The sequence below is a fragment of the Vigna unguiculata genome, chromosome 8 (genome assembly GCF_037176805.1).
Source record: "Vigna unguiculata cultivar grain cowpea cultivar isolate G323 ecotype 2 chromosome 8, ASM3717680v1, whole genome shotgun sequence".
NCBI classification, from domain to species: domain Eukaryota; kingdom Viridiplantae; phylum Streptophyta; class Magnoliopsida; order Fabales; family Fabaceae; genus Vigna; species Vigna unguiculata.
The window spans coordinates 41,715,757-41,779,179 of record NC_140799.1 but is presented as its reverse complement, the minus strand read 5'-3'; the positions used below and the strand labels follow the sequence as shown (position 1 = coordinate 41,779,179).

The following is a 63,423-nucleotide window of genomic DNA, read 5'->3' as shown; positions in this document are numbered from 1 at the left end:
GTGAAAATTTTTGCTATAAAAAGATTACTACAAAAAATAGTTCCCATAAATCCATAAGTGATTTTCTAAAAGCAAAATAAAGTAAAATATACAACATACAAGGATTTGGTGGCAGACTAAAAAAATTATATAAGAGAATGATACATTAGTATAATGATCACAGTGTATATGTATAACAAATTATATGATTATATATGAATAGAATTAAGACTGTATAAATAAATAACATAACAAATGTTGGTTGACAATTAAATTAATTATGACAATGATAGAAGGTAACACTAGATGCATGAATATCCGCAAATTAAGGAATTAAGGAATCTTGTTTCTATTAATAACATTATTATTCTATAAATTTACGATGAGAATTATTGAAGAACTTAAGTTAAATCCATGTATATTAATATTGGATAGTTTTATATTTTTCAAGCCATGTGGTTTTGATTTTTATTTGACCCCAAATTTCTTTTCTATTTTATTTTTCAAACCATGCATGTGCTTTTGATTTTTATATTGTCAAATGTTGACTACAAAACATTCTTCTTTCAACATGCTCACTTACTATAGATTACTGTATTTGGATAAAAACTGGATACATGCGTGGAAAATTCTGGTCCAAAAATTCTTTCCTAATTTATTTTGTTAATCTATCGTACGTTCAAAATACATTAATATTAATACTTTAAAAATTATTTTAATATTTTTTAAAATATTAAATTTAATATCTATCCGTGTATTTTAAGACACATCTCTAACAAAAAAAAATTCAAATTCGAAAAATTTAAATTCAGAAAATTCTGGTTTGGAATGCATGAGGGCAGGGATGGCAACAGGTCGGGTTGGGCACGAATAGTATGATATCTGTACTCGACCCGCTAAAAAAAATCCGCCTGTTACCCGTCTATTTTTCTGCTGGATATCCGTTTAAAAAATACTCGTGGATATTTTTAAAATCCGCGGGTACCCGTGGATACCTGATACCCGCAAATATTTTAAAAAATATGTATTTATAAATTTTTTAATATAAAATTATAAAAATAAAATATAAATTAAATTAAATTATAATTATAATTATAATTAAATTTGACATAATAAAATATATTGTTACTTCTAATTTTAATTAAATTTAACTTAATAAAATATAAATTAAATTTTAATTTTAATTTTTTTGCGGGTAACGGGTACCCACAGGTACGGATAGTATGATACCCGTACCCGACCCGTTTATAAGCGGGTATTAAAATATCCACGGATAGTAACTATCCGTCGCGGATTTTATCTGCGGACATGAGTATTTTTGCCATCCCTACATGTGAGAGAGAGTAAAATTTAGAAACGACATAATATTTATTGTATTTATCTGATTAAACATATATAAATATTCACTGGATGTGGTTTTATATTATTTGATATTATCTATATTTGGTCTTGCTACTAAAAATTTTTATATTATACAAAAATTTTCTTGCAAATTTGTTAAAAAAATTTACAAAAAAACTTTTTCATATTACTTTTTCTATGAATTTTAATTGGTAGATAATTCCTTCGCGGATAATTATTTTCTATAAAATTATAAAATTCGTAAGTATTTTCTACAAAATTTGTTGTAAAAAATATTTTATATAAAATATTTTGCAAAAAAATTGACAGCAATTGTTTGTTTGCAAATTTTTCTTTATAACAAAATTTATAAGTATTTCCTAAAAAAATTTCAAAACAAAATTCACATGAAATATAAGTTTTTTTAATAGTGTTTTGCACATTTTTTTTTAAATAATGATATTTTGATTTATATTTTTGAATTTTTTATTTTAATTATTCTTTAATTATTTATTTTTATTTTTATTAATGATGTAATGTGATAATCTAAAAATAATTATAATAATAAGTTGAAAATAAATTAGAAAAAGTAGGTTAAAATATGGGTAATTTTTTTAACATGTGATAGCCACCAGATTTGACTTTTAATTTGGTGTGATTCATGATTTGGTTCATCTTCATGGGAGACAACTGATAACAACGTAATGAACTCCGAAAAAGATGAATCCTCAACTCAACTCGCTAAGACAGAGTCAAAGAATCACGTACAAGACTTTTCTGGAGTCATTATTTTCAAAACAAGCAAATGTAAAATATATATGGGGAATCAATCTTATTCTTAGTCTAAACCGTGCTGCACAATTTTAAATATAAAAATTTCAATGCATGAGATAAATTATTATATCAACCTCTAAATTCAGGAAATTTATAAAATACATAAAAAGATTCTCTTTATTTCATCTTTTCTTTTATTTCATTACTTTACACGTGTCATTGTATTCTCCCTTCACCTCTAATCTGTACACCTGTTCTGTGATGTATATATTTGTCAGTTTCTTATTTAGATAAAATAAATAAATGTCACAGATCAGTATACACATAATGGCAGATTAAAGTTTATAAATTATGATTTTAGTTTCAACAACCATGTTGGTGGACAAATTCTGAATAATTGATTAGTATTATTTATCATGTAAAAGATAAAAAGAAAAAATACACAACGACCGGACCCTCTGCACTTATTTATAATTAGAAGGGTTCATGATTAAGATACTAAGGAAAAAATATTGTCCATTTGATAATAACCTTTTCTTTAATCAATTCTTATATTTAATGAAATATTGTTAAAATAATAATATTTTGATAATTAAATTTTAATAATTTTTTTATAATTTAAAATGACATTATTTAAATAATTTTAAAATATAAAGAAATAAGAAAATAAAATAATTGAAAAGTCATTTAAAAAATGTTGATAAAATTGTTAAAATTTAATTATTAAAAAAATATTTTTCATCACACTCAATAGTTTTGTATTTTTTAAGAATTGATGTTAAAAATAGTTTAAATACTTTTCTTTTCTATTATCTAAAACGTCTTTTAAAAACAAAAGCATAACAAAATATATTTTCAATAATAAATAATATATTAAATGATTCTACCATCTTTGTTAGACTTGAAATTAGAATAATTATTAAAAAAATAATTTTTTAACAACTAAATTTTAATAACTTTTTTATAACCTCCGTAAAATCTTCTAAATGACTATTCTTTTTTATTTTCTTCTTTATATTACAAAATCACTACGAAAATATCACTTCGTATTATAAGCTGTCAAAATTTATTTTTCAAATTATCGTTGTACTGATAGTTAATATTTTGATTGTAACAATGGACAAACTTTGATCGAAAATTAGATAGTACCCAAGTCAACCATTGTTGAATAAAATAAGAATGTGATGGATGGAGCATGGAGGTAGATCAAACCTTAACCCACCTAACCTCTGAATGCAGACATTTCAAAGGTGGAATTCACAAATGATTGAAACAGATGAAGTGACCACATTTGTAGTATAAAAAGGGTGACCAGCCCAGTAGTTTCCATCACCTGCAAGCAACTAGTGTTGGTTCCTTGGTTCCTGGTTGCATTACACTACTAAACTATACTACTTAATCACCACTTCTTATTACAATGGTTGCTGTTGAAGTTCCCACGGTGGTGCTTCCAAACTCCTCTTCCCAACAGAGGGTGCCGGTGGTTGGAATGGGTTCTGCACCAGATTTCACCTGCAAGAAAGACACAAAGGAAGCAATCATTGAAGCCATAAAACAGGGTTACAGACACTTCGACACTGCTGCTGCTTATGGCTCTGAGCAAGCTCTTGGTGAAGCCTTGAAAGAAGCCGTTGAACTTGGCCTTGTCTCTCGCCAAGACCTCTTTGTCACTTCAAAGCTTTGGGTCACTGAAAACCATCCTCATCTTGTTGTTTCAGCTTTGCGCAAATCTCTCAGGTGATCAATTCATTCCATTTAAGATTTAAAAGGTTAAATATATTTTTTGTTTCACCCTGAAAATTTGAATCAATTCATTCCAAAACTTCGACAGATATTAAAAGTATGTTGATTTAGTCTTTTAACCAAATGTTTTTAAGTTAAAAGTATATGTTAGAAGTACTATGTCGACTAGAGATAAGGCCAATTCATAACTAAGTGAGGCGAAAACTTCATTTGACAAGCAGGTTTTGTGGGGTTGAGTTAGACTTAAAGTCCACTTCTAACATAGTATCAGAGCCAAGTTAAAGCCTATCCTAACGAACTTTCTTGAACATTTTACCCGATATCGGACCGCTAATGGATCACCCAAATTTTTTATTCTACGTACGAGATGAAACGTCAAAATTTGATTAAAATGACTAAATTACACATATTTCTAAAAATAAAAAAACTAATTTGATAGCTTCATGTAAGAACTATTTGATTTTTACTTAAAGTTACTAAACATAAACATAAGATATAACTTTGACGCATTTTGCTTGAAATATAAATTGATAATTTTACTCACATGAACCTTTTGTGATGCAGAACTCTTCAACTAGAGTACTTGGATCTTTATCTTATTCACTGGCCTCTCAGTTCTCAACCAGGAAAGTTTTCTTTTCCCATTGAAGTGGAAGATCTCTTGCCTTTTGATGTGAAGGGTGTGTGGGAAGCCATGGAAGAATGTCAAAAACTTGGCCTCACTAAAGCTATTGGGGTCAGCAACTTCTCTGTAAAGAAACTTCAGAATCTGTTGTCTGTTGCTACCATCCTTCCTGTGGTGAATCAAGTAATGATTTTTGTTTTCTTTTCTAATTTCTGTTCACAAGAAAGAAGATTCATGATGAATTCATATTAATTTTTATTTCTTACTAAATAAATATTGCAGGTGGAAATGAACCTTGCATGGCAACAAAAGAAACTGAGAGAGTTTTGCAGCACAAATGGTATAATCATAACAGCATTTTCACCTTTAAGGAAAGGTGCTAGCAGGGGCCCAAATGAAGTGATGGATAATGATGTTCTGAAAGAAATTGCAGATGCTCATGGCAAGTCCATAGCTCAAATTTCTCTGAGATGGTTATATGAACAAGGAGTCACTTTTGTTCCAAAAAGCTACGATAAGGAGAGGATGAACCAAAATTTGAAGATATTTGATTGGGCATTGACAGAAGAAGATCATAGTAAAATAAGTCAAATCCATCAAAGTCGTTTAATCAATGGACCCACCAAGCCACAACTCAATGATCTTTGGGATGATGAAATATGAACTACTTCTTGGTGTTTGAAATCCATGTATGTTGTTAGTATGTATGAAGAGCTTTGGAACAAGCTCAGTTCACTTGTGTTGAGGTTTAAATAAGTGATTCTACTTCTTGTTTGTGTTGCACAATCTCTTCTCTCTTACTTTCTTTTTTTCTTATCAAGCTAACATGCATTAGTTAAGTATATTATTTATAAAATAAAATATTTTGATAACTTAATAGCCACTTAATGATCTACTTCTAGGGTTTATTTAGATTGAAATAGGAATGGCAAGATAAGGAAAGGAGGAAAAAGGAGTGAAAGACAATGTTGTAGTAAACTTGATTAATATGATAAAAAAATATTAAATAATATAATACATTATAAAAATACCCTTAGTTTAATTATAATAAAAATAGGTATTAATTAAAATGTAAAATGATTAATTATAAAGTAATTAATTTATAAAAATAACAATAATATTCAAATTTCTTTTATTAACGACATTTCACAAAAATACATGATTTCAAATAATGTAATTTTACATTTCTATATAAATTTAATTTATTTCATTATTGGTTATTTTTAAAAAATTACTAATATCAAACTAAGTAGAGTGATTAAAAATGTTTAGATCAAATTAAATCAACAATTGAACTCCGAAAAAGCTGCGAAAATGCAACCTCGCGGCATTTTCGTCTTCTCAACTATATCGGATTTTACTTCACCAAATTATCATTTTCTGAAACGACATTGAAATAATTTAATAGAAGGACAATTGAGTGATTTTAAACATAATTGAGATTAAATTTTAAATAGATACACTTTAAATATAATTAAGTTTAAATGGATTTGAGGATAAAGTTAAATAAAATTAAGATTAAATGGAGAACTTTCAAAATCCTAACACTACACTAAAGAAATGTGTTAATACAGAATTAAAAACTTTCAAGAACCAAAAACTACATGAAAAAAAAAATGTGATGATATAAAGACTAAAAAGTCTATTTAACTAAGAATATGAGCGACATCTCACTAAAATTTTAAAATTAGAATACATGTAAGTGTTATTTAATATAATATTAAGAGCTCTTTTATTACTAAAGATAATTTATATTTTTGCATGCTCCTTGCGGAGTTAATCATTAATAATCCGAATGGTAAATATGGATCAACTTCCTCTTCTCTTAACTTTTCTCGGTCCACTAGCTATATATCCTGGCGAAGTATTTAAAATCAAATCAAATTGACTTTAGAAAATAAATTAAATTGAAAATTGACCAATCCAAAAATCACAACTTTAGATTTAATTATATTTTAGTTTAACTATATGTAAAATTAATATATAATATCAAGAGACTCAATCTTCTCTCTCATATTATTGAATTATCTTATCAGATTAAATTTAGATTCAAATTTCAAACCAAATAAAGACGAAGATCACCATACACACCCCTAATGAAATATCATGTTATTTATAATGACATAGTTGCATATAAATTCATGCTACTGAACGATACTGATATTTGGCTTGTGTTAAGATTTCCCTTGAAAAGTGGCACGTAATTTGAAATTTTGAATGCACAATTCCCAATTTGTTCCATTTCAACTCAGTTTTCTGAGATCAGGTCATGGTAGAAATTCATTAGACAATGACAGAAAATCGGTATCCCATCCATACATATCACCACTTATCAGTTGGCATACAAACAAAATTAATGAATGTTATTTAGGGGCATCTCATGCTTATCAATCATACAAGACCGAGATAAATAAACAAAAAACGCACAAATCTCATGAATCATATGCAGATAAAAATCCTGCCTTCCAAACACATCAAAGTTCTATTTTCTATTGGACTTTATATCTGACAGTAAATGGTAAAATTGTGGAATTAATTAGATATCTCTAAGAGGTAGCTGGTAAAAAGATATACTGCATCCTGCAAGTGACCGGAGCGTTGATCTTCTGGAATGGGAGCACTGAAAGCAGTGTCAAAGCAGTTAAATTGCTCATCACGGGTTGCACCCTCACCAACAGATGCTAGCAGCAAATCACATATCTCGCTTGCCATTCTTGAATACACCACCCTACAAAATCAGTAGTAAACGTGAATATGGAGAATAAAGTGTCTCTAAATGGATGGTCAATCACACGGTAAATACAGTCAGTCAGCTAATGAAATAATGTGTCAAAACATACAGGTGCTGAATTTATTGGATTAAATATGTGTGGCTTGGATGATGTAAAACCAGCTTCAATAACACTAGCAACTAGCAAGTAAAACTTCAAATATACTAACTGTGTTATAATATTTTGTTTTTTTCGCTTTTTAAGTCCGGTAGCCAACAACAAAATAGTGTTGGATAAGTATATTAGTCGACCTATAAAATCAGAAACAAAGCTGTACCAACTAAAAACAGGTAAACAAGCAGTTACTGCAAACATTTTTCCATGAACCACAAAGGACAACGTATATACCTTGCGTCAACAGGTAGTCTGCCACCCCAAACAGCCAGGGATTCATTTAGCTGACTGACAAAATCCTGACAAGCAGCATTTTTACTTTCAAGAGAATCCTGAAACAAGAAATTATATGATTTTAATTGGGTCCTAATCTCTAGAAGTTAAGACCACAATGTGAATATTCAGTCTCCAGATATAGCAAAAAACATAACCAAATAAATAGAATGTATGACATGGATGTCAACCTCTTCCATAACAACTTTGCTTCATGAACCACAATCAACACAGATAGGAAAAATTCACAGCAGTTACTTAACTTCATAAATCACGTTTTAAAGCCTATTAGAAGATTGTACGGTGTAATCATTGCAACAACTAAAAGCATTTCAAATTACAAGGTAACAGGCATTATTGTCTTCTACCACTGTAGAAATTCATACCATCGCAATCCACAGTTCATGTCAGGATCACATTGCAACCATTCACATAAAAGATAGGGGGGATGATATTTACATACCAATTCGGTCATGGAATTGGGATCACCCTGAAGCGAGTTTCTCATCAAATAAAATGAAATGTAAATTCCAGCTCCCAACTCCCAGTTTTCAGTTTCTGATTTATGGTCCTCCATGGAAGTTGCTATACTCCATATCTCAGCATGTTTTGCTGCACAAGATATTAAATAAGTTATCTAGGACACACTTATCTGAAAATAAAAGGAACAAATCCAGTCATTTTCTGCTACTGAAAAGAAACAGTAATAAAACATTTTCCATCACTTTAAAGTAGTGATGATACAGGAACAGGGTCAACCATATCGTAATGAATTTTCATGTAGTTTTTACAGAGTTTTTCTTTTGGTGATAACAAATATTATTTGGTACTTCAAGGTTTTACTATGTGTTGGTTTTCCATAGTTACGACTTTGTAATTCTAGGGTCAGATAATATCTAGACTCTCTCTCATTGCTTTTGAGCTTTTATCATGAGTCAATTGATACCCAAACCAACGACAATTCCTATCAATCTCACCAAGACGTACAGCAGTGCTAGATTAGGTGTTATTTATGGTTGAAGATTATATGTATGGATCACATCCTTCAAAGTGAAAACATTGTTTGAGAGGATGCTTGGAGAAACAAGACAACCGGCATGGTCTTGTGACCATTACAGAAAGTAGCCTAGAGTCTGGGGTTGTCTCAAAGCACAACTGATTAAGTGTTCAGAAAGGAAGGCTGTTCAATTTAATTGATCAACAAATATACTGGTGTTTTAAAGGCTCAGACCTTATATGATGAACCTCTTTTGAAGCATACAATTTAAAATAGAAAACCTATGGCAATAATTGGAGTATCATTTAAGTTTCTTTTTATCAATCAGGAAGAACTTTCAGTGCAGCAATGACCAAATGGGCAATTATGTGAAGTTCAGATAATCAGTAATTCTAGCCTATGTATGATTCACAAAAATTGTATATGATTACTAGTAAAAGCTCTAAACAATATGCTAGAAATAATAAGGAAAATACACACACGACTTTAGTAGTGTTTTTACCAAGCAAGATACACACACGACTTACATTGCAAGAACAATCTATGAGCAACCGAAGTTATAAAAATAGTATGAGCTTTCTGCCAATATGCACACTGAAGAAATTGCTCAAGGGCTTTCGAGTGATCCTGATTGTAATTATAATAAGTTGCCTGCACCACCACAACAAAAAACATTCAGACATCAAGAAGAGTCGTTTAAAGAAATACCAAACTCTTCAACATTTAAAGCATTAGCATAACCAATTAATCAATATAGAATATCAGGACAACAATTTAATTCAGTTTTAGTCATATATTGATCACAATGAGTGCCCATGTGAATCTAATAAGCACTTTTTGTCCTATAACAAATATAAATCCTATGGATTTTAAAACTCTAGCCAAGTGAAAATTTCATATATATATATATACAAACTGAAATAATAATATAGTCAGAATGTACAGTATGCTTGCATAATAGAGCAAGAAGGGATGGAAGATTAATATAGGAACAGGATGAACCTCCAAATCTTCAATTCCCTTTGAATTCCCCCATTCCACCTTAATTTTCAGGAACACGAATTGTGTTATTTTGGGGAAATGATGGGAATGGTACCCTGATGTACTATTTCACTCCAATCTGGTTTTAAACTTCCACAAACAGGAACATATTCCCTTTCAGCTAATTCCTTTACATTTCGATCATTATCTATCATCCAAACATGGTACGAGAGACATGTGAAAATAATAAATAGATAAGAAAATATGATACATACCAGTGCCTCGTGCATCCAGTCCGTGGGAATGCCCAAATCCTCAATGAACTGTTGCTGAGATTCGTCTGAACTCCAAGTTTCACAGTATTGGAACAATATTTCTCGAATCAAATTTACATGAAGATACGGATAATCTTCACGAAGGGGCAAGTGAAGGACCACATATATGGCCCAATGACATTTCCCTAAGCACAATAGCTGAGACACAAATGACATGTCTAGAATATGGAGATCGTTCGAACTGATAACACCCACAGCTTCCAATACTGCACGTTGATGCCAAATCATATTATAATCAAGTGGATCTGGGGAGGAAGAGAATGCACTAAACATAGCCTTCAGAAAGCTGAATTTTGTCTCTTCATTGGCATGAAGAAGCATTAGATAAAATGAAATGTCAAAGTGCTTATCTGAGTTCCAACCGATAACCTCTTCTAATGTTCCTTCATCAATAAAAAGGGGAACAGGATATGGAGCTGTTCCCTCATCAAGAAAATGCTTGTAAGTCTTAAAAGCAATGGGTAATGAAGAGTTTGGTGGTAATTTGTACCACATTAATAAACCTAAGAACCTCCTCCAGTCAATTTTAACATCATGCAATGCATCATGAATATTTCCTGCCAGCAATTCATAGAGTCTCAATCTGTCCTCTTCAATAAAACTAAAATCCAGCCCTTTATTTCTCCAAATATCAAGTTGTCTTGCTATATCAGCGCGATTCACAGTAGAACCACCAGCCTGACTTAATAAACAAGCCAATCTCACATCTCCTTTGGACACAGCCAGTTGTACTGCCTCATCCAGTTGCCTCCCAGTCAGGAGTACAAAAATATGTTGCAGATAATCAGAATCATTTAGAGAGCTTATTTGATTTTGAACATGATAGGAAACACTCTCTCGCAACCAATAACTAAACTCTGCCCTCCTTATTAGAGGGAGTGCTTCTTGGTCGACATCTTGAGAAATTTCCTTTATATCCTGCATCATATCTTCCTCATTGTCAGCACCCAAAGATTCTACTTGACCTTTTTCTTCTCTATCAGAAAAAAGAACTCTAATTAATTCCCAGGTCATTACTTGGTGTGTCAGACCCAAACGAGTAGAGGAAGATAACCCAGGAACACTCAGTTGCCTCTCAATAAGATCACAGTACTGATGAGAAATCTCAGACAGGATCGTACGATTAGCTTCAAGCTTTTGAAGTTTCAATCTGCAGGGACCAATTTCAACTTCTTTCATCACATGATTTATTCCTTTGTGAAATTTTAATGGAGATACCAAAGCATGTTCGATAAGTTCCTCACTCACTTTTTTATTTTCATCCCTGACCACATTATCAAAAGCAACTTTCTCCAAATTGATGACAGACGATAACAGTCTGTGATCACCACTGCTTCCTACAGGTGCACCAGAGTGTACAAGAATGCCGTTTGGTCCCCAACCAACTCGAAATGACTTACCCATAAATAGACCAGCATCAACTATATTGTGAGCACAGTTTCCAGATACTGGAGTTTCATGTTTGAGATCAAGATTAAAACCTTGTGATTTAACTGTCCTAAGAGGCACGGCCTTATGCTGCTGAACCATCAAAATGCCTCCAGGAGAATTTGAATCAAAATTACCATGTTTATACTCAAGTAATGGAAATGGAGTTTTTCTTGGAACTGGTGGGGTGAAACGATGGTTAATGACGTGAGCAGAACTTTGTAATGGCCGTACATACTGCTTGTCAGAAGATGATTTATGACTTAAGTCTTCTACCTCTTCGTCATCTGGAAACATCAACAATCTCATTTCTCTCATCTTAACAGGATCAAGCCTAAGATGAGAAGGTAGAGAATGAGAAAGCTCAACTTCATTGGTATTTGATGGTGATTCTTTCCCAACATCATATACCTCAGCATCATCCATGACGATGTCTTCCTCATCATCATCTCCAAACCCAAATCTGCTGAAGTGTTCAACTAAGAATTTCCACTCACCAGTCACTAGATCAAAGGAAATAAATTGCGCTTCCTGTCTCTCTGTAATTTGTTTTAATTTTTTCACTATAACATCTTCCTTGCCCTTCATAGACTTCAATATTTCACTGTCTAATACCAAAACTACTTCAGCTGCTTTGTTAAGGCCCTGACCAACCGCAGGCTTATCATTTTCATCACTATATACAACTATCTCATGCCTGCGAAAGTTGACAATTTCATCTATATGTAACCCCCTCACATCAGTTTCGTTAAGATACCTGACATATCCATAACCAAATCTTCCAACAGTGAAATCAGAAACACGGCCGCAATAACCAGGTTCAACAAGCTCCCTGGCCACTAATTCCTTCAGAGATGGTTTGGTATAATAACCGCTTGAGTTCAATACAGGCAAAAAAGCTTCAGCTTCTGTCATGATATCAACGGACGGAGCAATGCAGCCTTTATAAACCCTTCTCCTCTTACAAGTATGCAGCAGCACGAATGAATCAGAGATGCCTCCAACGTCACATTCCATCACAAATTTAGGTCAAAGCAAAATCTGCCCATTGAAATTCGAACACTATTCCCTGACGTATTCTCTAAACAGAAAATAAAACAAAAAACAAAAAAAGGAGATTAAGCACATATGCCTGCAAGGTAAACTGGGTGCGGCATGTTCCCATATGAAACAATCCCAAAGCAAGCAAATAATAGCAAAACAAAACATTATGAACTATACAGGTATCAATTTACCTCTTAGGTTAACTTTTCAAAACGTGTCAGAAGATAAAAGAAAAAGAAAATGCAATATAGCTACACTACACAGTAGAGGTATTCACATTCATTGAATAAATTTGAGTTTAAGAAGATGCAAAACACGGATTGTTTGATTCAGCTGCCATCGGGATCAACCTTAGTGAAAGTGCGGCACAGCATATAGAAGTGCGGAAACAGAAGGAATGAAAAACCTAATAGAGTTCAGTAGCGAAACACAGTGCGTAAAGAAGAAGAGAGAAAGAAATGAAGTAGAGTGAAGTTGAGTAAGTCTGAGATGAACTCACGTCGCAGTAGGAGCAGTGGCGAGCAACCACGCCTGAGAGGGAATGGTTTAGCGGGATTGGGATGGAAAATTAAAGTTGGGCCTAGTTTTAATACCGTGAAGAAAAAAACGGGAATGGCTTTTTACACTCTCCCCAGTTCCTGATTTAGTCAATTTTCTTACTTAACATATAGAATAGATTAAACTATAAATACTTTATAACTAGTCACTCTTCCTTCTTAATTTTCTTACTTAAAAATATAGATTAAATTAAATTTAAAATAATTCATAAATTTAATTATTTTTAATTAAGTTTTTATTAAACTTTTTCTTAATGTTTAAAATATTTGTATTTTCAACCCAGTTCTTATGTATTTAATTTTTGGGTTAAATATTTTTTTCCCTCAATTTTAGTAAAAATTGGAATTAATTCATTCTGGAAACTTTGTCCTAATTTAGTGTCTCCAACTTTAGAATTGCGTAAATTTAATCTTTTCAAGCAAAATTCGTTAAGTTTATTTAACATTTAAACGTATTTCATGATAGCATTTGAGGTGTTTACACTGTTTGACACATTTTTGTTTCAAAATTAACTAAAAAACTATCATAAAACGCATTTGAAACGTCAAATAAACTTAACAAAATCTGATTAAAAGGATTAAATCCACTCAATTTTGAAATTGGAAACCAAATTAGGTCAAAGTTTTGAAAATAGACCAATTTCAATTTTACCCTTAATCTTTTATTAGACATTAAGAACGTAATTTCTTCTTGAAGATAAATTTACGATTATCTTATCTGAAATAACTTTTCATTTTATATTCTAAGGTATATAGTATGAAATATATATTTTTATTTTAAAATGCATAATAAAATATAAAATTTATATTGCAAATTATATATTCTGAAATACACAAATTTATATGGAGGTGCAGAATAAAATTATGGAAATTCAGAAAGAAAGAAGCTACCCAAAATAAAGATGCAGGAAGATGTGAGGGTTGGGCCGTATTGGGCCTAAGCCCATAAAATTCTCACCGCGAAAGGGTTGTTCTTCTCTTCCCTCTTCTTCTGTTTCCTTTTCCTATAAACCCTCTGGAGTAGCAATACCCGTGGCTGCTGCTGCTGTTGTGTGCATTCCTTCCGTTGAGTCGTTTCTTAACCGAAAATGATTTCCGCGATTTCGTGGGTGCCGAAAGGGGTTTCGAAGTCGGAGCCTATCGTCGCTGATCCTCCTCCGGAAGAGGAAATTCAAGAACTCATCGCCAACCACAAAAACGCAAGGTCCTTTAGGTTCCAACAAAATTTTAAATCTCATTCACTAATAAAACCCTGACATTCACTTTTTAATTTTGTTTATGTACAGTGAAGACGGTGACAATGAAGACGCCAACGATGAAGTAGTGGCGCAAGCATTAACAGTAGCGGCTGCAGTTGGCAAAGCTTCCACCGGAAGCACTGACGAAATAACCATTGCTTTAAAGGACCTTGACATGGACCATTACGATGACGAAGAAGAAGGTGTCTCTGTCTTTCTATCATCGTGTGACTCTATATTCTTCTATATGATTATTGATGTACCTACTATGCTTGTCATTTTGTTTAGGAATTGAGTTATTCAGTTCCGGAGTTGGTGAACTTTATTATCCGAGTAACGACATGGATCCTTATATCAAAGATAAAAACGTAAGTTTCAACACTTGGTCACTTTATGAGCATGGTGGTACTTCTTATAATCTTACGCTGTTATGATGCTTCAGGCTGATGATTCCGAAGATCTTGAAGACATGATTATTAATCCAACTGATTCTGTCATTGTTTATGCGTGTACTGAAGATGATGTTAGTCTTCTTGAGGTGAGTTAAATGTTTTTTGGCTTGTGAAGTCGAGTCATGGTATATTATACTGATACACTCTTGTACTTTGTTTACTATCCAAAAGGTTAACTTACCTCACGTTGCTTCCTGCACTGTAGGTTTGGGTACTCGAGGATGCGGAGTCCAATGAAAGGAACATGTATCCTCACCATAACATCATTATTCCAGCGTTTCCACTCTGCACAGCTTGGCTCGATTGCCCTCTTAACGGAGGAGAAAGAGGTTTAAACCATTGGTCCTTTGCACAATATAGCCCTCATGAGTATATTTGTGTTGATCAGATTGTTTGATTTTTTTGTGCAATTCAACTTTTCACCTTCCCCGGCTTACAACAATTAATTGAATTGAAGGACTCCTAGAAAAGGTGAAAATATAAAAAGCCTGAAGAAAAACTTGTAAACCATCTTAATTATACGATCTGATGATTCTATCTCCAAAGGTGAATTGAAAACATTGTAGATAAACGTTAAATTTCATCACAAAATAGTGAGATTAGTATGTGATGTTAACTTCTGTTGTGTGACCATTAATATTTTTTTTCAATGTTTGAGTAACTTTTTCGAGGTTTGAATTACCCAATTTGTGCTTAAAAATACTAGAGACCTGCTTGATGTCTTTGCTTTATTTTAGGAGCCTAATATAATTTCATTGTTATCACAGGAAACTTCATAGCTGTGGGTTCAATGGAACCCTCCATAGAAATTTGGGACCTTGACGTTGTAAGTGCTTTGATTTCATAAATTTAAGTTAGCTGTATGAAAGTTTCATACACAAAAAAGAGAAATCTTTTTTTGCCGAATACCTTTTAATTTTCATTTGTTCTCAGATTGATGCGGTGCAGCCATGTGTGGTTTTGGGTGGATTTGTTGAAGAAAAGAAAAAGGGAAAAAAGGTTAATTTCACTCCCCTTAGAATCACGTGATTACCAAAGGTTATGCTTTCAAGTCATTGTGTGTGTAATTGTTTCTGATAAAACTTTGTGTTTGTCTTTTTGTGATTCATGAATTTAACTTTTATTTGGGATCGCGAACAGCGTTTAGCAGGACTGAAATTACAGAGGTCTTTGCGCATATGAGGATTGAAGCAACAACTTTCAAAATCATATTTTTGCTTGTACTTTTTTGTAATACTTAATGTAGAACTGCTAGGAATACCCTTTCTTGTACGTTTCAGATTTTTGAACCCAATATGTTCGGCCATTTCTTATTAAAATCTGATTTCCAGCTTTGATAAGAATTTCATTTTCTTATTCTTCAAACTGTTTTGTTTCAGAAATCAATCAAATACATAAATGACAGTCACACTGACTCGGTACTGGGTCTTGCTTGGAACAAGGAGTACAGGTATGTAGAATTAAAAATGCATTATGCTTTTATTTCCTTTTCTTGATGTTTTCCTTTACACACACACACACACTCACAGATTAAGCTGCTTCAAGAGTTACTTTGAGAGCAGATGTATTAGTAGTTCCATTTCTAGTTGAAAACAACAAATTAGAATGACTCAAGAGTTACCCTTCATCCTCACTATTTGTTGAATCTAACTATTAAAGGTGATTTACTTGTTAAAACCATTATTTAGGCAAAATAAAGGGTGAAGATGAGGAATAACTCTTTTTGATTTACGCTTGGAGTAACTTGATTCCTTCTTATACATAGATACACACACCCACACACATATCTATATATTTTTTGTACTCCAATGCTTGATACCTCTCTTGACATTTATTCTTAAAAAAAGGAATATACTAGCGAGTGCCAGTGCTGACAAGCAAGTAAAGATTTGGGATGTGGTTACTGGGAAGTGTGATATCACAATGGAGCATCACACGGACAAGGCAAGAAATTAGCTAGAGTATAATTTTTTTTTTTATCATAAGGTCAATTCATTTTATTGATGAAATGAACTTTTTGTTCTTCATGTTTACACACTTTTGTAGAATTGTAGAACTTTGTGATTTAAAGCATCAATAGATTGAGGTGATTTTCACTGTACTATTATGTACTAAAGATGGAACGATTATGATAATATAGAACTTTGAATTAAATGAACTATTCAAAGAAGATATGTGTGGGTGTGAGACAAATTTACAAGTCTTTCTCGTGCCTTTGTTGAGCAATGCTCCACATTTTGTTAATGAGGGAAGAGATTTGTCTCTTATTTGAATCATTTAATGCGTTTTTATTGAATCGTCGGCTACTACTTTAAAATGACCTGATGTCTATTATTTATCTCTTGTACAGGTTCAAGCAGTTGCTTGGAATCATCATGCACCGCAGGTTCTTCTTAGTGGTTCGTTTGATCATACTGTAGTCTTGGTAATTATCCAATATTCCTTGATTACTCAGCATTTCTCTATTGTACTCTACCGTTGATTGCTTATTAAACTGTGCCCTTTGGTTGTACAGTGATATGCTGGCCTTCCTTTCTATTTAAAAATCAATGTATTACCTTGAAAATTTTGGTTCTTTTGTTTGAAATTTGTTTAGCTATCTAACGTTTATATCTATTACAATTTCAGAAGGATGGAAGGATGCCAACACATTCTGGCTATAAGTGGTCAGTCACAGCTGATGTAGAGAGCTTGGCATGGGATCCGCACACCGAACACTCTTTTGTGGTGTGTTATAGTTATTTACAAGGCCCGAACACTCCATTTTATCTTTTTTATAAAACATGGTTTTGATAAAACAGACTAGCTCTTTTTTCGAATTTTTGATAAAATATATTCCAACATTCTTTAGCTACTGACATTCAAGTGTGTGTGTATGATTATTTAATATTTATTAACCAAAAAAGGGTTTTGGGGGGTGGAAGAGGGGCCAATTCTTGATTTTTTATTTTGCGGATGAACAAGTATTAGTTAACTAATAGTTTAATTGTTCTGTAGGTGAGTCTTGAAGATGGTATTGTCAAGGGTTTTGATATTCGGACGGCCAAATCTGATTCCTCATCCGACCTAAGTTCAACTTTTACACTTCATGCACATGACAAACCTGTTTCCTCAGTATCGTATAATCCATCAGCACCTAATGTATGTGTTTTTAAGATTTGATTTTTGTGACCAATGATTATGTATTTTAGTTTAACTGTGTCATATTGAACGACTTTTTTCATGCAGCTTCTCGCGACTGGATCCATGGACAAAACGGTAATGGTGAAGTCAATTTTGTTAGTTTTCTGTATACTTTGCAGATTGAAATTCATCTTATCTAGCACCTATTATTTGTCACAGGTAAAACTTTGGGATTTGTCGAACAACCAACCCTCCTGCGTAGCATCTAAATCTCCTAAAGCTGTACGTTTCTTTCTTTTTTTATCTTTTCTTTTTCATTCATTTCTAATGGGAAAGTTTCTATGAATCATAATATATTTATTAATTGGGAACTGATGACATCTTTTTATGGTGTTTCTTAGGGTGCTATCTTTAAAATCTCTTTCTCAGAGGACAATCCCTTCTTGTTGGCTATCGGAGGCTCAAAGGGTAAATTACAAGTAAGTGAAAAGGGGCGATTAACAATACTTTCTTGCTCTTTATTTGTTCTCTGATTCTGTGTGAAATAATTGTTGTAACTTATGATTTGTAGCTATGGGACACCTTATCTGATTCTGGCGTCGCTCGAAGATATGGCAACTACAACAACAAGAATAAATCGCAATCTGGTCCTTGAGATCATAAAGAGTTTGTCTTCCTGTACTGCTCAAGCTGTGCCGCACAAATCAATTTTGGGATTCACTGCATATTTTCTAGCGTTGTTTTTCGTGTCCATGTAACATGTATGTACTAACCGATATGAATGGGTGGTTCGACATAATTTTATTTTGTGATTCCAACACTTCTCAGGTATTAGTTTGGAGATCTTTTATTTTTGGTGAAAAGCCAAATAGAAAATTACTAAGACATGCTTTGTTTTACTTTTCTGTTTTGATGATGTACATAAAAATGATTGTTTATGGAAATTCTTGAGATAAAATGATGTTGTTGGATTAAATGTCATTTGCATCAGTAATTACATAATTATAGGTTGAAATATTGACTTGATTTTTGCTTCCTCTTAATTTGAACAATTACTGGCCTCGTACTTGAAGATTCTTTCTCACTACATGCAACAACATATAAAAGGCAGCATGTGAGGTTGTATCGAGTGCAGTGCGCTTGTCTAAAATCAATCGTGGATTAGTTCTGCCGAGACATTTTCAAGGACAACTCAGGATACTTTTTATTCTTTGTGGTCACCCATTTCTAACATTGTTTATCAATATTTTGGTATGAACAACTTATATATGTATTTTTGAAATATTCAAGAGTGAGTACATGCTAATTTATTACGGAATTATAAACAGTGCTTTTTAAAATTAAATAAATTGATTTTAGTATTATATAAAATAAAAACGTATATGATTTTGTGACTTAATTCAATATTTAATTAAAATATATATGCTCTTGTAGTCCCTCTAATTGTTATATTTGTGTATTTATATGAATTTAAAATAAAATAAATATATTTCTTGACATTCTCACGGAACAAGGTGTAGTATTGTCATTTGACAGTTAACAGCTTAATCACACCCTTTTTTGTTAATAATTAAGTTTATTATTGATTTGACAAATACCTAAAATATAAGTAGACATGCTGCTCATTTATTATTTTCTGTACTAATTGGTCAAATTTATAATATTTTGGTACTACTTTTCGAGCGTGGCTTCATCTTTCTCTGTAGTAGCTATAATATTTACTGGGTTAATGATACTTTAACATCCAAAACTTTTTTACTCTGATTGGATATTATCTTTCTGTACAATTTACTTTCTCTTTTTTCTTTACAATTACAAAAATTCACTTTTGTTGGGGCCATTTTAATTTTGAAATAAGTTGTCAAATAGTAGTCGTTGGTATCAAAGAATTTTTTCCTATTTACACTTGACACGTTAGCCCTTTATTAGTTATAAGTTTTATTTTAATACTTTAATTTTATTTGTTCTATCAAAATAATCTGTAAATCTCTCTCTAATATGTTAATCACTCTTTTTTCATTATTATCAAAACTGACACTGAGGTTTTACTTTGAAGACTTGTCAAAGTCTCACTATGTCTTCTGTATTTTTCTTCATATATTTATAATGAACTCATCAATTAGTTCATTTACATTGAATTTAAAATCTGTCTCTTCCACAAGGCTTTCATATTTATTATACTTAGAGATTTACAACTTAACTATATAAAATTAATTTCCTATTACCATAAACTTTAAATAATTCTCACCCTCATTACAAAGATAGCATATGCATAATGTTGTGTCAACCCAAGTCTCTTAAGATGAACAAGTAGGAGCTTTCCCTGTAATTTTGGGTTTGACATTAACACATTTAGCAACTATTGGAGCTCCATTGTATGCAAGAGAAACATCACTTAGTTCCACACCTTCACATGGTACACTTTTGCTACATATAAGAGTCACTCCTTCCTTTCTTTCTGAAGTGCCCCTAATGTTCTTGAAGGTAACCTTCCTTATCTTTACTTTTGATGGAATCTAAATCATTACAACAATACACAAAATAGACACAAAAACACACCAAAAGATCAGTGGTTTAATTTAAACAATAACAATTCCACCATGATTATAAAGATTGTAATGAATAAAGACTTCTAAATTAACTTGGGTATAAAAATAGAATTAAACATGTCTTTAGTTCCTAAACTGTCGTTAAAGTGAAATGTATTACTGTTCTAAACTTTTATACAATTTGGTCTTCAAAGTTTAAAAATAATAGTTATAGTCCTTTTAATCCAACTAAGTCCAGTGTGTTTCAAGATGACATTTGATACGTTTCAGACAGAACAAAGAGAGTTTCAGACGGATCAAATGTCACTAAACTATCGTTTAACAAACCCATCTATTTTAATTTAGGGACCAAAATGAAAAAAACTTTGAGACAGAGACAAATTCCAATTTTACTTTCAAGTTTAGGAACTAAAAACATATTCATCTCTAGAAAATATGTACCTTTTTGGAGCATCGATTCCAAGGACAATACTCCTGGTCTATGATCACCGGGTGCAAGACATTAACCATAGTAATATCTTCAAAATGTATATCACTTACAGTAGTAGCACCTGGAGTGCTAGGCCAAGTTTTGATCCTTACACCATTATCTGTACCTGTCATAGTACAGTTCTTCACTAAAAGATTTTCAACAGGTTCTTCTTCTGTGAACTTGCCAAGACTTCCAACACTAATGCCATGACCAGGTCCACAGTTTACATTTTTGATAGTTACATTTCTGCTACCATCACCTAATGAAACACAGTCATCTCCAGTAGCAATGTTGGAGTTAAGAACTTTCACATCAGTTGATCTTCCAATATGAATTCCATCAGTGTTAATGCTGGTTTTTGGAGCACTGATGTGGAAGTTATCAAATGTGAAGTTGTTGCATCCAAGAACATGCACATGAAAGTTTTTGCTGTCCTTAGAAGTTATATCTCGAACTATGGAATTGTTCAGAAAATTGAAGCCAAAATTCTGCATACACAAAAAAACTCAACTCATTAGCTTTTATTAAGTAAAGAACTTTAAAACTGACTCAACCCTACAAAATCGGTCAGAAAATATTTGTTTACCAAGGAATGCCTCTTACAGTTCTGGTGTGTTGCTCTACAGTTATTATTCCAAGCAAGTGCACCTTGACCATCAAAGGTACCTTTACCAGATAAGGTGAAATAGTTAACATATTCAATTTTGATCCATTCATAAGCATCTTTGAGTGCATAAGGGTCTTTTGGTGCTTGAATTGTGCCATCAACCTGAATTTCTACTGCAGCTTTGCAAGGACCTTTCACTTTTACTGCATTCATCTTGTGTGTTCCACTTGAAATAAGAATTTTGCTTGCACTTGTTGATGCACATGCTTCTTCCCAAGCTTTTGTGAAAGCCTTGAGACAACACAAATTACAAAATCAAACACAGTAATAGTAACAATAACAATGAATCAGTAAAGTTCAATATTTAGCAGTAGTAGTTTTTTTACCTGTGTTATGTCTTTATTTATGCCAAACTTTTTAATATCAATCACTTTTGATTGAGCTGTACAAGAAAAAGTTAGCAGCAATAACAGAACATTTGCTACCATGTTGTTCTTGCTGAACTCTGTTTCCTTGTACTCTTTACTTTGTATTGATGAATGTTGTTAACAATCTTTGTGGAGCACTATTTGTATTGCAGACTTCTGTGTCAAAGTAATCTTGTTATTGTAGTTGATTTCGGGATTATAAATGACATTGATTGTAATTTAAAGAATTTTTGTAACTGATATTCTCTGCATCTCCTGAACTTATGGGAAACATAAAGATTCTGTCTTTATAACATCTTTATTTTCCGAAACCAAAATTAGAGTACATATTTGCACAAAGTATTGTTTTATGACGTACAATAATCTTATTTTTATTTTAGTAATGTTTAAAAGGTATACTCATAATTCAAAATTGTTGTTATATCAATTGCTATTATTATTTTTATCTGCATCAAATATATGTACTATATCTGTATGCGTATGATATATGTCCCAATCATATCTAATTAATGTGTATGATATATATGATATGTGTATATCTGCTTATTATATCACCATTTTAAAGACGTATTATATCTAATATCCTGATATGTCCTGATATGTCCTGATATGTGTATATTTGCTTATTATATCACCATATTATTAAATATGTGTTATATATGGTATGTGATATAGTACCTGTGTAACTGATTCATTAGATGAAAGAAATTTATCTTAAAAACAATCCAGCAAAAAAATAGAAATGAGTATTTATTATTAAATAAAAGTATTTTCAGGAGATATTTCATTATCTCATCTCATTCTTATTCATAATCCTCTATAATAACCATTACCAATTTAAATTAAATCTTAAATTTTGAGACGCTATTTCAAATTAAGAAATATAAACATGATATATATATATATATATATATATATATATATATATATATATATATATATATATATATATATATATATATATTTTGAGACGACAGATTTGTATGAATGAGAAGATTAATTTTAGGTGGATAATTAATATTTAGTATTATGTAACTAAAAAAAATGTCATATAGTTTTAAAAAAGTCTTAATTTTCAAACAGTAAATCTAAAATAACTTATTTTTATTCTAATAGTTTATCTTCTTAATCCAATGGTTGAAACCCCTGTCTTATTTGTTGTATAATAAAATAAAACATTTTGTACTAATAATAGAGACATCTCTTATTATATAATTCTTAAATATGTAATTTCACCATTATTTATTACAAATTATGTTTTCCTGTGTATTTTTATTTTGAAGAATGAATTATATTTAAGAAAAATCTCGTTATGTACAGGAGACTTTCTCCACGATACATAGTTAAATCTCGTTGAATGCTGTTTAAATTTAAATGATTTATCGTGATCCTTTAAAGTTTTAAGCAGCTTCCAGATTATTTAATCGACCAGTTCAATAAATGGTAAAAAGAAAATAAAGACATATTTTTAATTTTAACGATAAATTTATTAATACTAATAGTACTATATTTGCTTTTAATATCACGTATCACCACATTCTTACATGGTATGAACAAGTTTCACAGTCGCAGGGGTTGCACTTGTAGCTAACATTGCAAATTTTGATGCCCGAGGGAACCTTAGGAAGCTTATTACTAGTATGTATGTGTTATAAGAGTTAAGAGTAGCAATATTAATGGGGCTAGTTTGTGTTTAACATGTATAATTTTTTCAACCACATATTTATCGATGATACAGCTACTCTATTAGTATAGGATTGATAACATTCTCCACAGTAACTTTAAGGTGTATGAAGAATGTTGCCAGGGATTCAATTCCTAACTATGTGTATGAAGAAAACTAAATCAAAAGACACAATTTAAATTTATGGAAAAAAATTAATCTCCTATCAAACAGCTGGGGGATATCTTTAGTGGAAAACCAAAAAATATTATCTTCAACATTCAAATCATAGGACATTACACTGGTAGAAATCAAGCATGGTGCCATCGAGGGTGCAATTTCTTGGTGTTAAGATCCAAACAAGAGAGCACTGCCTCTGTTAGTCAATGTCTGTCTGCTACTTTGGTGAGTGGATCACAGTTGATACATTCCTTAAAAGTAATTTTATGGTCTTCGCAATGGAAACAGGGAATGAATAAATTATACACACTCAAAGTGTTTGTATTTCAGCCACCAATGGCCATTGAGGCATGAATTGACGAGGGAAACTAAAAAAATGAATCATGCAAACTACTCCAATGTGTTAGTATTTCAGCTAGAAATGGTTAAATGGACGTCCCTCTGTCCTTCTTCTCACGTGTTTTTCTGTTCAACTGACTTAGAATATATGCAAACAATAAAACAAACACAGATGCACATCATCACTCGTCTTATTTCTCGAAACGTAATTAACTAAGGTCTTAGTGAAATATGTTCAATGAGTAACTTCCTGCTATGATGACCAGTTAAAAATGAAAAAGAAAATAAGATCCAACAAGGATAGTCTCTGAGGTATAATTGAACACGCAACCATAACTCAAAGAAACTTAACACCAGCATCCCTTAGAGAATCAATAACCGCTTTAACCTTACCATGATATTTCTGCTCTCTCTTCAAGTGAACAGAAACAGCAGGAATGTCCTTGAGTAAAAGGCGTTCGGCTAGAATCTTCCCAATCTTTGCAGCTGCAGCCACGTCGCGAGTAGTTTCCAAGCTTGATCTCAAGGCTTTCTCCTGTGAGCTTGCAGAAGAGGCTACAGTAGCAGTTGGGGTGTGAATCACCTGGGCACTCACATACTTGTTGGTAAAATGCATCTTCAGAACATAAGGTTTGAGAAAATTTATAATCCTGGGAGGCCTCACTGGGGGTGGAATAACCATATCTGTTTTGAAATATAACCCTTACTGGTATAAGCATATAACTTTCAAAAAGAAAATCACTTTTTCGTGTCATTTCTTCTGACAAAACAAATATAACTCAAGAAACCAACAACCATCCCAAAAAAAATATCAACTCTCAGCCACATTGGAATGTTCTATACAAAACAACAAGCCAAGCATTTCAATGTATCTACAGAATATAAGTTAATTCCAATATCTGGCAAAAGCAGAATTCAAAATATCAACTAAATATAACTTTTTCCCCTTTTAACATCCCTCCATTCAACCTAATTTCAAAAACAGCTGGAACTACCCCAAAACTGAGATTAGTTAAAAGCGTGTGTGAGAGCCCAAAATTTGCGATATGAAAGGGTAACCGAAAAGGGAAAAGCAAGACTGGCGAGACAGAGGTAGGAGACGAACTTGAGGCAGTGTGCTAAAGATGAGGAACCAACAAGCGAAGCCGAAAACATTTAAACGTTAAAAATGAAAAGAAGCCATTTCTCTGAAAATATTACATTGGGAACTTTCATCAAACAGTTGAGAGTCAAGGTAGTGGGCATTGCTTAACGGGTTAAGCAACGATTATAAGAAACGGAAGCAGACGCAGTAACACAAAATTTGAATTGAAAAGAAAAACATGGAAACATACCTGAGGGCTCAGAGAATCAGATCCAAGTAAGAGATTTCAGCAAAACACAACACAAGCGTAAGAGTCAATTACCCTCGCTCGCGCTCTGAAACTAATACTTCATATTTTGTCCGCACAGAAAAAATTTTTTTTTAGGTAACTGCTCATAATAAAATAAAACTATATATATAATACAAAAATAATAATAATAAATACTTCATATTTTGTTATCTTTACATAATTAAATTCTAGTTTTGTTCATAACATATTAAATATATTTCGTTACTAAAGCTTCTCTTTATAGAAAACAACTATCACATAAATGACAATAAAGAACTTACACAAATGGAGATAGATTATGAAACATAATCACATTTGACCTAAAATATATCAAAATAAAATCTAAAATCCAAAAAATAAATAAAGAAAGAAAATAATAGTTACACATTAAATTAATAGTTACACATTAAATTAATCAAATGCATGACATAAGCTAATTAAATTTAAATAAATCTACAAATAAAAAATAATAATATTTCGTATGGTGTCCTCCACCATAATTCATTTTATTATACTAAACAAAATATATCTCAATCATCTTAACTAACCATGTATTTACAATGAGTTTAAGCACATCTCGAATAATAATTATTTAATTCATATAAACAAAATCTTTTAGAAGAATTATAAAATATTATATAAGAGAACAACATTTAATTCCCAGTATAAAGTTTTCATTTTAGACTTAAAAAAAATAGACAAATTTTTTTAGCAGTAATATATTTTTCCTAAATTGATTATAAAATTGATTACAAAATTAGCACTAAGAAAAAATATTTCAAATTTAAGAAGAATCCAAATGCTAAAAAGAGCACGAAACCTACCCAAAGTTAAAATCGGATGTAACAATTTTTAACTCTTCAAATACAATTGAGGCACTAATTTATATATGCTTAAAAAAATCGCAATATCAACAATTTGATTTAGATTCAATTTTCCATCACAACTCAAATTCAAAACAATCATTAGAGTGTTAACTCTATTTTTTTTTTTATTTATAAAATTTTGTAACCGAATCAATATTTTCTACCAAAATTTTAAGCATAAAGCATACCACTATACAAAATAGTTTATTTTTATTCACCAAGTTAATATCTACTCAATTATTGTATTATCATTTTACACCCACATTCCAAATCAAATTGAAATAAAGTAAATAATCAACTTCCCTTATCCAAATAGTTTACAACCCATGAATCCAAATCACCTATAAGATTTAACTCCAAGAAGAACCAAAATTTCAATAAAAAACAATTCTATAAGTTAAACGAGACAATCAAATAAATTATAGAGAAAAATACTACTAAAAAAACTCACAAATTTCTTGTCAATTTTGTTTTAAAAAATATTTCGTAGGAAATACTTATAAATTTTGTTGAGAAAAAAAATTTACAAGAAATTGGTATCAATTTTTTGCAAAATATTTTGTATAAAACACTTTTCGCAACAAATTTTATAAAAAATACTTATAAATTTTATAATTTTGTAGGAAATGATTATCCACGAAAGAATTATTTATTAATTAAATTTTTTAGAAAAATGGCAGAAAAAAAAAATCTTTTCTTGTAAATTCTTTTAACAAATTTATAAACAAAATTTATGTAATATGAGAATTTATAATAGTGAAAATAAATTACAGTCTTTAACTTGTTACTATTTACAAGATACAACTTAATAGTAAAAGAGTTTAACGTTATAATCAAAATTAGAGAGTGAAAAAAAAAACACATGCAAAACTTACGTTTCATGAAAGAATAAATATACTTATACCTTGATTAAAAGATAAATTTAAGATTATATATATATATTTCGCTCTCAGATATTTTTTAATGCTTATCGTACGTAATAAAATATTTCTACTTATAATACACTAAAAATTAATCATGAGCAATTATTTTAATCCAGTAAATTTTGTCACGTATTTATTTCTGGAAAGTGTACAGTTTAAATAATAAATTCCTTTTACTTTGTGAATAAACATCATCATTAACTCAAAACACGTGTTAATGCTAATTAAAATTGCGAGATTAACGTGATTTCTCTTTGAAACCCCGAACATCATACCAAGTCAACGGCAACTTTGTACAATCCCTTATTTTCTGACATGTTTTAATTTTTGTTTACTAAATTAATTAGCTAGATGTATTTATAATTTGAAACATCCAACCAAAATATACAACATAATAATTAAAAACATAACAATAAGAAGAATTATCTAATTTAAATTGGAATTAATAACCCTGCACCGAAACAATTAAAACTTATTAATAAGTTTGGTGCCTGAATTGTTATTAACACCATAACACGTGTTATTAAATTTATATAGATAATAAAAAACAATTACTCTATCATATCATCATTCAATAACTTTCAAAATATGTATTGTAAATATCAACATGCTTATTAGTGCATGATTCAAATTTAGTATAAGAAACTGTTTTACGTTGTTAATATATTTTTTCCGATCTAAATATTAAAAAACGAGAAGAAAAAAAATAGTTATTAAAAATCTCTTGTTTTCTTTTTTATGGAAATATTTTATGACAGATTGTTATATACATGAATAATAAAAAATAATATTAATAATCTTGCTATTATTTGAAAGTAAACCCTAAATTGAGAGAAAATGCAGGGATGCGTGACGTTTCCTTCAGCTTCCTAATTACTATTACTTTCTATTTTCTGTTTTATTATTATTATTAATAATAACATTATTATTATTTTCTCCCTCTGTCAATAACTCACCTTCGTTTTCTCGTGCCCAAAATAACCGTTTCACACATTCTACGCACGAACACATGCATAATAAAAACATGCATTCCCTCATTCCACATGCAAAACCCTAATTGACATTAACATCTTCACATCATTCGATCAATCGATCGATCCATCAATTGGGAGTCATGAAGAAAGCTCTCTTCAAGCAAAAGCCCAAAACGCCGGTGGAGCTGGTGCGCCATGCCCGAGAACTCATCCTCTTCGTCGAGTCCAAAACATGCACGCGTGAAAGCAAACGCGAAGAGAAGGTAATTGCTATTTCTTTCTTTCTTTAATTAATTAATGTCTTCCTTTCGAATTTCGTGCCTTCGCTGTCCATTCATATTCCACGCTCTTGATTTGATCGAGTTTTTCATCGTTGCCAGAAATTATAGACATTGTGACGAAAATGATGATGTGTTTTTTAAATATGTATTTAAAATGAGTTGCAGCTAGCAGAGCTAAACAAAACGATACTGGAGATAAGGACGGCTCTGTACGGAAACGGTGAATCAGAGCCGAATGCCGACGCGTGTTCTCAGATCACTCGCGAGTTTTTCACAGATGATACATTTCGGATTTTCATTCTCTATCTGGGAAAACTCAAACTCGGGGTAACCATTTTTAACGGCGTATATAATTTCTTTTTTGACAAATTTATAAGAATTCATTTATACAGGCTCGCCAAGAAATTTCTTTTTTACTTCTATTTTCTTTTAACAAATTTATAAGAATTAATTTATACAGGCTCGCCAAGATGCAACGCATATAATTGCAAACTTGCAACGGCAACGAGTTTGTTCGACAATAGTTGCTTCTCAGTACCTAGAGAAAAACTTGGATCTTGTGGGCATGCTCATTTGCGGGTACCAATTCTTGTATTTGCACGTTGAAATTTTCTGTTTTTATTTCTTAGTTTTTGCGCGTTGGATAAATGTTTAATTAACAAAACTTTATTTGATTAGTTATGACCAAGAGGGTGACGTTGCTTTGACGTTTGGTGCGGTTGCAAGGGAGTGCATACGCCACCAGAGTGTAGCAAAGTACGAATTCCAAACTTATATGTTAATTAATTTCATATAAGATCATAATATTATTCATTGTTCGTATAATAGGTATCATACTTAGTTGTTATACATTTCCGTAGATTAAAAGTATATACCGAAGGATCATACATGGATTACCTTGAAATTTTACTTTCCTGTTCCTCTTCTAAATTCTAACTAGTTTTATTTGTGTTTTCCAGATATGTGTTGGAATCAGAAAACATGAAGAAGTTCTTTGAGTACATTCAGATACCAAATTTTGAGATAGCATCCGATGCTGTTGCAACTTTTAAAGTATGTTTATGATACGATATTTTCCAATTTTCCTTCTCAAAACTCAACACATTTTTACCATGAAAAATATTTTTACTAATAAAATTGTTCATAGTTTTTCTGTTAAACGAATTTTTCATATTTCATACAATTCTTTTGTAAATTTTTTCTTAAATTTTCAAAATTTCAGGAAACATTTACAGAAAAACAAAGTTGTAAAACATAAAAGATTCGGATAATGTTCCATGTTTATACGACAGAGTAGTATACGGACAAGTATAATTAGATATAATCATTTAATAACTTACTTGCATAATAACTATAATAATGTTTCATTATTAAATTTTGTTGAGTCATGTATATATATTATTATTATATTGTTAATACCAAATATAGATGGTGCCAAAGTACCATTCTTGTTTATATATATTATTGTATATTATATAATACATTTTACTGTTCTCCAAGTCTACACACTGCAATAAGGGCCATATATATATAAGAATAAATAATATCTTAAGCCATCTAAGCTTATATATTGATTTGAATGTATCTGTGCAAGAATTAAGTTTGAATTTGGAACTAACTCTGAGTTTGGAGCTTTATATAGACAGGTTTGGGCAGCTAAAGTCGTATCACAAATAGAAATTTGGTTTTAATTAAAATGTTGTTATATCATATCTTTCTAATATAGTTTTTAGTACCACTATTTTGCTCTTTCGACAAATTCATTAAAATGAAATTAAGCTGATCCATTTCCTTAACTGATAACACAGGAGTTATTGACAAGACATAAACCTACAGTTGCTGAATTTCTTTCAAAAAATTATGACTGGGTAAGTCCGCTACACAGGTTTACAAATTCATTAGAATCTATGTCAGGCACATGGTATATATGTTTTTATCGTCTGCAAATATTAGACAAATGTAAAAGCAATCAAGGCTATCAAAGAGGGACAGAATTCCCCCTATCACTGTTTTGTCATCCAACATATGCATGCTAATTAAGAGTTTAGTTAATAACTTCAACCTGATTTACAAAGCTTCCACTTGTCATGAGTTCTGCACCTTATAGTTGATATCAACATGCGTGATTGTAAGGCATATGAGCCAAAAATCAATTCACTTGGAGTCTATTTGACTAAATATGAAGTCATTTTCTTTTCACTGTCAACAAAATTATTCTACCATGAGTAATTTTTTTGTTTTATCCAAAATTTCAGTAGCGTTATAATTTTATGTTCTTTAGATGTATTAGTTAAACCGTTTTACTCTCTGCCTGTCAGTTCTTCCAAGAATACAACTCTCAGTTGCTTGAATCCACCAGTTATTTCACAAGGCGGTACGCTATCAAGGTAATTATTTCTTCTGCGATTGATTCTTTATGTCCCAAGTTCATTTCTACTTCGTGTCATTTTTTTGGTTTGTATTTGAAATAACAGCAACTGTCCATTTTAATTGTTTGCACTAATCACAAGTGTTTTTTTATCCATTACACCACTGCAAGAAACTTGTATGTATAAAAAGAAATTTGGCTTTTTTGATAAACAATTTAATTAAAGGATAATTAATTCATTACGTGAGACTTATAAGACTGAATAAGCTTAATTAAGCATAAATCATAACCAGTTTACTTAGTGTTAATTTCGGGACCGTCCTAATCATAGTATATCAAATATGTTACAGTTATTGGGGGATATGTTATTGGATCGCTCGAATTCTTCTGTAATGGTTCGGTATGTGAGCTCGTTGGATAATATGAGGATCCTCATGAACCTCCTAAGAGTATGCTTTCTCTTATACTCACATTAATTTTTCAGACCTGCAAAACGTAAAATAGAAGTACTAATATTTTTGTTCACTCCTTTTGTTTTGTCTCAATTTTCAGGATTCAAATAAGACAATTCAATTGGACACCTTCCACGTTTTCAAGGTGTGGAATAGAGAGAATGTTTATTTCTTAGAGATTTTTTATTGTAATTTGAGCTTTGAATTTAATTGCTGCAATTTCTGGTATTGACAGCTATTTGTTGCAAATCAAAATAAGCCCCCTGAAGTTGTGAGCATCCTCGTCACAAACAAACACAAGCTTTTGCAATTTTTGGAAAACTTCAATTGCGAGAAAGGTATAAAGATCTTGCATCACTTCAATGTATGGTATTTCTATTTTGAATTTGTGTCGTAAGGTAACTCTGTACTTAATGTTTCAGCGGACGACCATTTTCAAGCAGATAAACAACAAGTAATTAGCGAGATAATCGCTCTTCAACTCAAGGATCAACCATGCAAATCTTTGGACAATTGTGAAGTTCCATGCTGAATACTTCGTGGCCAACATTAATCATGTTCTACTTTCTCCAAGTCCCAAATTTCTTATGTGAAGTTTCTTTGGGTCGTGGTTCTTATTTCTTTTGGGCACATGTGATATTCTTTTGGAAGAACTAAATATAATTTCGACCTAAATAGAACATTGGATTTTGCCTAACTTATTATTTGGATTATTTGTTTGTTTAATTTTCATTTTCAGTTATATTTATATTATGCGTTTCTGTTGGCCCACCCAAAATGTTTTTACTTGGGTTACTTTGGGCTTGCTTGAATTACATTAACGTCTGGAACTAACATTTGTACTGAGATCTGAATATATTTTCGGGATGACATCAAGATCTATGTTTTATATATCCTTCCATTATGTACCAACAAACTATGTTTACTATTTTTAAAATTTGATATTTTCGACATAGACAGATTATGTTGTCGTTGATAATCCTTTTATTCGACAAGAATACAATATTCTAGGAATGCCTACTATAATTTTGGTAGAAATTTGGGAATTAGACCGTTAAAAAATGGGCATTTTTCCAACCCCGAAACATTTAGCATTTTAAAATTATACCACATAATTTGGTTCCACCATCAAACTTAGAGATAAAGATGAGTGAACATTCTTATCTTTTGCTCCTCAAAAGCAAACTTTATGGTAAGTCAAATTTTCTGAAGTTGAATGATTATGGCATAGCTTCAAAGCCAAGCACACTATGCAGACATAAACATACTGTATCTGGCGAACAACTACAATCAAAAAGGGGTAGCCGCACTAGATCGACATCATAATATCTCGTTTGATACAGCATATTACAAATTTTTAGACCAATCACAATGTCCCATTTCTACCAAACGCACATATATACAACATTGTCTTCCCTTCAAAGTCAAGCACCAACAACATTTTTCCCACGTCAAGGAAAAAGAAAGTAAGCACTAACGTTTCTCACTTATTACGTGCTCAAAATCCATAATTGCACCCTTAACACATCATTACAAAACACAGCATCGTTAACAAAAGAACTGAACCATGAACCATTAATTCTCTCCCTATCCATCACTTACTCACTCCAATTCTCCCTCCATCTACGCCACCATGCTTTTTCTTTTCCTCTCCCTTCTATGCTCCCTTCCCCACATCGCATTCTCATCCCACTGCACCGTCGAAACAGCCACGAAAACGTTCCAAAAATGCATGAACCTCCCAACCCAACAAGCCTCCATAGCATGGACATTCCACCCTCACAACTCAACCTTGGAACTCGTCTTCTTCGGAAGCTTCATATCACCTTCTGGGTGGGTTGGATGGGGCATAAACCCCACATCACCGGAAATGACAGGAACACGTGCATTAATAGCTTTCCCCGACCCAAACTCAGGCCAAATAGTTCTTCTACCTTACATATTAGACCCCACAGTGAAGCTCCAAAAAGCTCCACTGCTCTCTCGCCCTCTTGACATCCACCTCCTCTCCTCCACCGCCGCCATGTACGGCGGAAAAATGGCCACCGTGCACAACGGCGCCACCATCCAAATCTACGGCACCATGAAACTGCAAACCAACAAAACGAAGATCCACCTTGTTTGGAACAGGGGACTTTACGTGCAGGGCTACTCCCCCACCATTCATCCAACCACCTCCACCGACCTGTCTTCCATTGCCACCTTTGACGTGTTGTCGGGATCCTCTGCTCCTCAGCACACGGATCTCACCATGCTGAGAGTGATCCATGGCACCCTCAACGCCATCTCCTGGGGCCTTCTCCTACCCATCGGAGCCATCACCGCACGCTACCTTCGCCACATTCAAGCACTCGGACCCGCATGGTTCTATGCTCATGCAGGTCACTCTCATTGCTCCATCTCAATTTCACCATTCATATCAGTAAAATAAAAGTTCAAATAAGACTACCCTTTTACACTAAGGATTCAAAATTAATTTTTGCGAGTAAATAGAAGTGAAAGACTGCGTTTTTTCAGTTACTTTTTGTTTTTGCCATAAAATATATGATTTGTGACAGAAACTTTGCTTGATGGAGAAATGCATGTAGAGTGAGAATAATTAATATGCATGATGCAGGAGTACAACTGTTTGGTTTCGTTCTGGGGACGGTGGGGTTTGGCATCGGAATCCGGCTGGGGCAACTGTCGCCGGGAGTGGAGTACAGGCTTCACCGGAAGCTTGGAATCGCAGTGTTCTGCTTAGGGGCGTTGCAGACTCTGGCACTGTTGTTTAGGCCAAACACGAGGAACAAGTTCAGAAAGTACTGGAAATCGTACCACCACTTTGTAGGGTACTCGTGTGTGGTGCTTGGGTTTGTGAATGTGTTTCAAGGATTTGAGGTGATGGGTGCAAGCAGGTCCTACGCCAAGTTGACGTATTGCTTAGGGCTCTCTACTCTCATTGGCCTTTGCATTGCTTTGGAGGTCAATTCTTGGGTTGTTTTCTGCAGAAAATCCAAGGAAGATAAGATGAGGAGAGAAGGCTTCATTGCAACTTCTCACAAAGGAACTTCAAGTGCCATTCACAATTAATTAACATTACTATTATTGCATTTCAACTTTTTACTCAATTTTGTATCCAAAACCAATGATTTTGATTCATACATATACATACACACCTTTGCCACCTTCTGTTTGGTGTATTTTTGGGTGGGTTTGATTTCTAAGTTAAATCATTTTTTTTTGTGCACAATGTTGTTATAACAAATACTTTTGGAAACATATTTTAAGTTTTGAACTTTTTACTTATAATTTTTTTTGTAAATTATATATGTATATTGTTGAAACTTTGTATGATCCAATAAATCATGATTGAGCTAAGTATGGATTAAGAAAATAATTGGGTGAGTGGAGATTGAGATGGGCTTAACTTAAATGTCACCCAAACCATTTCAAAGCCTACAAAATATTTATTACTTATTATGAGGTATTATTAGGTGAGAGGGGCTAAAAAATATTAAACCCTAACTATGTGTGCCTTTACATGTACTAAATGTTTTTATAATAAATTATAAGATTAGTTTCTTTCAAAATAAATTAGTTATTAAATTAAATATATCATCTAGCTATTGTGTTTCAAGAACCACTCTGTGTACTAAGTACACCACTGGTTATTGGTATACTCAATTGTATTGATAAATTATATAACCTACATATTTGAATAAAAAAATTATATTAATTTTCTTTGATAAATCATCATTAATAAGATTTGAACCAATTAGTTATTGCCTTTAAGAGTAATTTTACTTTATAATATCAGATCCATTTCAAAATTTACATTAAACTTTCTTTCTTATAATCAATTGGTATACAGTTATAATACAATTATACATTGTACCACTCAATTATTGTCATTTCTTAAATTTTACGATTCCTTTTTTTTCTCATACATTTTATCTTGGAATTTTCACTTTTTCATATGTTACTTATATGTTAAATATATAAAAATTTGCTAACAAGTTTTAGTAAAGTATCATTTTCTTTATTATCAATTTTTGCAAAAGCACGTTGTTGTATTACCAATATCATACAAAAATGTGTAAAAATATACGAAAAAAACTTGAATGATGATAAATATGTTAAAAAATTGAAAACTAAAGAGTAGCTTAAAAAGATGATAAATTAGTGACCAAGTACCACAGAATAATAAAAAGACTGATTTTTTTAAAAGGGTAAATATTAATAGTTTATTGTAGTTTTTATTAATGGATTCAAACTTTCTCTTGAACACTTATACCTCTATTACAAGTAAGAACATTTGAATTCCTTTTCTTTGAAACTTGTATTTTATTCGATATTCGTTGCTCCCCACTATCCAATTAAATGACTTTTTTTAATTTCCCAGAAGATTTATAAAGAAATAGTGAAATGAAAGGATATGGTGTGCTTAAAAATATAAAAAATTGAAAAATAAAAAACGTGGGTAGGAGTAAGGGAGAAGAAAATTGGAGTTACTAATATAGAAGGTTTTCACTTTATTCCACTCCATCGCTTCTCACTTCTGTTGGATACCTTTAATATTACTTTTCAAAATCAGCCAACACAAATGCCACCATAAATCTTTCTTTAACTTTTCTTAATAAATATATACTTGTTTTCAATGATGCTTTAGAATAAAGCTTTTGTTTGACATGCAAACACTAGAATCTCGCAAAGTCTTCTGCTTTTCATGTCTCTTCTCTTCGTCTAAACAACAAATGTGTTCTGTAGGAAATAATTGTTTGAGTCAAAAACATTATTATAATTATAAAACTATAACTCTCATAAGATTTTTTTTTTTTTCTATACAGAACTGCAAGTGGAAAGACTTTTATATGGCGAAATATGCACTGAGATAGTCAAAATGATAAGAACATAAAAAAAAAACTGATAAAGCTAGCAGAAGCAAAGTTAAGAAAATAACTATTGACTAACTTTTCAAGTGTTCTTGAATGAAAAAGCAGTCTATTTTCTAAAATGGGATGAGCCGAAAGAAATCACTGTTGAAACAGAAATAAGCCATAAAACACGTTTGCTGATATAAAAGTACATTTTTTTTTTCTGTATAATATACCAAAAAGTTTTACTTAATCTACTGTAAGTCTTTTAAAGGATAAATTTTCACAACAGTGAAAAGGTTAAAGGACTTAGATGCAATGAACGTGTAAAGATATAACGATTTTGACATTGAAACATCAAGGGTGGAAAGGCTTAAGTGTCTAAACAAATCATACTTTGAATGCATGCAGTGAATATGAAATTGAAGACAGAAACAGTTTGCAATCTATTTAAAAAAGGAAAGTTAACTATGACTTTTATTTCGGTATATTTGATTTTTGTCATTATCTCAAACTTTGATCTTGTTAAGTCTTTATACTTAAAAAATGTATGAATATAATCATTTTCACCCACAATGTTAATCGGTTTTTGAACGTAACGAGAAGAACTGTTTTCTGCATTCACGCATTTCCTAAATATAAAAACTTAACAGAATCGAAGTTTGAGATAGGAATGACCAACACAATGAAACTGCTTACAAAACTTAGATACGATACAACCAACATAAACAGTCACCTATTGTTGTCCAAGTTAGTTAACACCAAAGCTTTGACAGTAATACTATGCAATAAACCTCCATCATGTGTACCTCAAATGCACACTGAAACAAATATAACGTACATTGCCAAGAGAATTCGTCTGTATTTAATTTTCTGAAGTTGTTTCATTCAATGTATTGCTTTATTAGTGATGCTTACAATTTGTACAACTCAATCTTAAACGATCTACCTATGCTAAAAACAGCAGTGGGATAAAAGTTGGAAAATAGGGAAATAGAAATCCATTTATGAGATTTAGCAGCTAGAATGTGTAGCATAAAATATTCCCCTTTAGAAAAAGAATCAGAGCATATGGTAACTTATTCACGGGACCCTAGATGGGTATCCCTTCAATGTTTCACACTAGTAATAAGAGAAAAAAAAAAAAACCTCAGATACAATCTGCTAAAAGCAAACCAAAATGATGGATGAAGAAACAAACAATTCCTGAGAAGAACGAAGCCACAACTTTTGCAAGACATCAAAGACAAAAAAATCTACCCCAAAAAAAAGGAAAATGAAAAAAAATGCTGTCCATCTTTTTATATTGCTGCCTCACAAGTGGTGCATGATACACTTCCGCTATATCCCGCAATCAGATTTTACATCTCACTCAAATCCCAAAACCTAAACAGTAACTCAAAAAACTCAAGCCTTAACATTCCCTTGAAATCTATCTCTATATCTGAACCCTCAAAACAGGTACTCCAGTTAGCTCTAGAAAACCAAACATCTTGCGTCTTAAACCCAAATACAGTAACAACAGTGGTGTGCAAAATTCACAATTCACCTGCTTCACTGGATTATCTTCACCTACAAGTTCGTGTCATCAAAATGATCTTCCTATGTCGCGATTCCTGAACCAAAAACATACAACTTTATCAGTCTTTGAATACAAAATTAATTATTGAAAGGACACATCACAAGTAACATGAAAACAATGGAGCACTACAAAGGAACATGTGACCAAGTTTTACTCAAAGACAAATTCATATCAGCTCTTGCACTTCTGAGTTATACTTACCAAGACTTGAGAAATGGAGAACATAAGTCGGAAGAAAATTGAACAAAGTATTATGTAACGAAAAGAAAAATAATGTTCAACATATTCTCGACTAACTATTAAACACCAGAATAATAACAGACAACAGGAGATTAAATTCCCACATGAAAATGTATTGCACGCAACATAATATTTAGAGTCGTGATTGCATACTCTTAAGATCTAAACACATTCAGCAAAAACATTCAAAATCAGTCTTACAACTCAGAAGAAAAAGGACACTGAAGAACTAGTTCTGGTCTGATGTTTAACATGACATCTATGACTTCTATCTAAAAAACAGTTTTCTTAACCTGGTCTCAAGTTTTGCGAAAGACAGACATGAAACATGAAGCCGAAATGTTTCATGTCTATCTACCTATATCTCTGTGTGTTTCTATATATATATATATATATGAAAAATGATAGTTTCTAACATTTCGGTGGAATTATGGTCAACATGTTTAAAACTTTTTTTAACCAACTGTTAACTCACAAATACAGCCCTCAACCATACAGATGTTGAATCCTAGAGTCCATACCAGACTGTTTATTTTGAAAGAAAATATGAAATTAGACATTAGCCATTAGTGATCATCTCTCGCATTTATGGAGTTATACTGTTCAGCAACAAATTCTGATCGCAATTGAAGTAAGGCTTTAGTTTAAAAAAAAAATTATTAAAAAGTCTGACATCACTGACCCAAGCAATGGATAAAAATTTCAGATTGTGGCCATGTAATGCTAATAAAAAGTCAGATTGGGGAATAATGACAACCATATGCATATTTCTATGAAGCTTAACATTACTTGTTTCCGTAATAGCCATCTTTTCGTTTGAAGCTTACATTCCTATACGTATGGGACCTCTCGGTTTTCATAGCCTAAAAGTTATATTTCCTACAAGACTTGGATAAAAAACCATATAAATATGTTGGGGAAATCCCTTTCACACACAATAAAGACCACAGAAAAATAGCAAAAGGCACAAATTTTACGTAGTTCAACAACTCTTGCCTACATTCGTGGGAATCTAAATAAAATTATAAGTTCCCTAAACAAACCTAATAAAACTTTTCCATTACGACATGCCCTCTCACTTTGGGTTGTAACCCTCTTCTCTAGGCTAGTTAGTTTTTCCTGATCAAAAGGACCCCTTTTATGACACAGAACAATAAAATAATGGTCGTCATTGGATGTCATTAAAAACTGTTCTAAGAAACAAGTTAACTGTATAAATCTAAGTAAAAGAGAAAAGCAACAAAATCTAGTTGAAAAATAGACAAAGAACTAATTAGTGTTCCATCATAGTAATAGCAAACTTAGCAAAGAAAAAATACATTAATCAAAGATCAATTACATAAGGTACTGACATTCACTAAAAATCCAAGCATATCAATAAGAAAATCGTCAAAAAAAAATTGTAAGTCTTACCCCTATTTGGCTGCCTCTTATTAACAGTATAACCACCAACATAACCTGGAGAACTCTTGGTAGAAACATCAGAAGCTGCTCCACCAAGTCCATAACCGAAGGGACCAGATCCATCTCTCTCAGAATTTGAAGAGCGCCAAGTGGGGTCTCCATAAACAGAACTATTATTGTAAAAGTCTGCAAAAGCCCCATCAACACCACCATTTGATGCAGAGTACGAAGATGTTGGTGCAAAAGTGGTACCAGTGTTTCTTCCATACCCTCCAGTCCCCAAGCCATAATTATTGTCACCACTTCCATATCCCAGGTTGCCACTACTTTGTGACATGTTGTTCCCTCCTCCCTGCCCAGAAATTGCTGAAGAACCACCCCAGTTGACTCCAGTGTTGCCAAATGTATTCCCACCAATACTTCCACTCCCTGATCCAATGTACGCATTGGAATTTGCAGAATTTGTTCCATAACTAAGGCCACCATTACCCCACAAATTTCGAGTCACAGAACTGAAGAAAGAATTGTTTCCTCCATTGCCACTTTCAAATCCAACAGGACTGCCAAACCGATTGGAGCTGCCAATAAAATAAGGATTTACTCCCCGCCCGTAGCTAAGATTGCTGTTGAAATTTGCATTCCCCCCAAATCCAGCATTCAAACCAGGCTCAAAATTCATGCTCATTCCATAGCCTGATCCAAATGGAGCAAATCCACTTCTACCATTGGCAACAGGACTGAATCTACCATCGGCTCGAAGTCCATAGCCTCCAACAGTACTTGGACTATACCCCTGAGTGAAGCCATTTAAGAAACTATTGACCCTACTAAGACCATAGTTATATCCACCGAGTGGGGTGCGGCTTGGTCCTGGTGATAATTCCTTAGGAACTGCTCGCTTGACCTCAACCATTTTCCCGTTCAATTCATGAAATGTCTTTAGTAAGACCTTGTCAACAGCCTCCTCAGAATCATACGTGATAAATCCAAAACCTCTTGGTCTCTGAGTGTTGTGATCATACATAACTACAACGTCTGTTATAGTCCCAAACTGATCAAAGTACTTTTTGAAATCACTCTCCGTCACTGTTGATGCTAAACCTCCAACAAATATCTTTCTAGTGCGACCAGGACCAGGTGAACCATGGATGCTGCCACTGTTTCTACTCAGTATGTTCTGATCATCCCTGGGAACCGCTTTCTTTGCCTCAACCTAGCGATAGAAGAAACAGTATTGAAGATGACCATAGATCAGAAAATAAAAAAGTGTTGAAGATCTATAATCCTTACAACAGATGCATATAATCCTTACAACAGATGCATGGAGAAGGGAACAATAACAAAGAAAAAAAAAAAAAAGATTTAACTACTGCTCCATTTTAAAATCTTGCTAAGAAATTTTTGAGATTGCGAATCCAGCAAAATTTAGCAAATCAGTGTACATTTCAATAAAAAAAAACACGCTACCTTTCGATGTTTCATAATTCAAAAAGTGAATCATCTCAAAATGCAAGTTTTAGACTTAAGAGGGGAAAATAACAAGAATTACCATCCTTCCGTCAATGTTGTGCTTCTCTTTTATGACTATTTCAGCGACAGCAGGGTCGGAAAAAACAACAAAACCAAATCCTCTGGCTCTACCTGTTGTCCGATCCTTCATTATCACTGCTTCCACAACCTCCCCATAAGTACTGAAATACTCCCTGAGTCGCTCCTCATTTGTGTCCCATGATATTCCACCGATAAATAACTTGCCATTATCTGATTGCATTTTATCTACAAGCAAAAAGACGCTTCATCCAATAAGCATTTCACCTAAAAAACATACAAATGCAAGTGGAAGCAGCAGCATTGAAAATGGACAAAGCAACCCTTTTTAGCACCTAACAATAAGGTATAAGAAAAGTAAGGCATGTTCTTGACGGATCCAATCCAATCCAATCCCATACACAACAATAGGCAAAAGCATAACTTTATTTCTTTTTTTTTTACTCACAAAACAAAATACAAAAGAATCCTAGTCTGGGATGAAATGCAAATAAATCCGGGTAGGATAAAATCAAAGTGTGATAGCATTATCGTTTATCAAATTGTTCAAAAACAAATAGTCCCTAGCATAACAAAAAAAGAAGCATTACAAACAATACCTCAAATTAAGGCAAACTGAGAGACTGTATTAACGATGCAAAAATAGATATTGTCGGATTCAGTTACAAAACATCGGATCCTTCATCAACAATCATCAAGCAGTGAATCAAAGGCTAAGCAATCCTGGAAAAAAAAAAAAAAAACCCACAAAAATTTTCAATAATCAAAGATCCAAAGGCAGACCCAATTGAAGAAAGATCAAAACTTCAATCGAGATTCCTTCGAAACCCACCGATTGAAGACGACCCAGATGGCAAATCTTAAGATCTGAGGGGAGGCACAATGAGAATAAGAACAGAGGGCAGGTTCATTATCTGGCTATGCCTCCCCACCCTTTCTTTTCTTCTTCTTCTTTTTCAATTATTAATAATTTGATTAACAAATGAAAATTCAGTTGCCAAACCGATTGCAAAATTTTATAAACAAAACAAAACTATGGAGAGAGAAAGAGAAAAACACATCGGAAGTTTATAAGGAGAAAGCCGAGAGAGAAGCTGCGAGATGTGGTATGACCATTATATAGGGCCTCTGCAAATGAAGGATGATGATTTTCTTTCTTTCTGTTTTTTTTTTTTAAATCCCTGTTTATTATTTATTTTCCCAGTTTTATTTCAAGAAATTAGTGAAGAGTAAAAATGGGAATCTTGTATTTTTATTTTTTTTTCACTTCATCGTCTTTGAATAAAATAATATTTTAAATTATAAGAAAATTTGCTCAAGTAATTTGTGAGATAGTTTTTCTTTAGTCTGACTGCTTTTTGAATTTATATAATTGATGATTGACTAAATAAATCTGTCTGTATTAGTAGATACCTTTTTAATATTAATATACTGTTGATAATTTTTTTAATTTATTTATCTCCACATTGGATTACAATTTTAAAAGACTATTTAATGTTTAAAAAAATTGAAATTGTAATCAAGATTTTATAGCTTGAATTTTAAAGTCATTTCAATTTATATAAAAGATTTGAAATTGCCCATATAATTATAGTTCTTATAATTAACTTTATAAAAATTGAAATAACAAATTTGATCATTTGAAAGTTAAACAAACCCATACAACAAAACCACATAATCTTTAACTTAAAAATAATTAAACTGATACTACATTTTAATCTCTAACAACTACTTATACATTTTTCTTTGTTCTTTCCTTTATTATTTTGTCTTGAATACTCATTTGAATTACTAATAAAGTGATTTCGTAGTAATAGCTATCATATTAATAAAGAAATCAATTTAACAAGAATACCGAATACCTATCATAAATAATAATAGAAATTTTCATTTTTTTTTAAATTCCATAATAAGAGTAATTGCAAAGTCAATAAAAAAAATACACACAATATAAGTCCATTAAAAAAGAGAAAAAAGAGAGGAAACAATTAGATAAAAATATTAGGGTTCTAAACAGCCTAGCCCGACTTTTTTTAGGCCCAAAATAGACATATATATCCCTTATAGAAATGTTGAAAAGAAAACTTTTTTCTAGTTTTAATGTTATATTTTTTAAATTTATTATATATATATATATATATATATATATATTAAAAACACACTTAATTACATAAATATTATCTAAACGATCGATAAATATATTTAATAAAATAAATTAAAATAACTATTATCTAAAATATTTTATTATAATGAATAATTAAAAAAAAATTATATTATTGTATCTTTAAGTAATATAATATAGAGAATTTAATTTTTTTAATATTATTTTTTAATTTAAAAAATAGGTTGACAGATTGGTGTGTCTGTCTGTCTCCAGTCTGTCAATTTAGTGAATCAAGGTAAAACAGACTAAAATACTAATGATTTATTGTATTAATGAAATAAATGATAAAAATATTTATTTATATTTAAGATATAGACAATATTACACAACAATAAAAGATTAAAAATTATAAAATATGAACTGAGTTATCTGAAATAAATCTATATATAATTCATTTTACACTTTTCATAACAGAGTGTGAATAGTCTTACATGATCCCCTTACATTGTTGTAGGTGGCTAATTTTGTGTTTAAGAATTTTTTGTTAGTGTTAAATATGTTTTTCATCGTCAAACTATTTAAAAAAAATGGTGTTTCATCTTTAAATTAAATTATATACTATATTGTTCATGTATGTTCATGTATGATGGGTTCTTTTAGAAATGATGTTCAATTGAAAGAGAATAAGCCAATGAGACCTTAACTCAATTGACACTACCTACAATAAAAAACCTTAAACAATAGATTTGTACCAAATACAAGACTTTAATTCATAGTTGAATCTCAACAATGCACCTAATGAAAGTCATGGAAAACTTCATCTCCAACAAACATAAAGTGTTTTTCTAGTAAAAAATTTCTCAATAAACTATAATATAACTTTTTAAACAGGTTGGCAGGCTGGTCCATACTACTTATCTTTAGTCTGTCAATTGAGCATATCAAGGCAAAACAACCTAAAATATTAATGATTTATTATATTGATGAAATAAATGATAAAAATATTTATTTATATTCAAGATATAGACAATATTACACAATAATAAAAAGGTTAAAAAATTATAAAATATGAACTGGGTTATTTGAAATAAGTCTATATGTAACTCATTTTATATTTTTCACAGCAGAGTGCGAGTAGTCTTACTTGATCCCCTTACATTGTTATAGATAGTTAATCTTTGTGTATGAATTTTGTTTAGTGTTAGGTATGTTTTTCATCATCTATTTTAAAAATTGGTGTCTCGTCTCTAAATTAAATTATATATTATATCTTTTATGTATGATAGGTCTTTCGATCAAAGATATTCAATTGAGAGACACTAGACCAATGAGACTTTAACACAATCACATAAAAAATTGACATTATTTTCAATAAAAAAAAAACTAAAACAATATATTTAAACTCAATATAAAACTTAAACTCATAATTAAATTTCAATGCACCGATAAAATTCATCTAAAAAAACTTCATCTCCAAACAAGATAAAGTGTTTTTCTAATAAAAATTTCTCAACAAACTATAATATAACTTTTATATATACAGTTTGACAGAGGATGTTTGACATTACTAATAAGAAGATAATAAGTAAGTATATCATTTAATTTAAAGCAAAATCTTTTAAAATAATAAAGGAAAAGCATATTTTCACAAAAGTATTGGAAAAAAATGAATTTCCCTCGTTGTAGTAAAGAAATGCATTTAATTAATTAATTGGAAAATAAATATGAATAGTGAAGATTAAACATTTTTGTTGGCTTTGGTGGACATACGTAAAGAATGGAATATAATAAATAAAAAAATAAAATTAAAATATGTAATATCCTTCGGATAAATCGGCCGTACTTTAAAATTCGATCTGTAAACCTTATCTAACATTCCATTCAGTATTAACATTTGTGACTTTGGTTTGCCTTAGTTTTTTTATTTAAAAGCTGTAAGGCCTATGTATGAACAGTTAAACATGCAATAAATTTTAATTTTAATATAAAATATCAACTAAATCAGACTAATATTTTATCATTTAAGCTGTATTGATTTTAACAGATTTTAATATTGCAAAATTTGTAAATATTTATTCGTTAAAAATTTCTTAAATATTTTATAATAAAATAATATATTATATTTTTTTTATATTTATTGTCATATTCATGATTTTTATTTATTTATTATAATTATAAAAACTTAAACAGTCTAATAATTTAAAATTATAATAAGTTTACTATCATATTTTGATAAGCATAAATATATTAATTATAATTCAACAAATATATATATATATATATATATATATATATATATATATATATATATTTGTCAAAAATATTAATTAATTATTAATTAGTTTTAAACATAATAACAGGTAAAGCTTATAGAAAAACATACTATCATTTATATTATGTATAATTTAAATATATTATCATTTTAATTCTAAAGATTAAAGCACATTTTATTATTTTTATGAAGAAAATAAGTTATAACGATTCGATATTATCATTATAATCAATTTTATTAATAAAAAATACTTAGTAAATTAGATACTAATTTATAAATTAAAAATTATTAATAATTAAATTAGTTTTAAAAAATATAATTAGTTTCTAAATTGGTAATCAGACAATTGTTTAACAAATCTTAAAAGAGTTATTGTAGTTTAAAAAGATTTTTAAGTTTGAGGACCACATATATAAACTTGGAATAAAGATAAATTTCAATCTCATGTTAAATTTAAATAACTAAAAACATATTTAGTCTTTTAATTTTTATTGAACGGTGACAAAAGTAAATGCGAATATTAAATAATATAATTTAATATACATATATAATTTTATAAAAATGGTATATATATATATATGGCAGTTAATTTTAAGTTGGGAATTATTAAATTATTTTAAAGTAAAGATCAATCACTCGTTTTATTAAATAAATAAAAAAAATTGAAAAGGTCATAAGAACGTTCCCTTGCAATTGTCTTGTTGACTTTGTTGTAATATGAACGGATTATATTTTTTTCTGGTGTGATGAAAAGATGATAAATATTCATTTCATATTGGTAAATTAATGACATGTGCATGCAGGATTTTTTGTTTCAAAGGATAGTGAGTTGCAGTGATGAAATAAACGGTGTCCATCAATTCAGATTATCATATTTGTAGGGTGGACATAACATGCAAGCAGATCACAAACACACAGAATATAAGAATATATTGGACACAAAAGAAACTGAGAATACCTTAAAGCGAGAAAAACTCTAAAAAGTACACAGCATTAAAAAAATATGCAGAATGTAACTTTTAGTTGTGTGATGCCTGCGTTTTCGGTTCAATCATGAAGCTTGCAAGGTGGAACAATGAAAGGAATTATTCTTTCAAAACTTACAATTCTCATAAGGGTCTAATAAATTGGTTTGGCCAAATATGTGAGAAACTTGAAAGTACACACTATGAATGAAGTTCGGTGTTGTTAACTTTTTGGTTATAATGTAGTAATGCACCGTTTCATAAGTATATTTCTAACTCGTTGGTATCGAATCTGTCTGTGATTCTTATCAGAAAAACTCACAAAATGTTACAATGATTTTTCCAACATCAATCACTGTGACATAACTAAATGTTATGGTTTTGACATGTGTGTGATTAAACCATTGAGAAGAAGCTTTGGCACAGTGCTTCACATTTTTGCCACTGTTGATACTGTAACTACGTTGACAGGCAGTAATGAATTATGAAGAAAACGTGTTTTCTTTACTTTGGGGAAGACAAAAAGACAGACAAAACTGATTAGTGGGTTGATGTCTACATGGCTGTCAGTGTCAACCACCATCACTATGTCATTGTCCAATATGCAAATCATGCAACGAAACTGCAAGTATTGTGGAATCTCACATGGCCTAGTTACCTTAATATTTTTATTTATTATAGATATAATGGTGGAGTTTCTTCCTGATCCTGTCATGTCAAGTTAAACCAGGAGTGTTCTATACTCATATGACAAACTGAACTCCAATCATTTTGTCAACTCTTCAGAGTTTAATATCTATAATCTTATCCTTTGTGATTTTGATGATATACGTAATAGTCTATTGAATTGCAATTAACACTTTCATTGTTTAGTTCTCTTTCTGTCTTTCTCTCACTCCCTCTTTTCCTTTTTGCTTGTTATTTTCAATCAAATTTGAGAAAAGGAAAAAGAGAATCGAGTATGTATCCAACTCTTCATTGTTTTTTCTTATCCACATTCAAAGACATGAACAGTAAAGTGCACATGCTACATTTACTTGGACAATTGACTAGGAGTTCCCGGTTTTCTCTTCAGTTTTCTACTTCCAAACAAAGTTATGCGGTGAAAGATCTTGAGCAACCTGCTGGCATACCTTCTTTGTGAAGCAAAATTTACAGAACTGATGCAACTAGTCGCTTGTCCAATGGGGTTCCTCCTTTTGCTCAGTGATCGAGTTTCTAATCCACACGGCTTTATCTTCTGGCTTTTTGCCAAATTTGGTTCTGCTTTTGCCACAATGTTGTGCAATTGAAGGCTTTTTTTCAAGGACATGAGTTCTTGTTCTAGACTTTGAATCCTGAAGCTTGTGGACTCATATTCAGTGGTTGAAAACTTGAAATTCTGCATCACATTGTCTTTCTGCAGCAGGAAGCTCAAGGGCCTGCTACTGAGCTCAGGTTTATCAGTGTATGGACTCTCTACTGGGTTCTGACTTGCAGAATATGGACACCTAGAACTTGATAAGCTTCCTGACATGTCTCCACATTGTGCATATCTAAATGAATCTGAGCATTCTTTGAAGGCTTTGTGTGTGTTCAGTTGTTGAAGAAAAAGTGCTTGAACAATTAGACGTAGAGGCATCAACTCGTTTTGAACAGCTTCAATGCACGCCTCTTGTGATAACCTTTGACAGTCTAGATACTTGCACACTGCTCCCTTATCATCTTCGGATATACCCTGATGTGTCTACAGTGAAAAAGCTAAATGTGTTAAAGCTGAAATTGTTTATTCTTTGTTCATGATTTCATTTTGTTTTTGGCCTAAGATGGGTAATGAGCTATGACTAACTTCCCAAGCCTGCAAATAGTATTTGCTTATCATTTCTCCTTTTCTAAGGATCATTCAGTTATACCACATGGTAGAGTTCTTAACATTCATTACAATGTTCTTCCTAAACAGAAAGTGATATTGGCATTAGAACATGTGTTATGAACTAGGCAATGTATTTTGAAGACTCGGCAGAGGAACACCACCAAAAACTCAAAAATTTAGTAAAGAATCCGAATTCATGGTGAAAGCTTGCTTACCTTGAGAAAGCTGTTGGTTGTTTTGTAAAGTGGGTAATGATTCTGTCTATAAGATGATGGCACCCTTTCGATGAGTTCCATGAATCTCTTTGGTTCCATATCTGGATCTGCTGCAACATTGAACAGATATGCATCCCACAGTTCTGCAACCCTGAAATTGCTAGCTTCTGGGGCATGGTTTACATTTGAGTTAGATGCTACATATGCTGAAATTATGCTTTCCATAGTCTCCAACTCCATGCTAGAGGACTTTAACTCAGCTCCACTTTCAGGAACAAGAAAATCCTCCACTTGGGAGAAATGCAGAAGTGATGTAATCTGTTCTTGTAACTTGGCCTTGCTTTCAGTTCTCAAACCCAACTCAAGAGACCTAGAAAGCAAAGCAAAATAAAACCCCACTGGAATCACTTTCCTAGCCTTATCACCCACCGGAAGAAGATCAACAACACCTTGTAGAATCACTGAAGGTTTGCTATTCACGCCACCTTCCTCAATCTCATCACAGGAACTCTCCCAAAATTGGCGTGCCTTTTTAGAGAGCACCCATTTATTTGCATAGAAAACAATGATTGGACTCACATACTTCTCCTTCATTCCCTGTTTCCTCAAAGATCCTATAACCCTTTTGAAAAAGTCAAAGGGTAGAGCAATGAGATCCCTCATCCACAGGTCTTGGCTCACAACATCCTTCATTATTTCACAGCTCCAAGCTTGTGAAGCCAACTCCTCCACTGTCACAACTGGGGTGTCTCTTCTTCTTTCTGGATCAAGCACCTCCATGCATGCCATGAAGGCAAGAGATTCAATGCAGCGACTCACTATTAACAGATATTCAGACCAAGGAAGCAGCATCTGGCACCTCTGAAGCGCAATGAGGGTGTCATCCCAACTCTGCAACACCACTTGATTGAGATAAAGATCAAACCTTTCACAAAGGTTGCCCGAACAATGATCTTCTGTCATTTCAAGAAACTCTGCTGCACACCTCAGTGCCACAACATTAAAAGGGTCGATCAATGTTGAGGATCCATAAATGAACATGGCTATCATCTCAAAGGTTTCTGGTCCTCCAGGGAATGTTTCCGGAAGCTCAACCTCAGATGTATCGGTCAAATGCTTCTTGAAGTATCCACTCTTCGAAGTCAAAGGAAACTGCAACAACAAACACAACATGCAAATGAATAACCAAGGTAGTTAGCTATTTGAAACATTGTTGGATTCCATTCCAATTCAGTGAAACATACTTTATGCAGGTTGAAGATCTTGTCTTTAACTCGAACACGGACAGAAACAGGTAAACCGGTCTGTTGGCTCCTGTGACAAAAAATCGAACTGCATGAGACAAACTTCAGACATATAACAACACGTGGAAATGGAATGATCCATGATGTGTATATACATATATGTCTTACCATGTGATGACCTTGATCTTGAGCAAGGCTCCAATGTTAGGAGAAGAGAAAGGACTTGAAGAAACAGAACAATCTTTTGGACTCACAACCTCCATGTTACTGACAAAAACTACACAAAAACATCTGATTGTGAATCCTTAAATTATCTGTTGAGGAACTGGAGCAGCAGCAGCGTTGAGATGTTAAGGAAATAAAAGCAGTGGAGATGAATGAAAGTGAGATTTGAGGAGTTTGTCTCGAACACATTCTTGCAAGAATGTACTATATTATTCAGCTTGGTGCAGTCAAAGTCAACATGCACACGAGTGGAACTTAGAAATCCAAATTTTAAGGCTTCAAAAACGTTCTTGGATGTTGAGAACTTGAATTCTTGTGCTGCAACTTGGTGGCCTCGGCCAATAGAATATGGTGACTTTTCATGCATCCTAACATCATAAACTTGCACTTCAAGTTTATGTATGTATACAACCATAAATTAACTCAAATCAGATAAAATATTTAGGACACAGATTAACTGAATGAAATTGGTAGTTTCTGATACAGGGTAACTATGTTAGAAATTTAGAAGACAGTATTAGAATAGTATTGCCTATGTATGCAATCACTACGAAAAAAAAAACAGTACTTTGTAATTTTATCTAATATTATTTTAGCATAATGAACAGAAAAATCCAATGGGGTAGAACTTTTGAGGGTGGATTGTCTTTGTCAACATGAGGCCTTAATTGATGCATTTGGGAAAATGATGGAGGAAACAGTTTACACAAGTTACGTTGGATTTGGTTTAGGTTTGATAAAGAAGGTACAAATGGGTTTATTGGGAAAAAGAAATGTAGGGGTATGAAATAAATGAGGAAGAAAATGATTGGATTAAAAAAAGGGAAAGGGATGAAGATGGTTAAGTGCATGTCAAGTTTTGTGGTTCCTTTTTGTGGCTTTGGTAACGCCCAAGACGGCACGGCTACTCAAAATTCGGGTGCATGCTTCGGTTTTTGAGTTTACCTTGCTTTCAACCCTCCCAATATTATACCTTTTCACAAAATTTCACATCATTTTGGGCTTTGCATTTAGTCATAGTGTAGTTATTTCTTAGTTTAGTTTAAACTAAACATGCAATATTCAAATGACACGAGGTACTATAACCTTTTGGGGTTCTCACAACTGGGACTATAAATTCTGCACACTATGTGCTTGCTTTATGTTCAGAATGATGAAACTTGTATATGACTATTAATTGATCAACTAATAACAAAAATTTGATTTGTGTTTTGTTATGAGGTTAAAGGAGATTGTGACTTGTACCATGTTAAACTTTTCTCTCAGTTGTCGTTGATGATCACTGTGTATTTTGTTGGTGTGATTTCGACATCATTCTAATTTGACAACATAGCTGCAAGTCATACATTTGATTTTGTTTTGTATTATTTCTCACTAGCTGTAAATGCTAATACATAATTGCCAACTTGAGTGGGTGTTAGAATTAATGTTAAGATCATGGATTAGTTTCAAACTATATAAGTTTCAAACTCGCTTTTAATAAAGTTTTTTCCTAAGTTAGAAAGTAAACTCCAATCAACAAGTGTTAAAGGTATAACTATATCATAATTTGTTAACTATACAATTATTTTATTGATCATTTTCCTATTTGTTAATGAGTGGCTTGTATTGAAAAGTGGTTCTTGCATGTGTGTGATTCTTATGGTGTTTTTAATATAATTGAGTCTTACATCAAAGAGGTTGGCAAGCTAATCCCATAGAAATTTGATGAAGTTGTATCTTGGTTTTTTATTCTTAGAAATGAAGCAATCATTTACCAAACTTATTCATTTATATGCACAACTAGAATTTTTAATTAATATTTCACACCTCTTCTCTCTATATATATATAGACTTTGAGTGCAACCCTGATTTCGTAAAAGTATATATATAGCTGTTATCTTTTTCTCCTCTATTCTTGTAATTTGAACTCTGTGTTTGGGAATTTTCAAGAGTTGTTCCTTTGCAACTCTTTGCACGTGATTTTAATATATATTTTGAATTTTTTTTATGTATGATAAGAGTGATAACTCTCTATTTTTTACATAAAGACACACATATAGTTGCCTATCATTTTTGCAGCTCGTAAATATCTAAGTCATTACTAATATGATGATACCAAGATGTTAATTTGTCTCGGCCACAAGGTTTGACCAGGAACTATATGGGTCGGATCAAAAATATTTATATGAAAAAAAGTCCATGAAATCAAAACACAAACAAAAGAGTCATGTCCATCCATAGATTTTTTTAAAAAAAGTAAAAACTTATTTAAAATAAAAATGCTAAAATATTTTTAATAAATTATACACATGAAGAACATTTATTTTATTTAAGTTTGGTGTTATTTCAATCTCAAGTTGATCTAGATGGGTCTAAGTTAGGCTAGACAAGATAGGTCTAGACTCAAGACATGTTGAGCCAAGTTAAGTATGAGTTAGGACAACAAGATAGGTCAGATTGAATCTAGGTTATACCAAGTCTAATTTTGGATAGGTTAGAACAAGTTAGTATAAGCTTGGCTCATGTTGGACCAAGTTGGGTTGGACTCATATTGGCTAATGGGTTGGATCCATGTTGATCAAGTCAAGTCTAATATATATATATATATATATATATATATATATATATATATATATATATATATATATAAATCAAGTCGAGTTTGATAGAGACAAAGTCTATCTGGGTCAATCCTTAGTTAGTATGAACCAGTTGAGTCGGACCAAGTCAAGTTAATTAAGCGGGGTTAGGTTAAGTCTACATCAAGGAAAGATTGATTAACAACATATTGTGCTTAGTTCAATCGATACCACGTTAATTGAGTCAAGTTGGGCGTAAATCAAACTAAGTCAAGTCATACGCACCTCAAGTTGAGTTGAGTAGATTCCATGTTGGTCAAGCATAAATAGGTCCACATCAAGCTAAGTCAAGTTTGACTTACCTCAGAGCTTATATAAGGTCAACTCAAATTAGAGCTACATCAACATTTGTAGTCTTAACATAAGTGTATGTTTTTAATGTCAATTGTTATTCTTTTTTTGATATCTAAGTTATGACAAATCGATTAAATATAATGAGTGTTAGTCTTCTACAAGTTTGTGAGTTGAGTTGATATTTATAATTTGCTAATTCGTTTTGACTAGTTAGTTACTTTTTTCAATTAAAGGATCAAATAAAAAATAGATTAGAAAATTAATTTTTTGTATTATGTTATTTGAAAGATACAAATATATAATATTATTACAACTTAAATTATCTGTACTTACAAATTACATTTCAATTATTAATTATAACAAGATAATTTTATATATATATATATATATATATATATATATATATATAATTTTATTAATTATGTTATGTATACATATCAGTTAATTAAAGACTTTTTTACATAATTAAATGTGATTTTAAAACTAAAAATACAATTATATAAAAAGTAAAATTAAAAAAAAAAATCTAACGAGCTAACATCTACTAGGATGGTCTAAGATTTCCGGCCCATCCCTCTTTTTCTAAATGGACCAACGATAAATCAGACGTGTTTTTTCCTACACCTCCATAAATTCTCTTTTACACTCCCTATATAAAGAAAATTCCACTTTTGCCTTTTCTAGGTTAAATATAATCGAAAACCATTTTTGATAGTAAATAATGATTTTCGAATTATACAACTTGGAAGGTACTTTTTTTCTTAATTTTTTTTACTGTACAATTTAAAAGTAAAAAATGATTTCTAAGTTCTAGATTACAAAATTCAAAAATTATTTTTGATTTTCGAATTATTCAATTCAAAGGGTTTCTTTTTTTTTTTTTAAGGAAGGCTTTTATTTAGACGTCATTTTTATTTTTTGAATTGACAATCTAAATGTTTTTTTTTTATTTTCGAATTATACAATAAAAACATGATTTTTTTATAAGGTGTAGAGGGGTACAAAGCTGCTTAAATAGTGTTATGCACTTTATTTTAACACAAAAGGAAGATCTGTTAGCAGGAGGGTATAGCCTATTCTTCTGATTCTACTTTCAATTAAAAGTTATTTGAATTAAATATAAAAGGTAAATACCAATTGATTTGATTGAGTTTTAATTATAAAAAAAACTAATAATTTTGCGATATAGTTTAAATTAGATTTTTATTTTACAAGTTGTTGATTAAAAATATCAACCCTCAAAAGTTATCTGATAAAGAGACTTATATATAATTTATCAGAGTTATTATCATATTCATCATTTTAATTTTCTTGCATATAAATAAATAAATACATAATCTTACTACTACCTTTCAAATTACTATATATTTATACGTATAAATACATTATACATACCATACAATAAAATTATGATTAACTATAAACATATAATATTATATTTAAATACAATAAGAAAAGTTCGATTAGGATGAATTAATTTTTAATTTTGAATCTGAAATTCAAATCAAACAATCTAGTTGAAGAAATAACAATTCCGTTTTCAATGTATGAGACCAGCATATAAATTTGATAATTGTCTGTTTATGATCCAAATGAGCTTGTAGGTACAGCTTAAGAAGTTAAAATTAGATTGACGCAACCCATTTTGTGAGACCCTCCTAACGATTTAAGTGTTGAAACAAATAAAAAAGAATATGGCAGAAACAAACGAGGGAATCCGCTGAAAAAACTACAACTGGGTTGATTGGTACTTTCAGTTCACTGAGGAAGTCCTGTACAATACAGATATAGTGAAACTGAAGCAGAAATGCATCTACTAAGCAACTATCAGAATGGAATACGAACATATACTTTGATTGGAAGTAAAAAGTTGTTGAATTGGACAAAAGGGTCTCAAACATTATCAAATTATTGGTGTTGATTCTTCATCGTTGTTGAGTTCATAAAAGAAAGGATCCTTAAGGAGATCTGTGGCTGAAGGTCTTGCCCTTGGTTGTGCAATGCATTTCTCAATGAATTCCTTCACCTCTGGTTCTGTGACTTTGCTCAAAGCCTGAGGCTTAATTCCCTTGGTGACCTTTTTGTAGATCTTCGCCACACTGTCACATTCGCTGTAGGGTATCTCCATTGTAACCATTTCAAGCAAACACATTCCAAAAGAGTATATGTCCACCATCTCAGTGTAATCCTCCTCATACAGCTCCGGTGCCATGTATTCAGGTGTTCCTAAAATTGAATGTGCAGCATGGTTCCGTCCCACTATTGCAGCCAATCCAAGATCACCAATTTTCACCTGCAAAAAGCCAAGATGAAAAACCAAGCTGTTCACATTAATTAAAACCAGTTAAATCAGGAAAAGTAAACCGCATTTTTTTCATTTAACCTGTGAAAGGAAAAGAACTGCATTCAAGTTTGGCATGGCTGTGTTTCATTCCTTGATATGATTTCAATAGCATGAGAACTAATAATAAGCAGAAGCAAATAACCTGGCCAATGTTGCCGTTAACGAAGATGTTGCTGCAATTGAGATCCCTGTGAATGATGCATGGGTCATGAGTGTGAAGATATTCCAACCCCTCAAGGACCTGTTTGGACCACTTCTTGAAAGCCTTAATGGAGACATGGCGGTGCTTCTTGCGGTAATCCCTGAGGTTGCCGGAAGTGCAAATCTCAGTGATGAAATTGATGTTGTGGCGTTCCTCATCCTTCCACACACTGTAACAGACGATGATGTACTTGTTGCTGAGCGTTCTGAGCAACTCAACCTCAGAATGAAGGCGATTGATGAGAACAGGGTCTTCGCTGAAATTCCTGAGCCGAACCTGATTCCACGCCACCTCAATTCCTTCCTCCTGATCAAAAGCTCTGTAAACCTTCTTCACAGCTCCACAACCGAGAAGATCGTTGTAACGCCCAAACCTTCCCGTCGGATCAACCTCCACAAACGCCTCCACTTCGGTGTCGCAACTGTTCGACTTCTCCGCAGGCATTTTCAGTCTCTCTCTCCCACACTAAACGAAACAAATTGAAAATTAATCATGAAAGTGGATCACCATTGCTTCAATAATTTTCAACAACCCTACTTTTTCGCCGTGTGTCTGTTCATTACATCATCAGCTACCTTACATACATTCTATTTTTCTTGGATTGTACAATTTCTGTTACTGCAATGCATGAAAATCAAAGTAGAAAATAGTGATTTTAAGCGCAAGTTGGAAAGGTTACCTTAACGAGAATTGAGAATGTGGAACCTGGAATTGAAACCCTGAATGGAAGTGTAGAGATTAAATAGCCGAGAGAAGATAGTGGTGGAATTTGTTAGAAGTGGAAACGAATGGATGAGGTGGCAATGCAGAGGTACACAAACACAATCCCCTTTCCATTTACAATTTTATTTTTTATTTGGTGCTTTTGAGATCCTTGCCATGACACAAAATCGTGATGAAGAGAATCACTGCATCTGGATTCTGAAGGTGTTTTCTTACATTCACGAGAAGAATGGGGAACACTGCTCTCACAACTAAAGTTTCAGGCGAAGCCCGTGCTCAAGTATACCTACAAATTACCAACACTACTTCATTATCTCACTCTTCCAATCTGTTTCCGAACATCATTACCTCACGATTCTTCCAAATTATCTGTTTTCAAATACCACTCGCTCTCTGCAAAGTGTAGAGTATCTACCGCTGTAAGCATCTTTTTTTTTTTTTTTTTCACGAGTTATGACACGCGGTGCATTATGGTTCTGAGAGGCTATATTGGGAAATTAGGTCAATTAGCTAAAAAATTGAATCAACGTATTCAGCAGCTAAATCACCTTGATGATGACATGCGTAATAGTCAAATGCTTCAATCTGAAATGTTTAGATCCATTGAATTTGTTGCCTTCGACGGCATCACATTTTTCATCATACATTCATATAATCTGCTGGCAAATATAATTGGTTCATCCGTACGGTATGCATTGGTGTAGCTTTTACTTCAAATTACAGAAGTTTTGAAAAAAATTAAAATTTGGTTTGGATTCCATTGCGCCAATTTCATTTCATTACTGACAAAAAATGCTCATCAATGAAACTTTTTTGACAGATTTATCAACTTAGTGAGTGATGAACAAATTACTGAAAAGATGGGTGAACAAGAAACTAACTTCATCAATGGAGATTATATTTTCAGGAAGGATAACCAGGGACAAGTCGATCATTTGATTAATGGAACACACCTCAGGCCTCTCCATGGCTTTCTTTGGTGCGATTGATTGTTTTTATTTATTTTAGAAAGTAAATGAAGTTGAAGAACTGAAAAGAGATTTGTACATTGCACATTCATCACACGCAGGCTCAAGTCTTGTACGATAATAACCATCATCTGATAATTACTCGAAAGGCTTATACCATAAAAATACTTATCAAACAGCCATTTACATCAGTTCATCAGTTTCATGTAAGATTTGGCTACATGGCAGGCAACTGCATAGATGCATGGAGAAACCAGAAAGAACCTACTTTAAGCAAAAAAGAGAGGTGAAGAAACTATTCAATAAAAACGAAACCAACCAAATAAACAAAAAAGTCAGACAGTAACATCGTAGTTAATCAAATATACAGCAGTGCGTTCTGAAGAACTTTTATCAAGAAGATTTTGCACATAGAAAACCAGTAATCGAAGAGTAATGCTATAACTAAGCTGAGGTTACAAAATTGAGTATGCAAAGTCTATATTATTCTCAGATTGTTCTTTCTCTCCAAATGTATACGGCAGTACAATAAACACATTATGAAGGGGGAGAAGGAACACCTAGAGCACGGTCATTTCATCACAGTTTTTAAATTTTACAACATATCACCAGGGAGGATTGGAGTCCTCTCTAACAGATGGAGACCTGGAAACCGTGCTCTCATCTCTACCAACCCTTGACACACTTCTACCAACAGTTCTAGGAGTAGACAAAGCAGGAGTAGAACCACGGTAACTTGCTCGAAGAGTTTCATCAACAGAAGACGAAGACTTGGCAAATGCATTCCTTACAAACTTCTGTGCAGCAGGAGACAGCATACGCATGCTTGGGCTAGCACTCCCTCCTCTAACCCGTGATGCCAATGGTGGCTTATGAAACATCTTTGACCTTTCCCTCAGCTTCCGTGCAGCCTCTCTTGAAAGAGCGTGTGCCTTAGCATCTCTCACTGGTGCAGAAGGAATCTTGTAATGAGGTCCATCAGCACTACCACCAATATCAAGCGGTGTATCCTCCTGGTCCAACCTCAATGGAGTCCCCTCAATTTCTCCCCAAGTGATGAAGGGGGATTCATCTACCCCCGGTGCAGGGGATGGTGTCTTAACATAGCTATAACCATTATCAGCTTTCTTCTCAGATTCCAAATAAAATGGATTCGGAGTCTTCCTCAAATCCTCCAAATCATACTTCTGTAACTTATCCCCGTCTCTAAGAGACATAGGAGCTGGTGTAGCACCAGCAACAGGCGTATAAAGAACCTCCACAGTTCCATCATCTTTCGGCCTAGAATCCATCATTTTACCATGAAACCTTGTGTTCCCACGATTGATCTCTTTCGTGGCAGCTTTAATTCTAACAGCCATCTCCTCCTCAGTCAAGGGAACCTCACCCCGATCAGCGGGATGATACATCAACAAATTCTTGGCAGTGTAATTCCACCCTTCAAGAGTACTCGGAGGCTGATAAGAGGTTCCATATCCATCAGTAATTCTATCCCTCTTCACATCCTCAATACCCTTCACATCCTCGTTCAAATACCCAAACTTCTCTTTCCTCTTCCTATTCACTTTCTCTAAAATCTTGGAAAAGCTTTGATTATCCTCACTAGTATACCTCCTAAGAAATTGATCAAGACCAAGGGAAGTATCAACTCCACCGTCGTTACTCTCCCCCTCTTTAACCTCCGGGATTAAACGAGGCGTTTGTGGGGGCTTTCCGTCAAACTCATCCAAAGGTGTGAAATTTCTAACGAACGTGGAACCGGGTGTGTGGGAGGCGGTTCTAGAAGTATCGTTGGGATTGGTTACCTTTGATGCGCCGGCGCGGCGTTCGAGGATCTTCAATTGAGCCTCGCGAATCACGACGGGGTCGCCGGTTTTTATGGCTTCGAGCCAGTCGAGGCGGTCCCTGAGCTTCGAGATGTCGGGGAAGTAGTCGCGCTCGATGATCTTCTCCAACGCCTCCACGTAAGTGTCCTCGTCCAGAACCCTAGAGTTCTTCGCACTCGACGACGACAACGATGTTGAATCATTAGGGTTTTGCACCGACACCTGCGAAATCGAAGGAGAAGGCGACGACAAGTGCAGCGGCGAGTGCCCTGGGGATTGAAGCATTCTGCTGAGGGTAAAGTTGCGATTGATTGAAGGAATTTGTGATTGCAAGTTCAAAAATTGAAGCTTTTAGGGTTAGGATTTGATGGTATTGGGTATAGAAGATGATTTTCTGGTTCAATACAGAGACGAAGCTATAAGGGAACTTCGAACAAATTTCCAAAGCGCGTTTTCGTTTTTGGAACACATTAATCGATATTTATCTTTTCAATATTCACAACAAAAATCTTAGTTTTAATCTTTATCATAAATAATTTTAAATTGATTTTAATATCCAAAATTATATTTATCATAATATAAATATATTATCTATTATCAAAAGTGACCAAAGGTGAATTAAAATTAAGCAGCTTAAAATTTTTGAAGATTATTTTAGAAAAAAAGTAAACATATCTTGATGATGATTTGGTCCACATCTTATTATCATAAAATTTTCATTTATTGTATTGGTTTTGTTATCTAAATTATTTGCCAACATATAATTTAGACTTAACCAGTGATGATTTGGTACAATAATAAAAAAATTCACTAACAAAATTATAAGAGATATCAAAGTTAAATGGTACAAAATACAATTAAATCTATGTTGTGTAAGTTTTTTTATAATAAAAGCATAAGAATTGGCATAAAAATTATCTTTAAATTCATTGTAGAAAACACGCGGAATTATTTCGATGGAATAGATAAAAGATAATTTTATTGATAAATTGACAACTATTTTTAAATTAATAGAAAATATTTAATTATAGATTATATTAACCGGTGTTTTAAAGATATTGATAAAATTGTATGAAAATTTATAATTAATTGTGATATTAAATGAATTATCACTTAATAATAATTATTGTTGTTTTTTTTTTTTGTTTAGAGGATAAAAATGATCATAATTATTTAAAACTAAAAATTATGTTTAATATTTTATTTGATGCAAATTATAAAAGAATTAAAAAAATAATAACATAATTATATTTTAATATTGTTAGGAGTTAAAATATAATTAAATATAAAAGATTAAATTATATAAAATAAAAAAAATTAGTATTAAATATTAAAAATTTACAAAAAATAAAATAAAATATAAATTAAATAATAAAATAACTAGATTTTCGTTACTAAAAATTTTAAAGTGATTTATTTTTCAAAATTTATAGATAGTATATTTCAAAGCTTTCGAATCTTTACATCTCAACATTCATTAAAATAATCTTCAAGTCTTAAAGAGATTTTTTTTTCTTATTTTCTTGTAAATATTTTAGGAATTTCAAAGTGTTTATTTTGTGTCAGGAAAATATAACTTAGAATTTCAAAAGGTTTTTTTTTTTATATAAAATCTATTATATTTATAATTAATTATTCTAATTTTTAATATAAAAGTGATGAAATTATGCATCTGACCTTTGTATAAAAACAATGGTTAACATTCGCTTTCAAATATTTATTATTAAAAAAATTAAAATAGATATTGACTTGAAGTAGAGAATGATTGTACAACGTTTTCTCACAGGATAAAATTAATTAATTAAAGTTTTAATATTTCCAATAACTCTTTTACTGTTGTTACTGTTGTTACTAAGATTAAAGAAAGAATAACTTCATAAATTTTTATTTTAAAATGAAACTAACAAGACAATATTATCTAACTTCTTTAATTAATATTAAAAGAAATTTGGAATAGATTTTGACTTGAAGTAAAAAGTGATTATATAACGTTTGATCTGTCTGTTCTGAACACAATAAAAATTGTTATTAATTAATTAGTTTTAATATTTCTAATAACTCTTTTATTATTGTTACCATGGTTAAAGAAAGAGTAACTTCGTAAATTTTTATTTTTAGAATGAAACTAAGGTAATGAGACATATATTACACATGAATGAGTTAAAACAAAACGAGTTAATGCAACAAAAACAATAAAAAGTGGATGTTTTCTTCTTTTACTCCCATAATTTCTATGTACACTCTGAAGAGTTTTAAAAGAGTCATCCTAATGGTATCGAATAATCTTTTTGGAATTTACGAAACCATATTTCAGAACAAAATTTTAGAACATAAATAATTTTTAAAATAAATTTTTATCAGTAAATATATATATATATATATATATATATATATGTGTGTGTGTGTGAACATTCATTTTTATAACTTTTGTTTTAGTGGACATAATTCTATATCTATTTTATCTTTTACTAGCATAAACACATAAGTTATAAGTATAATTACACATTTTTAAAATATAAATGATGTTATATTAATAAAAATATACATAATATTATATTAGTAAGTGATGATATTGTAATATATAAAATAAATTTATATTTATTGAAAACAAAGTGAGATAAATGGAGAAAATATGAGGAAGTAATTGTTGATGGATAGAGAGAAGATAGATACTTTTAAAAAACATGTAAAAGTAAATGTTAATTTTTAAAATTTTTAAAAATAATTATATTATAAATGGTCAAATTTAAATCAAGAAATATTGACACAAAATAAAAAAAAAATCATATATAGAAAAAAGAAGGAGAGAAGATAAACATTTTTATAGAAAAATGTAAAAAGTAACTATTAATTTTTAAAAATTAAAAAAATAAATATATTGTGAAAAGTAAAATTGGAGTTATGAAATATAAACACAGAAGAGGTAACCCTCTTTATTTATAACGATAATTTTTATATTTTATAAATATTTTTAATTTACTTTTACAACCGTTTTTTGTCATTATTTTATTATACACAATTCTTTACCAACTTTACTCTTTATTAATATGTTCTTTTTATTATTTTATCTTTTAATTTTTGTAAATCCGTTTTTTGAACTCAATTAAAATTTTCTAATATAAAATTTTTATATATTTTTTGTCATGATAAAAAAGTAAATACAAATATATTTAATCATGTGTTTCAACTTATTATAAGAAAATAATGTGTACATGCATAAAAGATGTTTTAAGTAACATTTATTATTATCATCACTTGCGAACCAATATGTACCCAAGATGGGTAGACACACTTCTTGGTTTTGTTAAAATTATTATTAAATATGTGAAAAAAAAATTATTTTATCTTTTCTAATTTTTTATATTTGTCATTCTTAATTCCTTACTTTTATTTTAAAATGGATCTGGATTAAAACTCAAATAATTTCTAATTGTCATCATTGACTTAAGGTCTTAGATTTGCGACCGATTATCATTATTATTGTTAATAGATAAACAATATGAAATTACTATAGTGGAAATATATTTGTTTTAGTTTTATGCAATTTAAGAATAAGGTATATGGAATGCAATTGATAAAGAATGATCATGTTATTATTCAACTTCTCTTATTATTCCGAATCAATTTCAAAACAAAGGCATGAAATTGTTACATATTTATTTGAGGTTTTTCCTTTTCACACGCACAAATGCAACACCTTCTGATGCATCGCTTTACGCAACGAGGAGCGAGATAAGGACAATGCAGATTTACACAACCAGAATTCATATGGCACTGATAGCTACAAGCATCCACAAACCCTACAAAATCTGTTCAATTTTTGCCAAATCATTAGTTAAACAAACATGGTGTCTCATCCATTTCACAAGGGCTTAAATATTTTTTTTTTTCTCATTTTCGTAGTGTTTGTTGCGAATGGTCCTCATTTTGATATAATGTTTAAAATGATCCTCATTTTTTAGCGAATGTTTAAAATGGTCCAAATAAAACATTTGGTAGAAATAAAAACCATCCGCAACAAACACTACAAAAATGAGAACTAAAAAAATATTTAAATCTTTCACAAAAATCATCATATAAAATTAAACACCACTCTAAATCCAAAATAGTTTGTGATTTTTGACACAAACAAAAGTATATACATAACTGTATATAAGAAAGGTGCAACAAAAGAGAATCAGAGCGAAGCATACCTGTTGGAAGTATCACGAGAAATAAAAACATCAAGCAAGGAAACAACACTGAAGTTTTTGCCATTGGTTATGTGTTTAAAGGGTTTTCTTAGAATAATTGTTCAAGTTAAGGAGTTGTGTATATGAGAATTATTTATAACCATAATATTGATAACAATAACTACGATGATAAAACATTATTATTTAACTTATTTAATTAATATTAAAAGAAATTTGAAATAGATTTTGACTGGAAGTAGAAAGTCATTATATAACGTTTTCTCATACTTTGAACACGATAAAAACTATTATTAATTAATTAATTAATTAGAGTTTTAATATTTCCAATAACTCTTTTATTGTTGTTACCAAGGTTAGAAAAAAGGAGTAACTTCATAAATTTTTATTTTTAAAATGAAACTAATCGTAATGAGACATATTTTTATTTTTAACTTCTAATTGTTTTTTAACTTCTTTATCCTAATTTTATTTTATGAATAAAATTTAAATTTATAA

The 63,423-nt window shown here is 31.6% G+C and overlaps 11 protein-coding genes across 13 annotated transcripts; 4 read left to right on the top strand and 7 right to left on the bottom strand.

Moving 5' to 3' along the window:
- The first annotated feature begins 3,356 nt into the window (after positions 1 to 3,356).
- Positions 3,357 to 5,248, top strand: LOC114193203 (NAD(P)H-dependent 6'-deoxychalcone synthase). Its single transcript, XM_028082921.1, has 3 exons — positions 3,357 to 3,831; positions 4,402 to 4,645; positions 4,745 to 5,248. The coding sequence occupies exons 1-3, from the start codon at positions 3,512 to 3,514 to the stop codon at positions 5,123 to 5,125; spliced, it is 945 nt and encodes a 314-aa protein (XP_027938722.1). The 5' UTR covers positions 3,357 to 3,511; the 3' UTR covers positions 5,126 to 5,248.
- A 1,505-nt stretch (positions 5,249 to 6,753) lies between these two features.
- Positions 6,754 to 13,046, bottom strand: SAR3 (SUPPRESSOR OF AUXIN RESISTANCE 3). The gene is made up of 6 exons (XM_028084247.2): positions 12,905 to 13,046; positions 9,874 to 12,442; positions 9,145 to 9,268; positions 8,084 to 8,232; positions 7,582 to 7,679; positions 6,754 to 7,190 (listed from the first exon to the last, which is right to left on the bottom strand). Exons 2-6 carry the CDS (start codon positions 12,376 to 12,378, stop codon positions 6,995 to 6,997), a joined length of 3,072 nt encoding a protein of 1,023 aa, XP_027940048.1. The 5' UTR covers positions 12,379 to 12,442; positions 12,905 to 13,046; the 3' UTR covers positions 6,754 to 6,994.
- Positions 13,047 to 13,933: 887 nt separating this feature from the next.
- Positions 13,934 to 18,751, top strand: LOC114193100 (uncharacterized). Its single transcript, XM_028082799.2, has 16 exons — positions 13,934 to 14,166; positions 14,249 to 14,403; positions 14,489 to 14,568; positions 14,643 to 14,738; positions 14,858 to 14,981; positions 15,420 to 15,478; positions 15,586 to 15,651; positions 16,032 to 16,102; positions 16,500 to 16,596; positions 17,003 to 17,077; positions 17,281 to 17,379; positions 17,650 to 17,793; positions 17,881 to 17,910; positions 17,995 to 18,057; positions 18,177 to 18,254; positions 18,347 to 18,751. Exons 1-16 carry the CDS (start codon positions 14,051 to 14,053, stop codon positions 18,428 to 18,430), a joined length of 1,437 nt encoding a protein of 478 aa, XP_027938600.1. The 5' UTR covers positions 13,934 to 14,050; the 3' UTR covers positions 18,431 to 18,751.
- A 1,180-nt stretch (positions 18,752 to 19,931) lies between these two features.
- On the bottom strand, positions 19,932 to 22,506 carry LOC114193028 (polygalacturonase-like). The gene is made up of 4 exons (XM_085666033.1): positions 21,790 to 22,506; positions 21,383 to 21,694; positions 20,766 to 21,284; positions 19,932 to 20,291 (listed from the first exon to the last, which is right to left on the bottom strand). The coding sequence occupies exons 1-4, from the start codon at positions 21,889 to 21,891 to the stop codon at positions 20,073 to 20,075; spliced, it is 1,152 nt and encodes a 383-aa protein (XP_085522159.1). The 5' UTR covers positions 21,892 to 22,506; the 3' UTR covers positions 19,932 to 20,072.
- Positions 22,507 to 24,186: 1,680 nt separating this feature from the next.
- LOC114193796 (Ribosomal L18p/L5e family protein) lies at positions 24,187 to 25,564 on the bottom strand. Its single transcript, XM_028083736.2, has 2 exons — positions 25,348 to 25,564; positions 24,187 to 24,697 (listed from the first exon to the last, which is right to left on the bottom strand). Exon 2 carries the CDS (start codon positions 24,693 to 24,695, stop codon positions 24,351 to 24,353), a length of 345 nt encoding a protein of 114 aa, XP_027939537.1. The 5' UTR covers positions 24,696 to 24,697; positions 25,348 to 25,564; the 3' UTR covers positions 24,187 to 24,350.
- A 2,574-nt stretch (positions 25,565 to 28,138) lies between these two features.
- Positions 28,139 to 32,139, top strand: LOC114195631 (putative MO25-like protein At5g47540). Its single transcript, XM_028086159.2, has 11 exons — positions 28,139 to 28,412; positions 28,596 to 28,757; positions 28,891 to 29,009; positions 29,109 to 29,186; positions 29,390 to 29,483; positions 30,239 to 30,298; positions 30,749 to 30,817; positions 31,149 to 31,247; positions 31,351 to 31,395; positions 31,486 to 31,588; positions 31,673 to 32,139. The coding sequence occupies exons 1-11, from the start codon at positions 28,290 to 28,292 to the stop codon at positions 31,780 to 31,782; spliced, it is 1,062 nt and encodes a 353-aa protein (XP_027941960.1). The 5' UTR covers positions 28,139 to 28,289; the 3' UTR covers positions 31,783 to 32,139.
- A 434-nt stretch (positions 32,140 to 32,573) lies between these two features.
- LOC114193694 (Auxin-responsive family protein) lies at positions 32,574 to 34,416 on the top strand. Its single transcript, XM_028083585.2, has 2 exons — positions 32,574 to 33,631; positions 33,868 to 34,416. Exons 1-2 carry the CDS (start codon positions 32,884 to 32,886, stop codon positions 34,320 to 34,322), a joined length of 1,203 nt encoding a protein of 400 aa, XP_027939386.1. The 5' UTR covers positions 32,574 to 32,883; the 3' UTR covers positions 34,323 to 34,416.
- Positions 34,417 to 37,092: 2,676 nt separating this feature from the next.
- On the bottom strand, positions 37,093 to 41,977 carry LOC114194378 (RNA-binding (RRM/RBD/RNP motifs) family protein). Of its 3 annotated transcripts, none has more exons than XM_028084558.2 (5): positions 41,713 to 41,977; positions 41,480 to 41,603; positions 40,882 to 41,147; positions 39,342 to 40,545; positions 37,093 to 37,722 (listed from the first exon to the last, which is right to left on the bottom strand). In XM_028084558.2, exons 3-5 carry the CDS (start codon positions 41,101 to 41,103, stop codon positions 37,709 to 37,711), a joined length of 1,440 nt encoding a protein of 479 aa, XP_027940359.1. In that variant the 5' UTR covers positions 41,104 to 41,147; positions 41,480 to 41,603; positions 41,713 to 41,977; the 3' UTR covers positions 37,093 to 37,708. The 3 variants fall into 3 exon arrangements, with proteins under 3 accessions (XP_027940359.1, XP_027940358.1, XP_027940360.1); XM_028084557.2 differs by having other exon boundaries at positions 40,882 to 41,108; XM_028084559.2 differs by lacking the exon at positions 41,480 to 41,603 and having other exon boundaries at positions 40,882 to 41,108; positions 41,713 to 41,975.
- A 4,546-nt stretch (positions 41,978 to 46,523) lies between these two features.
- On the bottom strand, positions 46,524 to 50,386 carry LOC114193728 (Phototropic-responsive NPH3 family protein). Its single transcript, XM_028083638.2, has 4 exons — positions 49,701 to 50,386; positions 49,533 to 49,602; positions 48,289 to 49,440; positions 46,524 to 47,947 (listed from the first exon to the last, which is right to left on the bottom strand). The coding sequence occupies exons 1-4, from the start codon at positions 49,793 to 49,795 to the stop codon at positions 47,255 to 47,257; spliced, it is 2,010 nt and encodes a 669-aa protein (XP_027939439.1). The 5' UTR covers positions 49,796 to 50,386; the 3' UTR covers positions 46,524 to 47,254.
- A 4,002-nt stretch (positions 50,387 to 54,388) lies between these two features.
- LOC114193968 (putative serine/threonine-protein kinase WNK11) lies at positions 54,389 to 56,060 on the bottom strand. Its single transcript, XM_028083980.2, has 3 exons — positions 55,898 to 56,060; positions 55,159 to 55,683; positions 54,389 to 54,965 (listed from the first exon to the last, which is right to left on the bottom strand). Exons 2-3 carry the CDS (start codon positions 55,660 to 55,662, stop codon positions 54,576 to 54,578), a joined length of 894 nt encoding a protein of 297 aa, XP_027939781.1. The 5' UTR covers positions 55,663 to 55,683; positions 55,898 to 56,060; the 3' UTR covers positions 54,389 to 54,575.
- Positions 56,061 to 57,372: 1,312 nt separating this feature from the next.
- LOC114194607 (DGCR14-like protein) lies at positions 57,373 to 59,184 on the bottom strand. Its single transcript, XM_028084944.2, has one exon. It carries the CDS (start codon positions 59,018 to 59,020, stop codon positions 57,515 to 57,517), a length of 1,506 nt encoding a protein of 501 aa, XP_027940745.1. The 5' UTR covers positions 59,021 to 59,184; the 3' UTR covers positions 57,373 to 57,514.
- Positions 59,185 to 63,423: the final 4,239 nt, after the last annotated feature.

Excerpts from the sequence above, each read along its gene's own strand:
- LOC114194607 (XM_028084944.2), bottom strand. The coding sequence starts at position 59,020 with ATGCTTCAATCCCCAGGGCACTCGCCGCTGCACTTGTCGTCGCCTTCT.
- LOC114193028 (XM_085666033.1), bottom strand. The coding sequence starts at position 21,891 with ATGGTAGCAAATGTTCTGTTATTGCTGCTAACTTTTTCTTGTACAGCT. Across the intron at positions 21,695-21,789 it reads TAAATAAAGACATAACACAG|GCTTTCACAAAAGCTTGGGA; the intron begins GTAAAAAAACTA and ends TGTTGTCTCAAG. Across the intron at positions 20,292-20,765 it reads GGAATCGATGCTCCAAAAAG|ATTCCATCAAAAGTAAAGAT; the intron begins GTACATATTTTC and ends GTAATGATTTAG.
- LOC114193796 (XM_028083736.2), bottom strand. The coding sequence starts at position 24,695 with ATGGTTATTCCACCCCCAGTGAGGCCTCCCAGGATTATAAATTTTCTC.
- LOC114193728 (XM_028083638.2), bottom strand. The coding sequence starts at position 49,795 with ATGGAGGTTGTGAGTCCAAAAGATTGTTCTGTTTCTTCAAGTCCTTTC. Across the intron at positions 49,441-49,532 it reads AGATCTTCAACCTGCATAAA|TTTCCTTTGACTTCGAAGAG; the intron begins GTATGTTTCACT and ends TTGTTGTTGCAG. Across the intron at positions 47,948-48,288 it reads CAACCAACAGCTTTCTCAAG|ACACATCAGGGTATATCCGA; the intron begins GTAAGCAAGCTT and ends TTTTCACTGTAG.
- LOC114193694 (XM_028083585.2), top strand. The coding sequence starts at position 32,884 with ATGCTTTTTCTTTTCCTCTCCCTTCTATGCTCCCTTCCCCACATCGCA. Across the intron at positions 33,632-33,867 it reads ATGGTTCTATGCTCATGCAG|GAGTACAACTGTTTGGTTTC; the intron begins GTCACTCTCATT and ends TGCATGATGCAG.
- LOC114193968 (XM_028083980.2), bottom strand. The coding sequence starts at position 55,662 with ATGCCTGCGGAGAAGTCGAACAGTTGCGACACCGAAGTGGAGGCGTTT. Across the intron at positions 54,966-55,158 it reads TTAACGGCAACATTGGCCAG|GTGAAAATTGGTGATCTTGG; the intron begins GTTATTTGCTTC and ends GGCTTTTTGCAG.
- LOC114193100 (XM_028082799.2), top strand. The coding sequence starts at position 14,051 with ATGATTTCCGCGATTTCGTGGGTGCCGAAAGGGGTTTCGAAGTCGGAG. Across the intron at positions 14,982-15,419 it reads TCTTAACGGAGGAGAAAGAG|GAAACTTCATAGCTGTGGGT; the intron begins GTTTAAACCATT and ends TTGTTATCACAG. Across the intron at positions 15,479-15,585 it reads AAATTTGGGACCTTGACGTT|ATTGATGCGGTGCAGCCATG; the intron begins GTAAGTGCTTTG and ends ATTTGTTCTCAG.
- SAR3 (XM_028084247.2), bottom strand. The coding sequence starts at position 12,378 with ATGGAATGTGACGTTGGAGGCATCTCTGATTCATTCGTGCTGCTGCAT. Across the intron at positions 9,269-9,873 it reads ACTGGATGCACGAGGCACTG|GCAACTTATTATAATTACAA; the intron begins GTATGTATCATA and ends GTGGTGGTGCAG. Across the intron at positions 8,233-9,144 it reads TCATAGATTGTTCTTGCAAT|CAAAACATGCTGAGATATGG; the intron begins GTAAGTCGTGTG and ends TATCTTGTGCAG.
- LOC114194378 (XM_028084558.2), bottom strand. The coding sequence starts at position 41,103 with ATGCAATCAGATAATGGCAAGTTATTTATCGGTGGAATATCATGGGAC. Across the intron at positions 40,546-40,881 it reads ACAACATTGACGGAAGGATG|GTTGAGGCAAAGAAAGCGGT; the intron begins GTAATTCTTGTT and ends TTCTATCGCTAG.
- LOC114195631 (XM_028086159.2), top strand. The coding sequence starts at position 28,290 with ATGAAGAAAGCTCTCTTCAAGCAAAAGCCCAAAACGCCGGTGGAGCTG. Across the intron at positions 28,758-28,890 it reads TGGGAAAACTCAAACTCGGG|GCTCGCCAAGATGCAACGCA; the intron begins GTAACCATTTTT and ends TAATTTATACAG. Across the intron at positions 30,818-31,148 it reads CAAGGCGGTACGCTATCAAG|TTATTGGGGGATATGTTATT; the intron begins GTAATTATTTCT and ends AATATGTTACAG.
- LOC114193203 (XM_028082921.1), top strand. The coding sequence starts at position 3,512 with ATGGTTGCTGTTGAAGTTCCCACGGTGGTGCTTCCAAACTCCTCTTCC. Across the intron at positions 3,832-4,401 it reads GCTTTGCGCAAATCTCTCAG|AACTCTTCAACTAGAGTACT; the intron begins GTGATCAATTCA and ends TTTGTGATGCAG. Across the intron at positions 4,646-4,744 it reads TCCTTCCTGTGGTGAATCAA|GTGGAAATGAACCTTGCATG; the intron begins GTAATGATTTTT and ends TAAATATTGCAG.